This window comes from Jaculus jaculus, chromosome 5 (genome assembly GCF_020740685.1).
Source record: "Jaculus jaculus isolate mJacJac1 chromosome 5, mJacJac1.mat.Y.cur, whole genome shotgun sequence".
Classification (NCBI taxonomy): Eukaryota; Metazoa; Chordata; class Mammalia; order Rodentia; family Dipodidae; genus Jaculus; species Jaculus jaculus.
This window is the reverse complement of record NC_059106.1, coordinates 154,599,657-154,660,604: the sequence shown is the minus strand read 5'-3', so window position 1 is coordinate 154,660,604 and position 60,948 is coordinate 154,599,657. Positions and strand designations below refer to the sequence as shown.

General features: G+C 36.8%; 3 protein-coding genes across 4 annotated transcripts; all 3 read left to right on the top strand.

Annotated features, from left to right (window-relative positions):
* Window positions 1-15,787: 15,787 nt before the first annotated feature.
* Window positions 15,788-16,021, top strand: LOC101616605 (keratin-associated protein 19-3-like). 2 transcript variants are annotated; one of them, XM_045148734.1, is made up of 2 exons: window positions 15,788-15,902; window positions 15,957-16,021. In XM_045148734.1, the coding sequence occupies exons 1-2, from the start codon at window positions 15,788-15,790 to the stop codon at window positions 16,019-16,021; spliced, it is 180 nt and encodes a 59-aa protein (XP_045004669.1). The 2 variants fall into 2 exon arrangements, with proteins under 2 accessions (XP_045004669.1, XP_004654470.2); XM_004654413.2 differs by having other exon boundaries at window positions 15,788-16,021.
* A 9,392-nt stretch (window positions 16,022-25,413) lies between these two features.
* Window positions 25,414-25,647, top strand: LOC101616297 (keratin-associated protein 19-3-like). Its single transcript, XM_004654412.1, has one exon. The coding sequence runs from the start codon at window positions 25,414-25,416 to the stop codon at window positions 25,645-25,647; it is 234 nt and encodes a 77-aa protein (XP_004654469.1).
* Window positions 25,648-49,148: 23,501 nt separating this feature from the next.
* On the top strand, window positions 49,149-49,322 carry LOC123460639 (keratin-associated protein 19-9b-like). Its single transcript, XM_045149013.1, has one exon. The coding sequence runs from the start codon at window positions 49,149-49,151 to the stop codon at window positions 49,320-49,322; it is 174 nt and encodes a 57-aa protein (XP_045004948.1).
* Window positions 49,323-60,948: the final 11,626 nt, after the last annotated feature.

Sequence of the window (60,948 nt, the reverse complement as noted above, 5' to 3'; positions counted from 1 at the left end):
TTTTTTTTTTAATTATTTATTTATTTATTTGAGAGCGACAGACACAGAGAGAAAGACAGATAGAGGGGGAGAGAGAGAATGGGCGCTCCAGGGCTTCCAGCCTCTGCAAACGAACTCCAGACGCGTGCGCCCCCTTGTGCATCTGGCTAACGTGGGACCTGGGGAACCGAGCCTCGAACTGGGGTCCTTAAGCTTCACAGGCAAGCGCTTAACCGCTAAGCCATCTCTCCAGTCCTTAAATTAATCTTATACATACTATGGAACACTACCATGTCACAGCCCTTAGATAACAAATGCCTACTGTCCTGGCTTAAACTATGTTTTCCTGTTTCATTTAAACCAATGACCATCTGTGGCAGTTTTTCCTACCATTGATAAACATGCTGCTTCAAGATGGTCATGTCCTTCCTTAGAAGATGGAAAACTTTGGGTGAAGACAATGGAACACCTGCAAGTTAACTTTTTTTTTTCTATTAGACAGTTTCTTAAAGGCTTCTTTGCATACTAAATGAAGAAAGGGAGTTGAAATTAGATGTCAAGAAAGACAGACAACATCTGTTCACAGAGAAGGCCCTGACAGATGCCTTCTTTTACCACATGAATTCACTCAACTGCACAGGGACACTACCTTTCTGTTTCTACCCAGTGTAGGATAAATCTTACTTCTGCTCTTAATCTGCTTAGCCAAGCTGGTCTCCATGCAGAATTATGAGAATAAAAGCAGAAATGAATCCTGATAAAAGCTACTTACCAATGAAAGAGAAAGGCATTATTTATTTGACATTTATACTCTTGTTCTAAAATATATTGTTCTCATTACAATTTGAGGAAATAATATATTAATTATGTCAATGTCTACATGAATGACAAATATTATACTTTTTCTTAATAAAAGTAATAATTCTATACATTATTTAACATGGCTTTCACTTAAGATGTCACTTTCTCAAAAATAATAGCAATCCATCTCATTCTTTTTAAAAGGTGCATTAAAGAAAACATTTACTTTTAGCTATTTTAGCATAAGTTGAAATGCATGCACTCATATTAAGCTGTAAAAATTATATGAAATAATTTATTTCAGAAGTTTTGTGGAATTTATCTCAGGGCCACAATACCTGGAAAAGGAAATAAAATATTCAGGATTTATACTTTAAGCCTTAGTCCTCTGCCTATAATCCCCTCAAGCCCATGTTTCAAGGAGGGATAGTTCAAAGACCTCTGGGTTGTTAGACTGAGTTAAGGGAAAATGATCAAAGTTCAGAGATTGGTTCAAATTTTTAAGTCATATCAGATGAGAAAAGATAACTATACAGGTTAAAAACTGCATATGTAAATTGTGGTCTTTGAGTTGGTATAACAAATACTAAAACTTTTTAATGTTAAAATGTGCAGAACTGAGCTGGTGGCACATGCCTTTAATCCCAGCACTCAGGAGGCAGAAGTAGGAGGGTTGCTGTGAGTTTGACCCTTTTCTCTTCCACAGCTGGTCTTGACTCTTCTTTGAAATATCTGAACTCTGAATAACTGTTGAAGACCAGGTTTAGGTTCCTATGAATTTAATGACAAGAATCATGACTTAAACTATCAATCCTCCCAAACACTGTGAGGACGAGAATGAGCAGAAAGAACAAGCATGCTAAAGAGACCGGGGGCGCAGGAACACAGCAGATACAGAGAATGCTTAGCCTGCTCACGAAGCGTAAGAAGCAATGAGGGCATCAGAAAACTAAATACACACATACATATACACGTACATACAATCAATGAAGTCACACAAAACTCAGCATATGAATGATATGGATGGTATTGAAAACTGCGAGACGGGTGGGAGATGTGGGTTCTATCTGCTGGATAGACAGGGGAGTCTTCACTGAGAAACAGGCTTCAAAAAGGAGGCACAGGGCTGATGAAAAGCTCAGTGGTTAAAGAATACTTACTGAATACGCAGGAAGGTCTGAAAAGGCATGAGATCACCTGAGCCCAATTCTGCAGCACCCACATAAATAGCTGTGTGTAACCATAATCATATGTAACTCCTGTCCTAATGGGGACAGGAGTTTTTGGCAGAGAGCAGAGAATCCTTGACTAAAAAAATAAATGAAGAGAATAGCATCTCTGAGTTAAGTGAGAGACTTCTCAAGAAAACCGGATGAATGAAAGGGACAACACAAAAATCTCCTCTGGCCACTGCATGGTTGCGCAAAGGACATGTATATCTTCATTACACACCACACACACACACACACACACACACACACACACACACCCCTCATCTTATATCACACACACTCCACATACTTGCACACACCAACACGCTCTAAAAGAAAAAGAAAACATGAATCATGTTAATAGGCTAAGGGCCACTAGAAAGTAAAGGCAAAATTAACTAACTGCATTACAAATGGATCTCGAATGACAAAAGTAGCCAGCTAAAACAAACATATACAATAGTTAAATAAACAGAACCTGAGCTAGATTCCAAATAGCACAGTTTTCCATTATCTGATATGAATTCACAATCATCAGTCAAATAAAGGAGAAAGAAGTTCGTGACTGTTTGGTAAATAAAGTCAGTAAGTAGTAACAAAGCTAGAAGTGACAGGTGACTGAAGAATCACACGGTCTTAAGCATCATCTGAGATGTTGACTAGGATGAGAAATGGACTCATGGAAATGAGAATTAGAGAAGGACGAAATGAGAATTAGAGAAGGACGAAGCTTCAAAATTGTATCACTCAAAAACCTAACGATTGGCACATATGAATACACGTCAGCTGATGGTTGTTACAGATTGGATATTAAATGCCCATCTGAAAGGTTCCTGTGTTAAAGGGACCTACCAACAGATGAGTATTCATGAAATGACTGCATACTGAGGGCTCTTGTTGGGTCAATGGAATAATCATGTGATAAATCAAAACATAAAGGCATTACTGAAAATTGACAGAAAGCAGGAGTTGGGGTCTTCCTGGAGGAAGTTCATCACTCAGGCCATACCTTGCAATGGCCTTGTCTTTCTCTCTGTCTCTGTCCTCCTCAATATCTCTCATTATGCTTCTCCCTCTCTTTTCTCTTCCACTTCTCATTCTATTCTAATCCTTACATTTGAGCAGCTTTTTCTTCCAGCATATGCTCTTGTATTCTACCTTGCCTCATGCCCATATTAATTGATAAAACAGTATACTATATAACATATTACATATAAATCTATATGTCATAAAATATGTGCTAAATGTAGATGAAAACTGACATCTGAGACTTGAAACACGAGGTAAGTATGATCCTTTTGTATAATACTCCAACAAAGAGGAAACAACACCAAAACTAGACAAGCAAGATTATATGAAAATCAGAAGCTTCTGCACAATGAATAGGTGATCAATACAGAGAAGAAACAAACTAATAATGGTAATGGTTTTCTGAAACTATTCATCTCACAAAGGATCCACATATAGAATACATAAGGAATTTATAAAATACAACAGCCCAAAACCCAACAATTGATCTAAATAAATATGGGCAAAGAATATGAATAAACACTGCTGAAAAGAACAAAAATCAGTTGCCAAAAATGTTTTCTAAATATTTATTTATTTATTTGCAAGAAGAAATAGAGAGAAGAGAGACAGACAGAGAAAATGGGCACATCAGGGCCCCTAAACCACTGCATACAAATTCCAGATGCATGTGTCACTTTGCGCACCTGGCTTTACGTGGGTACTGGGGAATTAAAGCCAGGTTGTTAGGCTTTACAGCAAGAGCCTTAAAAACTTAGCCATCTCTCCAGATGCAGAAATGTTTTGAAATGCTGAATTTCACCAGTTACCTTATAAATCCAAGTCAAAACAACAATATTGGGCTGAGTTGATGATGACTCAGTAGGTGACAGTTCTTGTTATACAAAGCCAATGGCCTCAATTTGGAGCTCCAGAATACCTATGAACCCAGGCATGATAGCAAGCACCTAAAATCCTAGCATTCCTCTGGCTAGATGGGATGTGGAGACAGGGAAAGCCTGGTAACACACATCCTTCACAGATGCTCACAGTGAACCAAGTGAAAGCAGTAGTGAAAACGAAATTCTGGCTCAAAAGAGAAATAAAAAGAGGATTTTACCTCAACATGTTTTGCATGGCACATGTCCACCTGTACTCACATTCATGAACACACACACATACACACACACACACACACACACACACACACCTACATGCAAATTAAACACATATACCTGTACACATATGCAAAGAAAAAACAACACACTATCTTTTCATTATAGCTTGAGTGTTTATTATCAAAAGTCAAAATAAAAAAGTAACATGTTGGTTGGTAAGGATGTGTACCAAAGGATAATAAGTCACATGTTGGCAGTGTGAAGGCACATTAGTACAGTTGTAATAACATTGGAGTTTCTCAAAACTTGAGCATTGATATATTATACACACATGAAACAACTATAACTTTATGTATCTATATCTGACTATCTAGGTCTGCATAAATATACATATGAGGAGAAATCTAGTTCATTGTCAGGATAAGTAATAATAGCGAATATATAAAACACTATGCATAAACCACTAAAATATGCTATACAATTCAATTTGTAACTTTAAAAAAAACTAAAATAATCTATAGTGTTTAATCTGTATTGACTGCATTAAGTCTTTTTGTGAGTAGAGATGTATTAAAATGTACCAGAGAAATTGGGGAATAATAGAACTTGTTGATACATGGTTTGTGGGGTTGGTGACATTGTTCTCCAGTTACATATTTGTCCATATGCCATGAACTGAACTCTTAGGCAAAGTGAAATTTATTTTATGTAAACTCTATTAAATAATCTTCATTAACATAATATTTTCTAATCCATCATATGATATATCATTACATATTTATGTGTATATTTATTTTATTGCTATTGTTCCTATAGAATAAATTCCTACAATTGAAATTGCTCATGTGTTCTGTTGTGTAAAATACAGTAGGTATAGCAAGCAACATACACAAAAAATGCATACTTAATCAACTGGCAAAAATAAATTAGACATGCTTAAGAAATAGCAATTCAGGCTGGAGAAGTGGTTTATCAGTTAAGGCACCTGCCTGCAAAGCCAAAGGACCTTGGTTCAATTCCCTAGGACCTACATAAGCCAGATGCACAGGGTAGCACATGATTCTGGATTTTGTTTGCTGTGGCTAGAGGCCCTGGCATGCCCATTTTCTCTCAAATAAATAAATAAATATAAAATATTTTAAAAAAGAAATAGCAATTCATGTGAAACTAAAAACCCCAAATCATATTTATATATAATATATATTGTTGCTAAGAAGTAAGCTAAAAGTATTGTTTGCAATAAAGTTGTAAAGTCAATGATTTTGGATAAAATTACAAAGCAAATATGGGTGTGGTGGTGCTCATCTCTAATTCCAGAACTCAGGAGGCAGAGACACAAGGATTGCCATGAATTCAGATCCACCCTGAGACTACATAGTGAACTCCAGGTCATTCTGGGCTACTGCAAGACCCTACCTCAAAAACAAACAAACAAACAAAAAACCCAAAACAAAAACAAAACAAAACAATCCAAACAAACAAACAAAAGTCCAAAGCAAAGCCCTATTGATGACCATTGGGATACAGGAAAAAGAAGAAAACATGTAATGTTGAAAACAATAAGACCTTTGAAACCTGTTCTTGATAATCTGAAATCTGTATGATTTGAGTATTCTAAGAAGTGGTATCATTTTAAGACAAGCTTCAAGAACCTGGGTAGCTTCCATGCTATAGAAACTAATGAAGCTTGGTTACAAAGATAAAACACACCAGTAAATATTTTTTAATGTCATTAAAGCACGTGATGGAGCTAAAAGGGCTTGGGGGGGTATAGAGATGACTCAGAGGTTAAGGCACTTGCCTGTTGATCCAAACACCAGGACTCAATTCCATAGTACCCACATACAGCCAAATGCACAAAGTGGTGCATGCATCTGGAGTTCTGACTAAAAGAACTTGATGTGCCTTTTCATTTTCTCTCTTTCCCCCCAATACCCTGTTTCTCATTCACTGCAAATAAATACATAATTAAAAATAAGAACTTAGAGGTAGTTGTAAAGTAGATTCAAAATTAATGGATGGGATGGGTGCTGGCTGCTCCTCTGAATAATCAACATGTTTATGAGATGGTTTTCATGAATAGTAGCTCATAAGCCCATGTTTACTTGTGGTTTTCCATACTTTCTGCAAAGGGTATATAAAAGGTGTTTGGCAGCAGAGAAGTTCTCATTCTGGACGCAACGCTTTGATCTGTCAGCTAAATCCTCAACTCTTGACACCATGAGCTATTACTATAACAACTGCTATGAAGTTCTGGGCCATGTCTTTGGAGGCCTAGGATGTGGCTGTGGCTGCTTGTGAGGGCCAGGCTGTGGCTATGACTCTAGCTACAGTGGCTATGGACATGGCTGCTGTAACTCTTGATATTACGGAAGATATTGGTGGAAAGGATTCTAATAAGTCCTGCATGAGACTCTTGATGATGTTCAGCTAATGCCCCTGTTGCTGATTTTTCATCATTGCCTCTCTCAGATTCAGTAATGAACTTCCAACCCCAGTTAGGATACTGTGATAGATCTTCAGATGTCAACCTTGCAGAGTTTACTTGATGGAAACCATCTGGACTTTAAATCTTAATTTGGGGAAGTTAATATTTTGATTAATGATTCTCCTTTTGGATGCTGTTGCAGTCTGGTTCGCATTGCTGGTAGAAATCACCCAACCAAGAGTAGCTTCTGGGAAAAAGGGGTTTATTTTGTCTCACAGGCTCGAGAGGAAGCTTCACGATGGCAGGGGAAAACGATGGCATGAGCAGAGGGTGGACATCACCCCCTGGCCAACATAAGATGGACCACAGCAACAGAAGGGTGTGCCAAACACTGGCATGGGGAAACTGGATATAAAGCCCATAAGCCCACCCCCAACAATACACTCCTTCCAGGAGGCATTAATTCCCAAATATCCATCAGCTGGGGAGCTAGCATTCAGAACACCTAAGTTTATGGGGGACACCTGAATCAAACCACCACAGATGCATATTTCAAAATGTTCTTGTGGGACATGCAAAAAAATCCCTTTACGTTCAAATTGCTTTGACATTTTCACCGTCATAATTATCCTTTCTATATTCTCAGAAATAAGCTTTTCATATGTGTAAGTCTTGTGTATGACTTTATGCATGTTTCTACCTGCAGTCTCACTGTATGTATGGTTTTTTGAAAGTCTCCAGATGGTAATGTTATATCCACAACCCTACGTAACAGGAGGGGAGGGAAAATGCCCAGTAGTTCTTTTTACACTGAACTGTGGGTCTATTCATGCAGCTGCAGCTATACTTACTAGTCTCCCATCTTCACAGTGGGATCATTGCGCTATATTATTGCACCATTTAGCACTGTGTACTCAAAGCCTGCTGTCTTTGGCTGTTTCTAAGCAGGAAATGGCTCTGTTGTGTTGGTAGATGCTGTGTTCTTAATGGATTTCTTCCTTTTGTGACTGCCCTTTAGGCCTCCCTTAAATGGCAATTGAAGAACTCAGAAGGCCTTCAGAAGCACACAGCAATTGGTGTGCTAGCTAGCATTCTCATTCCCAGAGAGATGCTAATGCCAGACTTCTACCTCTGCATTCAGATGCATGGTTCCCAATGTCCCCATTCTGCATGTTCCAACAGATATTTGACATACTATATAATTCTGTTCCTTAAAATGTCTTAAAAAGGCTTCTGGCACACTTATTACTTTTATACTCGATAATCATATTCATCATATTTGTGTTCCTAAGTTTATCATTCTCTTTTAAAATGACACTTCCTAGGCACATATTTGTTTTACAGTCATTTCAGTTTCTTTGTCTCCCAAAGTGACTGTTCCTTCCTTCATTGCTCTGTGCACCTATTGCTTGTCTTTTCTAAGAATGCTTATTATTGATCTTTTTAAGAAGAAAGTTGTTCTTAGAAAGCTCTTAAACGAATGATATATTTAGAAAGAAAGCACTGTTCAGACTGCCAACAAAAAAGATAATATTTGACCCATTTACATATTAATTCATAAGAGTGATGCCCTGAGAATTGGATTATGTAATCCAAAATGATCAAAGACAGCAGCATGTGGAATCTTGGAAGAAGGGTAAGAAGAAACCTCAAATATGCCACATTTAATTTCCATAAGGGACAAAAGGTATTCATGAAAAGAAGAGTAAATTTTCTGCTGATAATTCTGAATATACTGTCAATGAGTACTGACAACTGCTGTTCAATAAAATAATAACAATAAATATAAAAAATAAGGAAGATATGAGGTAATGCAAATCTCATGAGAACAAATTCAAGACAGCAATACAAAATAGATCCCATGAGTTTAAAATAATTATATATTAGTCCAGCCATGCATGGTGATGCATACCTTTAATCCTAGCACTTGGGAGGGAGAGGTAGGAGACCACCGTAAGGTCAAGGCCAAGGCCTCTCTGACACTACATAGTGAATTCCAGGTCAGCCTGGACTAGAGTGAAACCTTACCTAGAAAAACCAAAAATTAAAAAAATAAATAAATAAAATAATTACATATGAGTCCAATTTCATTAAGATAGTAATACTTTAGATGATCAGCATGGGTAAAATCTAATATAATAACATATAATATACCAATGTTATCTATGCCAGTTTGCTCAACACTGTATTTGGCAATGCTGTCGCAGGAAGTGATTCTATTGGGCATTTGTTTAGTCATCCACACAACAGTAATATATCAGCATATTTTGGCTAATTACAGATAGACAAGTATCCGAGGTATAAAGCACATTTTCTGACATCTTGATGGATCTATAATATAGATGGAAGCTCAGATAATCAGTAATAACGTTTAAGGTAGGTGCATGCATTGGCTCACATCAGTGAAATTTCCCTGAAAATATGCCACGTGAAAGAATTAGAAAATGTTTGATACAATTGTGCCCTATTTTGCATGCTCCAGGCATCCCATTTCCCCATAACCTAAACCCAGTTGCATATTTCCCTGTTGGATAGGGTCACTCAGTGCTTTCCATGGAGGCCAATGAAGAACTTACATATCAGAAACTTTAGTTCGTCTATTGGGTAAGGTCCTTCAAAACATAGCCGTCATCAAAAATAATGTGATTATTATCAAAGAATTATTGGAAATGGGGACATAAAAATGAATGAAAGAAAACATTGAATAAATAGAACCTCTGGTTTCTGGCAAAAATAAAAATGCCTGACAAAAATTAGTTTAAAGATTAAAGGATTTATTTTATCTTACAGTTTCAGATTATATACCTTCCATGTGAGGATGGAATGGTGACAGGATCTGGAGGGAGCTGGTCATATTTATTCCACAGTGAAGAAGTAAAGAGTGATAAATGCTGGAGTACAGCCAACTATCCTTTATATATAGGTATAAGACCTTGCTCCATAGTGCTGCCCAGAGTTAAGGCGGGTCTTCACACCTCAATTAACCTCAAGAACATAATCACTCACATGCCTGTCCAGAGGGCAGCCTAATCTACATAATTCCTCATAAGTGAATGTAGGTCCTCTCAAATTTACAGTTAATATAAACCAACACAGAAACCTATTTTGTAACTATTCTAAGTACAAAGAAAATTATATAGAACTAATTGTTCTGATTATATAGAAAGATTGTTCTGATGATCATAAATAAGTAAAACTTTATTTAGGAAAATCTATTTTTTACCATTTTCAAAACACCAGTATATATTTAAATATGTCAACAGTGTTCTGAATTATGCAAAGTTATTTTCAATCCTAGTATTTTATTTTTCTTTATTTATGAGAAAGAGAGAGTGAGAGAGTGAGAGAGAATGGGCACACCAGGGCTTCCAGATGCATGTGCCCCCTTGTGCACCTGGCTTTCGAGGGTCCTGGGTAAGCAAACGTGGATCCTTTGGTTTTGCAGGCAAGTGCCTTAATCACTAAGTTATTTCTTCAGCACCAATCCTTGTTGGTTTTTCCTTTTTGGCTTCTCGAGGTAGGGTCTCACTCTAGTCCAGGGTTTCACTCTAGCCCAGGATGACCTGAAATTTACTATGTAGTCTCAGGGTGGCCTTGAACTCATGGTGATCCTTCTACCTCTGTCTCCTGAGTGCCAGGATTAAAGGTGTGCGCCACCACACCCAGCTCAATCCTTGTATTAAAAATGTGGTTAGGGGCTGGAGAGATGGCTTAGTGGTTAAGTGCTTGCCTGTGAAGCCTAAGGACCCTAGTTTGAGGCTTGATTCCCCAGGACCCACGTTAGCCAGATGCGCAAGGGGGTGCATGTGTCTGGAGTTCATTTGCAGTGACTGGAGGCCATGGAGAGCCCATTTTCTCTCTCTCTCTCTGTCATTCTCAAATAAATAAATAATTAAAACAATGTGGTTAGACCTAGTGATCTCTCCAATACCTCACTAAGTAACACAGTCAGAACCAGAAGATGAATGGCTTTTCTTTAGAGAGCAGCATGCTCTTTTGAAGGCTGACGCCTAAGGTATGGTAGCATCAATCTCACATCTAAGGCCCCAGGGTCCTGAAGAGACTTTTAAGAGCTCAGCCTCTCCTACATTAACTCTTGTGGTGCCCACTCAACAGTGTTCTATACTTAGCATTGGGATTGCTTTTTCAAATCTTCTCAAAGCAACCCTGAATTGTAATTGTGTGGAAAAACGTATGCTAACAGTTTTGTGATCCTACCAAGGGTTTAATTTTAATAATTGGAGGGATGAAAGTTCTTGTCTAAAGGCTCTGGCTAAAATCTACTTAGTATCTTTTGGTGTTTGGCAGAATCTACTTCCTTCCTCTTGTGGAAGGAGTCTTCATTTTACTCTGGCTCTCAGCCAGGTACTACCCGGAACAGCTAGAGGCTGCTCTCTGTTTGTGGCATTAACTTCAAAGGTGAATGGGTATGGTGAATCTTTCACAAGCCAGAGTCTATGGTTTCTTCTTTTATTGCTAGCAAGATACCTCTTTTCTTTTGGTGGGGGGTGGGGGCTCAAGGTAGGTTATCACTATGTAGTCTCAGGGTGGCCTTGAACTCATGATGATCCTCCTACCTCTGCCTCCTGAGTGCTGGGATTAAAGGCATGCACCACCACGCCTGGCACTGGCAAGATACCTCTTAAAAAGACAATACCATTAGGCCAGGCCCACTCCAATATTATTTTTTCTTTTCTGGACAAATCAGAACATGTTAGTCTATGATCTGTTCCATCTAGTAAAATGTTGGTCCTATAAGTTAGGGGTATTTGTTTTGCTTTTACTGATTTATCTCCAAGACAAATAGGTGAATGTTTCCTATTACCTACTGAATGTGTACATCAGAGTTAGCTCATGTTTTAGGCAAGTGAATAAAAGAAATTTGACCCAGAGACTTGACTTGGATAACTGGTGATTTTTGAAACTCTTTGCCAAGAAATAAATTTTTAAGCAAGAAGTAACTTATTAATTACTGGCAATAGTGGGAGAAAGTCAGACAATTGAAATGTTTTGATTTAAATATATATTTCTCACATATTGAAATTAAAATAAATTTTGAAGTGTGTAACAATGCAGACCAGGGAAAGAAACTAGAAAGTGACTACTATTGATATTGTATAAGATAGTTACTGTTTGTTTTGACAGGTAAACTTGAGTTGCGCCAGAGAATTGGAGACTAAATGGATGTTTAAAAAGAAAGACAAAGATGTGATGTGACTATGGGGAAAGGAAGCAACTTTGGGGGAAAGGATTAAAGGGTAGGGTCAAAATCTCGGGACTGAAAGCCACATATTTTCTTGTGTGAAATCCTCGTACCTTTGTAAATATTGTTTAGTTCTTTTTAGATGTGCAGAGTAGATATGGTATAATTTCTAGATACATTTCCCTAGATTTATCAATATTAATTTTGTCTTTAAGTTTGAGGTGTGTGCATATGTAATATTTTTTGTAGGTAATGATAAAATTTCTTTTTTTATAATGGTAAATCTAATCACTGGCATGGAGGTTCCAAAAATATTGTGGACTATATTTAAAAAGGATATAGTCAAAGAGGGGGGATTCCTATTGGTATCTCTTAAAACAGGGAACAAAAGTATGTTTTATTCACTGGTAGATTTAAGTATACCTCAGTATCTGGGCCATGTTATACATGTAGTGACTATTTGTAGAAGAAAAATGTGCAAACAGATTACAGATGAAATAAATCCAAAACACTTGTATGAGGTTTCTCCCCTCCCCATCGATAATCACTAACCCATTTTCATCTTGGTGGGTAAAGATCAATAAAGAAGGAAAAGGAATGAATTTTATTGAGCGAGCACATAGACAAAAAAGAAAGCTTTCAAGAGTAAAAGTGTGAGGTGGCAAGGCATATTCCTGATTCTAAAGGAAAAAAAGTAATTTAAAAGTATCAAGGAGTAGCAATGAAAAAACAATATGTTTTTAAGGGAAGAAAAGTAGAATCACACTTTTCCATAGAAATTTAACTATAGGGCAGCCCTGTTATTCAGAGAGTCAATATCAATGATTATTTTATAAACTATACAGTAGGTGAGACAACTACCCATAATTCATCTTCAATCTAGTTTTTATACACAGTTCTGTTTTATATTATTTATATATGAAAATACAGTTTTCGTGAAATTCACTGACTATCATTTTAATGAATGCATGGATTCCTGACATATAAAATCATTCAGTAAATATATATGAATAGGGAAGGAAAAAGAAGGTAAACAGAAAACACCATATATATATATATATATATATATATGGAGAGAGAGAGAGGTGGGGAGAGGGAGAGGTGATGATGATGAACATACACACATCTATCAGATTGTTTTTTGTTGCTGTAACAAAATATCTGCTCAAAAACTTTATGGAAAGAAAGGAGAATAATTCACCAGAAAGTATAAAGGTGTAGTCTATTACTATGGGTATTATGGTTACTTTAGCCTTGCTGGGACAAAACACAAAACTAAAAGCAGTTGGGTGGGAGGGAAGGATTTATTTTGGCTTATATTCACAAGGGGAAGCTATATGAGGACAGAGGAATGTACGTCATCAACAGAGGCTTGACATCATTTCTGCCACAGCAGGTAGAAAACATCAGTAGGAGAGTGAGGAGTTCTGGCAAAACCTGCCACCCTTGCCAGACAGCAATATACCTCCTCCAGCAAGGCTACACCTTCCAAATTGCCGTCAGCTGCATTCAAAAGACATGAATTGATGTGTGACATCTGATTCAAACCACCACATTCTGCCCTGGGCCCCCATAAATTCATGACTATTCATGATATAAAATATAATGCATTTAGGGCTGGAGAGATGGCTGAGTGGTTAAGGCGTTTGCCTGAAAAGCCAAAGAATCCTGGTTAGACTCACCAGGACCCACGTAAGCCAGATCCACAAAGGGGCACATGTATCTGGAGTTCATTTGCAATGGCTGGAGGCCCTGGTCTGGGATTCCCATATTCTCTCCTTCTCTCTCTCTCTCTCTCTCAAATAAATAAATAAAATGAAAATATTTTTAAAAAAATATAATAAATTTAGCCTAACTTTATAAGCTCTCATAGTTCTTAATCCCAACAACGTTCACACATCCCTATAGTCCAAGGTCTCTTAACTGTGAGCCTGTAAATCAAAAAAAAAAAAAAATCAAGGCACAGAATAAATATTCGCACTGAAAAAGATGGTATTCAGTGTATCAAAGGAGAGATTGGATCAATGCAAAATCTAAAACAAACAGAGCAAACATTAAATCCTGTAGCTTTGAGGTCAACTTCTGTAACCAGTGATGAAATCTGTGGGGTTCCAATTCCATCTCACCAGATGGGCTGCCCACAGCCCAAAGAAAACTCCATCCTGAGGTGACAGCTCTCCTTGGGGGACATTCTATAGTCCTAATATGTGCAAAATCTTCAGGTCTGTGCTGCAACCCACAATTCATCCTCATTCATCCACTGAACCTCCACTTAAGGGACTCCAAAAACCTTGCCTCATATCACCCAGTGGCCAATTGCAAAAAACAAAAAAAACAAAAAAAAAACAAAAAAAACAAACTGTGTTGCAAATCCAATGACCCTTTCTTTCTGACAACTCCTGCTTTCCTGTAGTACCAGGCAGGGTACCAAATTTATTAATCCAGGGGAGAATAAAGTCAAGTTGGAAGAACAGGAAAATTCCTTCAATATTATGGCCCCCAACTTTCAAAAGAGTCAGCATTCTTCCTGCTTTGCAGGAAGGAACAGCTGTCCAATCTCAATGATATTAATTTCTGAAACAATTTTGTCATTCACATTGCCTGTTCAATAAATTCAATAGCCAATTTGTTGAATTGAACAGGCAATGTGAAGAAATTGGACCTCTCCTGTCCAATACCAGATATTATTTATATATAATTTTGCATATTTTCTGGAGTAGTAAATCTTAATTTGATGCATGTATACAATATATAATGATAAAATCAGGTGATAGGCACTTCAAGCCACTCAGACATTAACTTTTGTATTTTCAAAACTTCTGTGCTCTTATTCTCTGTTCATTTAATGACATATCATAGGTCGTTTTTACCAACATTGAGCCTACTGTGTTGTAAAATAACAGACTCATTCTCCTCTCCTCTACCTGAACTTTGTTTTACTTTATAACCTTACTTTCTCAGACCTTCCAGTCATTAATAACCTCTATTTCATTCTGTTCTATGATATCAACTTTCTGATTGAGTGAAAGTGTGCAATATTTATCTTGATATGTCTGGTTTATTATTAACATAATGACCTATACTTCTACCTATACTGATAAAATAATATTATTTAATTTTTATAACTGCATAATATTCTTTATCCAGTCATCACTTTGTGGACATCTCATTTTTCATTTCATTCTTATCATGGCAATTGTGAGCAGTGCTTCTACCAACATGAGAATCAAGTATGACTTTACTCAGGCAAAGCCAAATACATGATGTGGCACATGTTTGTGGAATTTGTGTGCAGTGGCAAGAAGTCCTGGTATGTACAAACTGTCTCTGTCTATCTATCTATTTCAAATAAATAAAGTAAAACATAGACACTACTGACATATATTAACTGACTTCAAGTCATATGCATGTATTTTATGACAGTATGAAGAAATAATGGAGTAAACAAAATAAACAGCTGAATATTGTTGTAGAAAAGTATCCTAACTTACATGTACATCCTTAATTTCAAATTAAACTTCTGAGATAATATTAGGACTATCATTTCAGGAAACAATGATGATTCAATGTATGTGGATTCCTGATAAAGAAAATATACATGGTTTAGAAAAGAATCAGCTACAGTTGAATGGATGTCAAAAGTAAGGATGCAGTTTGAGGTAAATGAAAACTTAAATGTTGCCTTTGAATATTGAAAGCTACAAGAATTTGTTTATGGAATTTGAAGCTCAGAAACTCAAACATGCATGGGGACTATACACATCCTAACATTTTATTAGAGTAAAAATATTTTTCAGGCATCCACATAAAACAGAACATCAAACATGTTACATACCTTTTAAACAACTAGTTATATAAACAAAGAGAAGATGTGGTTGAGTCTTAGAAAATGAGATAGTTGACATAGTCTTAATTATGTTCTGATGAATGACATTTAGAGGTGTGGCTACACCTTTCAGAGTATAAATAAGTGTCCTTTTACAGTCACACTCACAAGACTGACCTGCAACTCCAAACCAAACCCTCCACTCCTGACACCATGAGCTACTACTATGGAGGCCTGGGCTACGGCTATGGCAACTTCGGGGGCCTGGGCTATGGCTGTGGATGTGGCAGCAGCTTCCGCAGACTGGGCTGTGGCTGTGGCTACGGAGGCTATGGATACGGCTCTGGATATGGAGGCTACGGATATGGCTCTGGATATGGAGGCTATGGATACGGATGCTGCCGCCCTTCATGCTACGGAGGATATGGGTTCTCCAGCTTCTACTGAACAGACATTTGGCATTTAACCAGCGCATGCATCAGTCTTCTGTAATACCTTGATTCTTCTGGGGAAGGAGAATCATTTCTCATGAGCAGCATGTTTTATGTAGATAGATAATCAGCACTTTTAACCATGTGGTTCTATAAGTGTCATTACATTCCTGTTTTAAATTTAAATAATAAACGTTTTCTGTCACAGTGGATTTGTTTTGAGCTTTTGTTTGTATTACAATTATAAATTAGCTGTGATGTGTTGCTACAGTCATTGACTATCAGATTTTTCCTATATAAATTTTTAACAAAATATTTTCTCTAATGATCTTCACATCTACCTTCACTTTTTTTTTGCAGTCCCTGGCAATTGCTGTCTGTTTCTTCTGTTTTGTTTATTTCATTCCCTTCTGCTTATCCTTCCTCTCTCTTTTGCATCATGACTCCACCTTCCAAGTACTGAGATTACAAGCATGCACTACCACACCTAATAATTTTATGCTGTTTGACAGTTCAAACTCAGGACTTCCTGCATGAAAGGCAAGTCATTAACATCTGAGCTATATCCCTAGTTCCATTAATATAGTCTTAATAAATTTGTATTCATCCCAATGAGAAATATTGGATTATAATTTTTCTGTGCAACATCATATATTTAGATATTTTTTTGCCAGCTTCAAAACATATAGATAAATGCTCCCTCTTTTATTAGCCTCTAAAATATAAGTATTAATACTTCACAAGAGGGGCTGGAGAGCCGAATTAGCAATTAAAGTGCTTGTCTGCTAAGCCTAAGGACTCAGGTTCAATACCCCAGTAACCATGTAAACCAGGGACACAAAGTCGCACATGCGTCTTGAGTTCATTTGCATTATCTAGGGGTCACGGTGCTCCATTCTCTCTCTCTCTCTCTCTGACTATCTCTATTTTCATCCCTCTCTGTCTCAAATAAATAAATAAATAAATAAAGGTCTTCACAAGAGAAACTATTTGGCCTAAAATTATGTGTAACAAGTTTTAATCAATTTAATTTCTACATGAGATATTAATTTAATTTTGGTCTATATTAGTGAATTTCATTTAACCAAATCATTTGTATTGGAGACCATGCAGAAATATTCTCCTGTTTTGTTTTAGAATTTTTTTATCTGACAAGTATTTTTAAATCTCACTAAAATAATAAATAGTACAACAAACATATGTCCATCTCCTGGTTTAACAACTTATCGAGGAAAATAAACCTAAATTTTAATAATATCAAGGAAGCATCATAAACCTTTGCCCATTGAATTCTTAAGTCTTCTTGGTCTAGAAGCCAAGTCAAACATCTCTACCCAATAAATCTTAACAAAGGAGCTAAGAACACACATTTGCGAAATGATAATATTCTCAATCAAAGGTGCTAAGAAAACAGGGTGTCTACAGGGAGAAAATTGAAACTATATTCTTTTGTTCTCCTGGGGTATAGAAATAATCTATGAGTAGGTTACGGACATGAATGTAAGAACAGAAAAAATAACTTGAAGAAAACAGACAAAATGCTTCTGGCTGTTGGAATGAACACACGTTTTTAAAAAGACACCTCTGCTTTATCCGCTACTTTCCATCAAAGCCTATAAACCTTTACTATGAGAATTTACTAGATTGCCATCATTATGAATGATGATTGGCAAAATGTCTGTCGTAGCTGGAAAGGCCCAAAGTTTGTGATGTGACTTCTCTGGGATGAAAGTCTCTGTCATAGAGCTATTACAGTGGTGATTCTTGAGCCCTGTCAGTGTCCTAAGGTCCAGGATAAAAGTGTTTTCAACAATCTTCCAATTTAAACTGAGGACTCCGGTGCCTTTCATCTTTGGTCAGAGAAGTTGTGCGTGTGTGTGCGTGTGTGTGCGTGCACACACACATGCACACACATGCAATAGGACAGTAACTACTAGGGAGAAACATGATTGTTGATTACTCAGTGCTAAAGAAGGCCTCTTTATTGTGTCCTTCAAGGGTCAGAGAACATTGAGGAAGAGCTGACAGAAATAATGTAAGAGGCTGGGAGGAGCTTTGAAATGCAGTCTTCTAGATAAGAAGTGCTCTCTGCATTGGTGACTTCAAAGCCATCATCATCAGAGTGCCAGAACTGCTACAATGTCCAGGAGGCAAAATTAATGATGATGGCATAGTAATAATAATAATTAATGATTGCAAATAACTTGTTCTAACTAATTAATCAAGTTTCTTTAGGACACACTTAATTTAAAATTTATTGCATTTCTCATTCTAAGTTATTAGAATATAAACTTAGAAATAGATTTAGTGATGTACAACAGCAGCAAACATAAAATCTATCACCAGACAGAGAGGATTAATGGTGGATATCCAGGCGCTTCGGCCTTACTGAGAAGTATGAGGCAAGTTTACACTCAGGATGGAGTTTATTGACTGAAAGTAATAATGAAGGAACAAGGACTTTGCATGGATTTTTCCATATAGTTGTTGACAGGCTTGTGCATGCATTCTGCAGGGTAGTCAGTGTTATGTAGATCAATGATTATTAATAAACCAAAAGTTTAATATACTAGATGATAGTTAATTGGCCAGTTGGAAGCTCTATGCATACGTTCAAGATACCTAACGCATTCTTGTTTGTCCTGTTTTAGTTTTTATTCTGTTTCATTAGCTTTCTTTACTTGGAGATACCAAAAGTATGATATGAGGGAAAGGGTTATGCAAGCTGTATTAATAGTCCGATATGTATGGATGATGCAGTGTTCGGTTGTACCTGTTTTAGGTTTTTCATACCACACCATTGTTAATGGCTTTGCTGAATAAACTTATTTCTGTAATCTGTTTGCTTGTCTAAACCTTGAAAGTGCATAACTTTTAAATGCAGCAGAAATGTACAATTTTCTGAACACTGAACTTTGAAATGGTACTTAAAGACCTTCTAAATATGAGAAGGATATATCATGATTACAGATTTAGGAATTATTATTGATAATTCTATGAAATTTATATATTCCACTTAGTTATAATAAAGCCTTCTCACTAAATTTCTGAAGATATTAACAAAATGAATCTAAAATTTATTTAGAATTTTAGAAAGCCTATAAGAATTATGAAAATCTGGAGGAAGAGAAATGCTAAGAACTTCAATCATTGTGTTTTCCCAAATATATCATAAAAAATAATCAGTTCTAATATAGGCATGGTGGCGCATGCCTTTAATCCCAGCACTTGGGAGGCAGAGGTAAAAGCATCACCCATGAATTCAAGGCCACTCTAAGACTACATAGTGAATTCCAGGTCAGCCTCTACTAGAGTGAGACCCTGCTTTGAAAAACCAAATATATAATGTGTGCATGCATATGCATAAACATATACATACATGCATACATACATACATACATACATACATATTATATATAAACTCAGTCCTGCCACAGACAATAATAGATATTTTATGTGTATGGATGTGAGTCTGATACATGATGCATAGATAGACACTGTATGAGTTAAATAAGAAAATAAATCTAATAATATATTTTTAAACTTTCAAAAGACTAAAGCAGTCTTTTCATGATAAACGACAAAATAATCATCAGCAAATATAAACATGTTCAACATAACTAGTCATCAGAAAGTTGTACAGTAAAATCTGAGTGATGGCTGGAGAGATTGCTTAGGGGTTAAGGCACTTGCCTGTGAAGCCTAAGGGCCCAGATTCAATTCCCCAACATCCACGTAAGCCTGATGCACAAGGTGGTGCAAGCATCTGGAGTTCCACTGAAGTGGCTAGATGCACTGGCTCCCTATCTGTTTCTTTCCCTCTCCAAATAAATAAATAAATAAATAAATAAATATTTTTAAAAACTCTGATTGAGAGTTAGTACACTAGTCCCCATTAGAAAGGAAATAGCACATGATATTTGTTAATTTAGGTAGAAATGAAAAAGAGAACAATACCACTTAGAACACAAATGAAGCAAAGTTGGACATGGTGGTGCATGCCTTTAATCCCAGCACTTGGGAGGCAGAGGAAGGAGGACTGATGTGAGTTTGAGGCCACCCTGAGACTACATGGTGAATTCCAGGTCAGCCTGAGTTAGTGTGAGACCCAACCTCGGAAAACAAAACAAAGCAAACAAACAAAAAGAATACAGATAAATCAAAGCACTTTGGAAACCTTTCCATACCTAGTAAATTTGAACATAGTAATTCCACTCCTGGGAATGTAACCAAGAGAAATGAGTATATATCCCCACCAAACCAAATGTGTAATGACATTCATAACAGATTTATTTACAGTACCCCCCAACAGGAAAGCTGACATGTATCCAGAATACATATCACCTAAGAAATCTTTGGTATATTTGCATATGGTAACAGCAAGAGACACAGTATCACTACCTAAATCTACCTAAATGATTGCAAATAACTTGTTCTAACTAATTAATCAAGTTTCTTTAGGACACACTTAATTTAAAATTTATTGCATTTCTCATTCTAAATTATTAGAATATAAACTTAGAAATAGATTTAGTGATGTACAACAGCAGCAAACATAAAATCTATCACCAGACAGAGAGGATTAATGGTGGATATCCAGGCTCTTCGGCCTTACTGAGAAGCATGAGACAAGTTTGCACTCAGGATGGAGTCTGTTGAATGAAAGTAAAAAAGAGAACTGGAGGTCATTATGTAAATAAGTCAAACACTGCAATATCAACAGCACATGTTCTGATATACATGTGGAAGTTAAATGTTAATCACTTAGGATTACAAAATAGAGTAATGGTTACCAGAGCCTGAAGAAAGTGTGGTGTATGAAGACATGGAGGAGGGAGGTAAAGGGAAAAGCATATACCAGGATTGGAAATATAACCTTTAATAATCTCTTGCACAGTAGGATGATTACAACTGAAAACAATTAACTGCATGTTTTACATTAGTTAGTGGGGAATACTTTGAATCCTCCCAGTACAAAACAAGAACAAATAAATGTGTGAGATGATAAATATGACAATGTTTTTATCAGTTCCTTACATATTATTTATATGCTTGGGAAAAAAATCACAATTCGCCATGTAAATAAGTTAAGTAGGCAGGGTGTAAATGGTACTTTAATGGCACTTATAATACCAGTATGTGGGAGGCTGAGGCAGGAGGATTAGAGGCTTAGAACACCTTGAGCTATATTGCAAGACCCTATCCCATACAAATGTGACATCAAACACACAAATGAAACTAACCAAATAAAATTTATCATTATTATGTGCCCATTAAAATTTAAAAGAATAAAAAAGCATCATTAGCCCATATTCCCTATGCATGTATGCTATATAATCTATAGAGATTAACTAGCAACTGTGGTAATTTTACCCTTTCCCCAATACCATGTAACTTAGTAATATGCAGGTAAATTAACTTATGTCTTTTGACTTATATAGCTCATTCATTTCTGAATGTATTGGATTGATAACTGTGGGTTGCATTTTTTCTGTTGTCCTATAGAAAGAGATTGATCTCATAACTGAAATTATGAGTAAACCTGCTATAAATATTTACATGCAGGTTTATCCGAACTGATCATTTTCATATTAATTGGGTAAAAAAAAAATCCAGTAGTATATTGCTGAATTCTGTCAAGAGCATGTTTGCTTTGTGAAAAACTGCCAGGCTATTTTCTAAAGCTGTCCTAAGGCTTTGTCTTCTCTAACTTCCTTCTTCTATCCTTCTCCTGCTCTTCCCCCTCACCCTCTCTCCCTCCCTCCCTTCCTTTCTTACTTCACTCTTTGCAATGCATGAGAACCCTTGACTAACATCTCATGATATAAGTTGTGGAAATTTTGTTCATTCTAATAGGTGTATGATGGCATATAATTGTTTTTAACTTGGATATATTTTTATTACTAGATATTTTGGTCACATAATTTTAATCATCTTTCTTTAACATGGTCATTATTTTCTTGTGAGTCTAATGCCTATTTTTTTTTCTAGTTGCAAATGAAACGTCTTCACATTTATGTGCATGCTATTATGCTTGCCATTGGTTCTGAGAAATATATCATGCCATAATCATGTGCATTATTGAATCTGCTGTAGTTTTCTTCTAAAGATTCTGTTTTTGTTACTCAATATTTATTTAGTGTATTTTGTTGTATAGAATGAGTTTAATAGGTTACTCCATATTTATTCAATATATATTTCTTATAAAAATGTCCTTGGCACCTCATTTTCACATAGGAATGTTTGATATATGTGTTATCGGTACTCAGTGACTAAAATTGCCCAATGGCTCTTATTCAACTATCAAATGCTCTTTATATTTTACTTTATTTCCTTTCATTTTTAACAGGATTGTTTTTACTTTCTCCACCATCCCATGTTTATTTATTACTCTTTTACACTCACCCCCATCTTGAGTTAGTTTACAATAAATTTTATTTTATTAGATTCTCAAAAGCTATTTTTTTGTTTATATCTTCTCAGTCATCTCTGTTGATTGCTCTGTTGAATGACTTTGGGGCTTGTGTCCAATTTTACCACATTCTTACAGTAGTTAAAGCAGTATTTTTTCCCCATGTCCTGTGTATGCATAAGTTTAGATGTGAATGCCTTGGCTCCCTTTTTTTTTTTTTTTTTTTGTCTGTAGCTCTTAGAAACTATGATAAGAGTTGGGTTGGATTCTTTTATCACTGACACCTTTGGAATTTTTCCTAAATGCCCTGCAGATTTTTTCTTTAATGCAAAGGTCAAAATAAATATAACAAGATATTTTACATTAGAGCCATTTTAGGTGCATGACTTAGTTGCTGGCATTCAGTATATCTTCGTTCTCATGTACACATCAGTATGTATCCCCAATACTTTAATATCTTGACAGTCTTACTTATGATTTATTTTCCTGGGTCTTAATGGGTGTGTCAATGTGCATACTGAGCACTTCTTGTAATTTCAGTAGCTCTATGTTCAGGTTATACATTTGAAGATTACTTTGATCAATATTTCTCATCATAGGCTCCATTTAGATGTAAATTAGATGTTTGTCTTTCAGCCAATTCACTTATTTTCTCTGACTCATTTTATTTTTTTCTTAAGCACATTCTTTTTTTGTCATCTTATTTTTATCCAATGTCATTCATTTGTCTCACACATAATTTGAAGTTTGTGGTGCACTTCATCTTCCAATTATGCTGAAGCATAGGACACTTGTAGCTTCATGAAATTTCGTTAAGAATGCAGTGGGTGGGGTTTGTGAGATGGCTTAGTGGTTAAACAACTTGCCTGCAAAGCCTAACGATCAGGGTCAGATACCTCAGTGCCCAGGTAAAGCCAGATATACAAAATGACACATGTATCTGGAGTTGGTGTGTAGCAGCTGGAGGCCCTGACACATGCATTCTATTTGTTATTTTTCTCTCTATCTCTCTGTGCTTGGAAATAAATGAATAAAATATTTTATTGAAAAAAGCATGCAGTTGGATATTAGGACCTAAAGAGTACCTACCTGTTGCTATCGTGCCTTCCAAACCACACCAAAGTTCCTGAATTATTCTTAGATAATATTTCATAATTTCCTATGGCTGACCCCTAAAAGGACATTATTGTAAAAGAATCTTCTGAGTATGTAGCAGAATTGGCAGCAGAAGGATGCACACCCCATGGGAGTCAACACTCAGACTGATCACACAGAACTTGAGCCACTTAATATTTTAACCAATTGACCTAAAATCTGCTAATGCTTTTATAGTTGCAGGTTATCAGATATGATAAAATAAATCTTCTTGGCTTCAGGCAGTAGCTGGTATAATGCAGAAGACAGGAAATCATTTATATAGTACTCTAAAATCTGATATAAGAGAGGAGGTAAGATTGTGTCTGGAGCTTTCAAGAACACTTCAGTTCCTGTGAATGAGGATGGAGGTGCCTGGAGACAGCTATGAAATATTCATGAACAAGCGAACCTTTGACCCATGTTTGGAAAGATGGGATGGAATGAGATACCGATCAGATGTCCAAAAAGAGGATTCTATAAAGAGGGATCAAATCTGTGAAGCTCCAGGAAGGAACACCAACAATTATTTATATTTTGCCAACTTTGTCGGCATGCTAGATTCTAAGTAGACAAAATAGAGACATGTAACGTTGATGAAGGAAAAACTTACTTGCGAACCTCAAGAGTATAACCACGTTTCCAAGGACTAAGAAAGATAATGACCAGGGAAACAAATTTTAAGACTATTTAGAGTGGGAATTTAAGGCACTGGAACATACGGCCACTTGGGACTACTTCTATTACTCTAAAAATTTATATGGGACAAAATAAAGGAGTGACTTTGAACATACTTAGAGGCATCAGCAATTGGTATTGCACTTGCACAGTGCACATGGTGACCAACTAGCGTTCACCAGCGAATCAAATACTAGGAATATTCACAAAACAGGGAAACTTCAAGATCATATGAAGCTCATGCTTGAGTGATTGAGAGATCGAAAAGAGGGTGTTCTGTGGGGAATGATGGATTCATTATCATCATAGATAGAATGTGACAGCAGTTCATATTCTACCATGTAGTGGGTACATTGATGGAGCTGATTTCATAGACAACTTTGAAACTCAGCAGCACAACCTGTTGTTAAAAATAATACTTAATGAAATTCCATGCAGCAGAGGATGCCCATGGACTGAGAAGAAATAAAGTTTCTTTTAAATCTATTGGATTAACTGAGAGGAAGTGGGAGGGTGATTTGCAAGGGTTTACAGTGAAAGCCAGTCCAACGTTCATCACAGAAGTTAAGAGAATATAACTTCACAATTAGCAAATGGAGGAGGAGAAGGGGGTGCCAAATGCCAAGATCAGGTTAAATGAGTAAAAACAACAACAAAAAAAAAATGTTTCTTCTAAATCTGGCTGTTTGGAAATTGTGGTACTTTCTGATTGTGCCCTGAGTACGTGGAGAAAAGATCTTCAGTTCTGGGAATGATTGCTAGTTCAGAAGACAGAATGCAAATGACCAAGAGAAGCACTCTGAGGTTACATAATTACAAGGTTACTGGAAGCTATCAACCAGATTAGAACATTTTAATTAGAACACTAGCATGGCCTTTGAAGAGGCTATAGGCATTTTTCATCTTGGAAACATTTTGTTCCTAGGAATGCAAACTCATTAAAAAATAATGATTACCAACAATTCCTTAACAAGAGTTTGGACCTTATGTTAAGTAACAAGGAAACTACTTAACAAATTTATGGACTTTACGTTATTCTGTTACATGGAAATGAGATCATCTGTCCTTGTTTACCACACCCACCACTGAAGGTATAAAAGCATTCAGGAAAGCTAGAGACACAGACACACAGACACTCAGGAAATTCATCTGCTGTGTTAAACTAACCCTCCACTCCTGACACCATGAGCTACTACTACGGAGGCCTGGGCTACGGCTATGGCAACTTCGGGGGCCTGGGCTACGGCTGTGGATATGGCAGCAGCTTCCGCAGACTGGGCTGTGGCTGTGGCTATGGAGGATATGGATACGGCTCTGGATATGGAGGCTATGGATATGGCTCTGGATATGGAGGCTATGGATACGGATGCTGCCGCCCTTCATGCTATGGAGGATATGGGTTCTCCAGCTTCTACTAAAGAGATTTCTGATCCTCAGACTCTCTGCCTCCAAGCTGTTGTCCATCTTCCATGATACTAACACTTGCCTTGCTGTACAGAATATATCCATCCTCTATTGACTTTATATTCTAAGAAGAATGTCTCCTATCTCTCTGGATGAATTTAGACTCTTTCCTCTCCATTGGAGTTTCATCTATTATTAGTCAACTAATTAATGACAATAACATTTGTTACCATCAAGTATGGCCTGCATTTTAATATATCGTTAATAAATATGTTTAACTGACCTAGAAAACATGACTTTATGTATTTATTTCAGTAAACGTCACTTCAGAAATCTGTGATATTTGATGTGTAAACCAATTGACTCTTCAGATAAGCCTTTCTCCAAATGTCCAATCCTTACAGCTTTCAGATTCTTTAAAGTGGTGTGCACTTCCTCTGATATCTTCCTTTCACCTCTTGGACAAACCTACTCCTCCCCACTCCCTGATTCATGTTTTCTACAAATTCTCATTCATAGTAAAACCAAATAGCATTTATATTCCTTGTGTTCTATGTACCTGTTTCTGAAAGAATTTCTCAAATTGTCCCCTAATTTTTAATAGGAAGGAATCAGGGAGAGTTATATTCAGGGATCTTGTGAAAGATATTTCATTGCTATTTCACACTTGAATGCTACTCTAGGATTTGTAAAATTTTAAAAAAATGGAATATATATGGCTAAAGAGATGGCTCAGTAGTTAAGGTGCTTGCTTGTAAAACCTAAAGACTCATGATGGATTCTATAGGTTCCATGTAAGCCAGCTGCACACAGATGAGAAAGCACACAATGTCACACATGTGCACAAGGGGGTGCACACACCTGGAGTTTGATTGTCATTGCTGGAGGCCCTGGTGAGCCAATTCTCTCTCTCTCTGTCTTTCATTAAAAAAAAAAAAAGCCAGTCTGTTTTTTTTTTTTTTTTAAATTGGAATAGATAATTAAAGTGCTTCCTTTTATCTACATCATTATATCATTCTTCAAAAGAGTTATAGGAGTCACAAATTAAACTAAGTAAAATAATCTTTTCAGGATTTAAATGAGTAAATTTTATAGTACAATAATTTGGTCTCTGTATGCTTGAACAACTCATTTTTTTTTTTTTTTAGCAAATTTCTTACAGGATATACTTTGTTGATTGATGAGCCATTATAGAACCTCCTTGCTGTGTATTTAGTTAAACATGAACAATATCTAGCTTCCCATGAAGCAAGCCACTGGCACTTCTGATTAACACTACTTCAGTAATTGTCAGTCTAATCATATAGTCACTATCTCTACAGATTTACCATTTTATTCAATAAACTATTAGTTTTTCTTAAATGTTCAAATAATTAGAACTTTATGATGTTAATCTTTGTTCATTTGAGAAATTTAAAAATAAAGAGGGATAATTTTTTAAACACTCCCATAATTAAGGAAAAGTAACTCAACCCAATGAACACAATGTGCCCTAATTTGAAGTGATTTTTAAATAATTTTTTCTTTTTATTCACATTGGTTTGCATGTTTTTTTGTTTTGTTTTGTTTTGTTTTTTGAAGTAGTCTCTCACACTAGTCCAGGAGGCCTGGAACTCAGTATGTAATCTCAGGGTGGCCTCAAACTCATGGAGATCCACCTACCTCTGCCTCCCAACTGATGGGATTAAAGGCATGCACCACCATGCCTGGCTTGCATGCTTTCATATTGCTTCTTTTTTTTCTTAATTAGTTGTTTGGTGGTTTATTTAATATTTGAAAAAAATTTTAAATAATTTAGGATATATGTTTTAGAAACTGCTGAATGACCCTAAGAAATAGTATGGAGTAAAGCATAAGCACAATTTTGATAAAGAGAGAACATGCTTTTGTAGTTTTGCCATTCTAATGAGTCATTTCTGAGCTATTTGCAAATAACAAAACAAAACGATGTTAATAGTATATGAGTTAAAACTATTTTTATCAAGACAATGTAATTATGGATTGAAAAAATGTCAGGGTATTCTGTATAACTAACTCTAGGAAAGTCATTTACAAAATTTAAAAAGAATGGAGAAAGGGGTGCTTTAAAGATAAAGTCTTTGTTTCTTTTATTAAGCATAGCTAATGCTTAGGTTTGTAAAGCAAAAGCTAATCTAGAAAGCCAATAGATTGTTGCTAAAACTAAGTGCATACCTCCACTCAAATATGGAAGGAATGGCCTTATTGGCTAGCTTATTCAATTTTTCTTTTGGGAGGAGAACTTGATATATGCTTATGGATTCTTATACCCACTCTTAAATGGACACAAATATGGTCACGTGGAAACTACAGTTCATACTGCCCTGGGAATACAATGAAATCCTTAGCTACAAGCATCAAGGTCCACTACAGAGCCCCCTGAGGAACCTTGTCCTCCAGCTTGTATTTGGATGTGGCAGCTTCCATTGGCCTTCAGCCTGGCTTTGGGTATGGTGGTGATCAGCTGATTCTTATTTGATAGGTGTTCGCTGACTTCTCATGAATCACTGTCTTATTTTTTTTTATAACTGAGCATTGCACATATGATGTAAGCATGAGCTTTGTAGTACAGATATTTCATGGTCATCTATCTATCTATCTATAGATAAATAGATATCAAAAACAAAGGCAAAAAATCTTACTTCATCATTGTGCTATGTCATGTCTTCACACTACTGTGTGTCAATAAATGAGCAAGCATAAATTATCCTTTACACAAAGATTCAGGAAAGAAAGAGTTAAATTTAAGTTTCAACCCTATTGCTTTCTTACTCTGTTGCAATGGGCAAGTTAGCCTTTTTACATGACTTAAGTAATATATGGAGTGTAGGAACGTTGAACTTATAAGACTAAGAAATGGAATGGTGGTTAACATGCAATAGGATGGAACATTGGGGAAATGCTGGTCAGTGGATACAATATTTTTTATATGCAGATAGGAAAAAAAATAAATTCAAGGGATCTTTGACTATCAGCAGATCAGTTCATGATGTAGTATTTAATTTAAAAATGCTAAAAGAATATATTTTAACATTTTCATGACTAAAGTCATAAACTCATGAAACAGTTAATACGCCAATTGGACTGAGCCTCCCCCAGATATACATAATTCAAAGAAACACAGGACTAAGAAATGGGATGCATGATAAACATACAAAGATTTTGTAAGTCAATCAAAATAATTAAGTAAATGAAGTTTCTAATATAGAGACTGTGATTTAATGAATATGAAGCTTCGGGTGAATATAAAAAATAGATGATATTCAAAACTCTAAATGATCTATAAAGTCATAGAAAAAATAGAGTTGAGCGTGAAGAACAGATATGGATTTTTAAAGATTTATTATTGGTCAAAATGTTAGTGATCTATGATTCCCCACCCTAAGGAGAAGTAGTATATTCCATTTCCCTTACCTGAGTAAGAGGGCTTCTAATAAGCCCACTTATAGGCATTTCAAGTTTTATTTTTCAGCTATGAACACAATAGACTGATATCCATCTTCCAATTGTGAAACCTTAAGGGTAGCAGGGATGTCTGTATATCTTTCTAATAGCGAGAAAAAGAATATTCTCTGACATCAGTCTGTCCTTTTAGAACTTGTGAGAGCAAAAATTTATTTATAATTCACACAAGCCAATGAAAAGCTCATTGTAAGAACCACCACGGATTTAATTTCCCTCCAGCCAATAAGTACCACCTGACACATACGATTAGGCCCTGAAGACCCATTATTGGTGATCTTATAATTACATACTGATTGATAGAGTTCTGACTACGTTTTCCCTTTGGGGTGTTAAATAGATATGCAGCTAAATATTTTAACTCATTTTTGGTAATCATTTTAGTATCACTTGAAATTACATTTAGAGTTCAAGCTATCATTTTCTAGAGAATAAATTTATTGACTAAATATTTAAAAGTAATTTCAAGGCTCAAATTTCTATAGTTGTTTCATTTGTAATAGCCCTTAGCTGGAACAATGTAACCATCTTTTAGACACTTAGTGGACAAATAAATAGTATTCCATATGGGCAATGCAATGTTACTCAGCAAGCAATTAAAAGCAAAGCACCACTGATATAGGAAATAGATTATATGAATCTCAGGCATTATTGGAGTAAAAATGGCTTGTTCGCCAGGCGTGGTGGCATATGCCTTTAATCCCAGCACTTGGGAGGCAGAGGTAGGAGGATCCCTGCGAGTTCGAGGCCACCCTGAGTGAGACTACATAGTGAATTCCAGGACAGCCTGGGCTAGAGTGAGATCCTACCTCGAAAAAACAAAAACAAAAACAAAAACCAAAAAAAAAAAAAAGAGGCTTATTCTAGGGAACTGAATACTATACTCTTCCAATTATTTGACATTCTTTAAACGTCAATCTATAATTACAATAAACTGATAGTGGTTGATAGGAGTGAATGGCAGATAGAAGGTGTTATTATAGCAACACCACAAGGTTCTGAGGGAAATGCTGTGTGTCACTGTGGTAGCATTCACAAACACCTAGCAGTGTATAAAACGTCAGAAATCTGTTATACCAAAATATTAACACATATGGTAGTCTTAAGAATGTAATTAAATTGAGGCTAAACAATTTATTGGATTTTAGGTTCGCTCATAGACATACAAAATGAGAAAGCTTAAGAATAAATCAGTCTTACATTTAGATAAAATGCAATATTAAACTCTGAGACCAAGTTACTATCCTAAAACCTGGAAACAAGCGCATCTAGAGAAACTGACTCTAGAAAAATCCTTCCCTTGGAGAGATGCAGTGAAATTCTGCACGTACTAGTTATTTTCTTGCTGTTGAGAATAAACACTTGACAAGAAGCAGATTAAGGAAGGAAGGAATGATTTCATCTTATGATTCCAAGGGCACATTCATCATGGTGGGGAAGGAAAAGTAGCAGGACCAGGAAGCTAGCTGGCCACATTATGTAATAGTCAGGAAGATTGAATGAACAGGAAGTAGAGCTTAAGTTCCACTGCCAGTTAAACACTTCTTCCTGTAAGGCTCCATGGCATAGAGGAAATACAACTAGTAGAAGTTCAAGTGTTTAAACACATGAGCCCATGAGAGGTTTTCACATTCAGATCATAACATCACATAAGGCAGTAGGAAGGTAGGTTTAGATTCTTATTGTATAGTTAGTACCTTCAAATTAAAACATTCCCTATTGGAGGGAGGAGGAAAAACTCTCAAGAAAGGAAGTTGATGGAACTTAAAAGGTTCAGGGTGTTTAGAAAGCTACAAAATTCACAAAGCTTGACCTCAAAGTGATAAAAAAACAACTCTGTTATAAGCTACTTGCACAAAGTGATGCAGTGCAGAGTGTCACACATGGGCACAAGGTGGCACAAGCCTCTGGAGTTCAATTTCAGTGACTGGAGGACCTGGCATGCCGGTTCTCTCTTTGTCTCTCTTGCTCTTTGGTCTAAAATAAATAAATAAATAAATAAATAAATAAATAAATAAATAAATAAATAAATAGAAAAAAAAAGAAAAAGAAAGAAAAAAATGACCAGACTGTTAGGCTTGACTAAAAATAGTTACATTTCTTTCAGATTTTCAAACTTAGAGGTGTAGTCTTAAGGTATACCCTTATGATTTTCTGAATTTCTTTGGTATCTATTGTCATGGTGCCTTTTACATCTCTAATTTTATTAATTTTTAATTTTTTTGTTTTTTAATTTTATTTATTTATCTGAGAGAGCAAGAGAGGGAAAGAGGGAAAGAGAGAGAAAGAGAGAGAGAGAGAGAGAGAGGGAGAGAGGGAGAGCGGGAGAGAGGGAGAGAGGGAGAGAGTATGGGCGCTCCAGGCCTACAGCCACTGCAAATGAACTCCAGATACATATGCCACCTTGCACATCTGGCTTATATGGGCACTTGGGAAACAAATTGAGGTACTTTGGCTTTGCAGGCAAATGCCTTGACTGCTAAGCCATCTCTCCAGCAGTAATTTAATTAATTTTTGTCTATTCTGTCTTTCTTCTGGTAAGATTTGCTAAGGATTTATCAATTTCATTTATCCTTTTAAGGAACCAGGTTTTGGTCACATTAATTATTTGGATTTTTTATTTCATTAATTTATGACCTAATCTTTATTATTTCTTCCTGTCTAGTGATTTTTGGTTTGCCTAGTTCTTCTTTTTCTAAGGCCTTAAGGTGAAGCATTAAGTTGTTTACATGTCAACTCTCTAAAAAATTAGGCACTTAGAGCTATAAATTTCCCTCTTAGGACTGCCTTCATTGTGTCTCAAAGGTTTTGGTATTTTGTATTCTCTTCATCATTTGATTCTATGAATTATTGATTTTCTTTTTGATTCTTCAACAACCCATTCATCATTCAATAGTGAACTGTTTACTATACATGAATTTCTTCATGCTTTGTAGTTTTTCTTGTTGCTAATTTGTAGTTTAATCTCATTGTGGTCAGATAGAGTACAAGGGATTATTTCAATTTTCCTATATTTGTTAAGATTTGCTTTGTGTCATAGTATATGGTCTATTTATGGAAAATTTTCCATGTGGTAGTGAGAAAAATGTATGTTCTGCAGCCTTTGGATGGAATGTTTTGTAGATATCTGTTAGGTGCATTTGTTCCATGATATCAATTAATCCAGATGTCTCTGTTTATTTTTTTTTAATTTTTATTTATTTATTTATTTGAAGGCGACAGACACAGAGAGAAAGACAGATAGAGGGAGAGAGAATGGGTGCGCCAGGGCTTCCAGCCTCTGCAAACGAACTCCATACGCATGCGCCCCCTTGTGCATCTGGCTAACATGGGACCTGGGGAACCGAGCCTTGAACCGGGGTCCTTAGGCTTCACAGGCAAACGCTTAATCGCTAAGCCATCTCTCCAGCCCTCTGTTTATTTTTTGCCTGGATGACCTGTCATTTGATGAGAGTGGGGTTTTGAAGTTACCCACTACAATTGTATTTGGTGTTATCTTTGACCTTAAGACTAATAGTGTGTGATTGTTTAATGAAATTGGGAGCCTCCATGTTAGGTGCATATATGTTTAGGATTGTAAAGTCCTCCTATTGGAGTGTTTCTCTAATCAGTATAAAATGACCTTCTTTATCTTTCCTTAGTAATGCTGCTTTGAAGGCTATTCTGTGAGATATTAGAAAGGAACCAGTGCGCGTTTCATAGGCCTATTTGTTTGAAATAAAATTTTCTATCCTTTTACTCTAGATGGCGTCTACCTTTTATTGAGGGATGTATTTCCTAGAGGCAAAAAGCAGCAGGATCCTGGCTTTTAATCCAGTCTGCAAGCCTGTGTCTTTTGGTTAGGGCATTGAGGCCATTGATATGAAGAGTTATTATTGAAAGGGATGTGTTTATTCTCACCATCCATCTTGTTTTGTAGTGCTTCCTGTTTTCCTTTTACTCTCTCAACTGTTATTTAAGTATGGTTTAATTTGTCCTGTTTCCTCATGTGTGTGCTTTGCTTTCTACTCAGCATGAAGGATTCCTTCAAGTATTTTCTGTAGAGCTGGCTTAGTTGTTATAAATTCCCTTAGCCTGTTTTTGTTGTGAAATGTCCTTATTTCTCCTTCAATTTGGATAGATAGCTTTGTAGGACAAAGTAATCTTGGTTGACAGTTGTTATCTTTCAGAATTTGTAATGCATCATTCCAAGATGTTCTGACTTTTAAAGTTTGTGTTGAGTAACCTGCTGCTATTTTGAAGGGCTTGCCTTTGCAGATGGCTTACTTTTTCCCTCTAAGTTCTTTAAATATATTTTCTTTGGTTTGCATGTTTAGTAGTTTAATTATAACATGGTGAAAAGAGGTTCTTTCAAGGTTTTGTCTGGTGTTCTAAAAGCTTCTTGTATCTGCATTGGCATTTTTTTTTTCCCAATTTGGGGAAATTTTTCCTCTATGATTTTGTAGAAATACCTACTATGTCATTGGATTGAAACTCTTTTCCTTCTACTATACCCTGAATTCTTATGTTTGATCTTTTCATACTGTCCCAAATATCTTGAAATTCCCATTCGTACCTTCCTATTCATTTGTCTTTCTCTTTGGATGGAATGTCACCACCTGGATTTCTAGTTTAGATATTCTATTCTCTCCTTCATCTCTTCTACTGGTGAGACTTTCCACAGAGATTTTATTTTACTTAACTGTATTTTACAGATTCATATGGCCTACCAAAATTAAATCAAGATGATTTAAGCCATTTAACTATATCTATAACAAATACAGAGATCCAAGGAGTTATAAAGAGTCTCCCAACTAAGAAAAGTCCAGGTTCAGATGGATTCACTGGTGAATTTTACCAGACCTTCATGGAAGAACTAACACTAATGCTTCTCAAACTTTTCCATAAAATAGAAAAGGAATGAATTCTACTGAACTCCTCCTATGAAGCCAACATAACCCTGATACCAAAACCAGACAAAGACAGAACAAAAAAAAAAAAAAGAAAGAAAAAGAAAAGAAAAGAAAAGAAATTTACAGACCAATCTCCCTCAGGAACATAGTTACAAAAATTCTGAACAAAATATTGGCAAACACAATACATTAATATATCAGAAAGATTATTCACCATGTCCAAGTAGGCTTTATCCCAGAGATGCAGGGTGGTTCAACATACACAAATCAATAAATATAATATACTATATAAATGCACTAAAGGACAAAAATCACATGATTAATCTCAAGATATGCAGAAAAGGCATTTGAAAAAAATCCAACATTCCTTCATGGTAAAAGTCCTACAGAAACATGGAATAGAAAGAACATATCTCAACATAATAAAAGCTATTTATGACAAACCTACAGCCTACATAATACTAAATGGGGAAAAGATTGAAGCTTTTCCAATAAATTTAGGGATAAGACAAGGGTTTTAATGTCCCCACTTTTATGTAATATATTACTCAAAGTCTTAGCTAAAGCATTAAGGCAAGAGACACTCGTAAAAGGGATAGAATTTGGAAAGGAAGAGATCAAATTATCATTATTACAGATAATATGACCTGCATAAAGGACCCTAAAGGCTCTACCAGCAAACTATTAGAGCTGATAAACACTTTTAGCAATGTAGTAGGACACAAAATAAAGACACAGAAATCAGTAGCTTTTCTGTATACAATCAACAAATCAACAAAAAAATCAGGGAATCTCTCCTGTTGCCTCAAAAAATACCTTGGAATAAATCTAACCAAGAGAGTGAAGGATCTCTACAATGAGAACTTTAAAACACTCAAGCAAGAAATTGCAGAAGACACTAGGAAATGGAAAAACATCCCATGTTCTTGGATTGGAATAATCAATATTTTGAAAATTTTAATCTTACCAAAAACAATCTACACATTTAATGCAAACCCCATTAAAATTTCAGTGGCATCATTTATGGAATAACTAACTGCTGCCCCCATAATGCATGACCCACAATCCCCATGGAGTTGACCTGCATCCCCCAAAAGGAAGGCATCTTCAGAAAATGCGCAGGGAGGAGGTAAAGTATGGTACTAACACATAATATTTGCATACAAAACATGTCCATATCTAATAAAAAATAAAAAATAAAAACCTATGGCAGGGGAGGTCATGAGCCTTAGGTGTATAAGTCCTGCTCTTCTATGGCTAAATGCATATATTATGCTCACCAAACTACCCTGTAAAACTACATTTAACGTTCATATTCATATATTAATGCTACTCTCACTTTTGGTTAGAGAAGCCTTTCTTTTTAAAAATCTTTTTGTTCATTTTTAAAATTATTTATTTGAGAGTGACAGAGCAAGAAAGGCAGATATAGAGAAAGAATGGGCATGCCAGGGCCTCCAGCCACTGCAAACAAACTCCAGATTTGTGCATCCCCTTGTAAATCTGGCTAACATGGATCCTAGGGAATCAGGCCTCAAACTGGGATCCTTAGGCTTCACAGGCAAGTGTTTAACCACTAAGCAATCTCTTTAGCCCAAGAGAAGCTTTACTTTTCAGATGGCCATGACCACTGGAGTGACCCAAAAAGCAACATAGCACTGAGAAGTGATGGAGGAGTGTTCAGCACAGAAACATCTCTATCACACTCTCCAAGGCTCAGGTTCCATTGTGGAAGAGGTGGCAGAAAGAATGTAAGAGCCAAAGAAAGTGCAAAGCTCCTTACAATGAAATTTTCCAGACAGAAATTGGCCTTGATATCCACGACTGCACATTGCCTAGCAATACCTTCACAAGACACTCATAATAGGAGAAAAAGATAATGACAGCAAAATAATGGAGAGAGGGAGGGGATATGATGTAGAGTAGAGTTGTGAAGGGGAAAGTGAGGGAGGGAATTACCATGGTTTATTGTTTGTAAGTGTGGAAGTTGTCAATAAAAAGTTATGTTTTAAAAATATTACAAATGAGAGGATACTCTTTGGTGTGTCTGTCTGCAAGTACTTGGAAGGGGGCATCAGGAATATAGATTTCCTGACTTGTCATCCAAACAAGGGTAGCCTCTTTGGCAAGGCATCTTCCTTGAGGCATCCATTCACTCATGCTGCTAAAAGTAATCCCAACAAACTAATTGTTTCACCAGGATTGACCTGGGAGATCTACTTTTTTGGTCTACCATAGGTATTCCATCTCAGATGAAGTGACATTTTTATCATGTTTACTACCCAAAGTCCCACAACAATATTCAAGACAGAATTTGAATTAACATCACAATGTAAACATTCTTGGTACTATAATCTATGGAGGGTGTTGCCACAAACTGGTGGCTTTTCCCAAGAACATCATAATAGTCTCCTAGAGTATCATGGATAATTTACAGAAAAGCCTCAAACCCAACACCCTCGAAAGTTGCATGGACAAAGGGACTTTGATTCCAATGAAAGATTTAACACATTTGAACTAGCTACAGGACATCTTCCGACTGGGAGCACTAGGGGAATACTATTGCAACTAAGGGAAAGAATGATGATATCCAATAGAATAAGAGCTAGCTAGTGGGCTACATATTTATGTCTAGTCAATTCTCTATCATCTATTTATCTATCTATCATCTTAATCATCATTATCAAGCAATTTATCTGTCTATGGAACATTGGGAATCCTAGAATCATAAGAGACTTTCATAGAGGAGCAATATTTGAAACATATAAAATTTAAATTTTCTATATTGAAAGACCCCAAAGCACCGTTGTATGTGTTGCGCCCCTCCCGCCAGCAGGAAGAACGACAACAACAGGATTCTTCTCAAGCACACTTTATTGGGAGCTCCAAACTGAAAGAGAGAAGGACCCCGACCCTACGGAGCGCCAAGCTTATATACTTATGGTCATGTGATTGTATAGCGTCGTCTGATTGGCTTAAGTCTCATCAGATGATTTTGCATCACCCAATCGGGATGGGTGAGCAACCATATTAGAATAACATCATGTGCTCATGCGCAGACAATTAGGATACAAAAGCAGTAAACAAGCTGACATGGCAAAGCCTGACGAAGCCAGCATGGCTTCCCACAGTATGGATGATTTGAGGAGCTTAGACAGCAGGTATTCAAACTAAAATTATCAAACAGTCCCATCAAAAGGCACATAAGCACATGAAAGCACTATACTCAAACATCAGAAAATAAAAGAGAGAAAGAGAAAGAGAGAGAGAGAGAAGGAGGAGGAGGAGAAGTAGGAGGAGGAAGAGAGAGGTCAGGGAATGAGGTAGAGATGGGAACAGAAAGTGGATCAATCTTGAAGGCCCCCAAAGCTTATCTAAACAAGAATAGGGATAAGATTTAAAACTCATTTATAATCAGAAACTATGTGTGGAAGAATTCTCAAGTTTAATATTTTAATAAAATAAAAATGTTACTTCAAATTTGTGGGTATTTCATTCATTAAAGGCATATATTAAAAAAAAAAATAAGCACACAGAACCGGGCATGGTAGCGCACACCTTTAATCCCAGCACTTGGGAGGCAGAGGTAGGTGGATCGCTGTGCATTCAAGGCCACCCTAAGACTGCAGAGTGAGTTCCAGGTCAGCCTGGACTAGAGGGAGGCCCTACCTCAAAAACTCAAAGATAAATAAATAAATAATAAGCACACAAAATAAGACATCTGGGTTTTTACATGACGGCAGCAAAGAATGATGAGCAAATTAATTTAAAAAATAATAGGGACTGGAGAGATAGCTTAGCAGTTAAGCGCTTGCCTGTGAAGCCTAAGGAACCCGGTTCAAGGCTCGATTCCCCAGAACCCATGTTAGCCAGATGCACAAGGGGGCATACGCATCTGGAGTTCCTTTGCAGTGGCTGGAGGCCCTGGCAAGCCCATTCTCTCTCTCTATCTCCTTCTTCTCTCTCTGTCTGTTGCTCTCAAATAAATTAAAAAAAAATTTAAAAAGAACCAAACTTAAAAAAAAAAAAAAAAGGCTGGAGAGATGGCTTAGCAGTTAAGTGTTTGCCTGTGAAGCCAAAAGACCCCGGTTCGAGGCTCAATTCCCCAGGACCTACGTAACCCAGATGCACAAGGAGGTACAGGCATCTGGAGTTTGTTTAGAGTGTCTGGAGGCCCTGGAACACCTGTTCTCTATCTGCCTCTTTCTCTCTCTGTCTGTTGCTCTCAAATAAATAAAAATAAAATATTAAAAAAATACTAAGTTAAAAGCCATGATAGAAAAGAAATAATTCAGCAAAATAAAAAGCTGATTTAAAAAATTCCAACCTAATTATTTACTATCTAAGCATGCTCAACAATACTTAGAAAGAAAGATAATTCACAACAAAAAGATGTCATGAAAAATCTTGTACATATTAAAAGGAAAGAAAGCAGTATTACCCAATGCCAAAAGTGGGTAGTTGACACCAAAAATATAAATACAAATTGCACTTCATTTTATTAAGAAATCAATATAAAATGTTCGATAAAAAATTAGAACTTCCAGTGTCTTCATATATAAAATATTTCATACTCTATAACAAAACAAAAATAGAGGCCTTTTTGTGCTTACACGTTTATACAACTTGGAAATGCAAAAAAAAATCATAATCATTTTAATTGATAAATAAGTAAGTTGACACAGTTAACATACATTTATAAAAAAGAACCTCAGGACTCCGATGAGTACATTTCATTTTGACAAAAGTATCTACAAGAAGCTGAACATTTCTCTTCAGAGGTGAATGACTGTTTCCAAAACTGAGAACAAAGAAAAATGGTGACTTTCCATGCTCATTAGCAAGCATCTTGCAAGAATACTGGCTAAATAAGCAAGGAAAGGGCACAAGGGACATACATATTAGAAGAGAAATAACTACCTATGTAGTAATCTACAAAATTAACAAAATTCAGAAACAATAAATTTAGTATAGTCCTTGATAGAAATGCCAAACTAAAAGCAAGTCTATGAAGGAATCGAGATCCAAAGTTCTGTTTCATGTAAATTAGATGGATTTCATAAAATCTAAGCTTTACCAATTATGAACTGAATGAAAAGCATGAATTTATCTTACAATAGCAGCCAAAGGTGGCTTAAATAGGTATAGAAACTACTTTTAGGGACTTATCTTGAGCCTGTATTGTGTTGTATTTGTGAGCATGCTTCCAATTCTAACATCATAGCCCAACTTTGACTGTGGAGTGAAAATAACTCACCAGCATGGAGCAGACAGTTTAGTCTCTCTGTTTTACTATGTGAGGCCTTTCTAGAAAGCTGCTGCACCAAGAGGATATTAACAACAAAAAAAGAACAAAATATATCTACATGTGCTAGATTCCTTAGGAACCTTAGAAGAATCTGTCCAAAACTTCAGGGCTTCTGAGAAAATTTGGCCTCAAAATTCTATCCCCAGTGCCAATCACTGAGGTTCTTTGACCTTGGCTTTGACGACTGTCAGTCGGGGGAATGTGGATGGGACATACTCTTATTGAACAGGCAGTGGTAGATTCATCCACCGCTTTACTCTTTTTCCATTAAAAATATTGATTCTCTGTGTTCTATTGCACAATGTACAAATCACTAAGGGCACTAGAACACTCTTTTGCTCTAAATGATGAACTTCATCTTCCTTGTCCCTCTTGTCTTCAAAGTCAAACATATGTTTAACACCATTATCTGCAAAGACTGCTTGAATCACACATCATGACAGAAGAAACTTGGAGAACGTGACAAAAAAAAAAAAAAGGCTCAAGCCCCTCAGTAGAATGCCAAAAAAGAATAAATAAATAAAATAAACAAACAAGCAAAGAAAACCTGGGACCCTTTAAGAATAGCTTTAATTGCATTATTGCTCAGTGCCTATTCCATAATAAAGTGTTTTCATTGGCATAGAAAACTCTATTTCACTTTTGTTTATTTACATTGATTTTTATAAATGGACTTTCTCCCAAACACAGTTGATAGTGGATAGTTTTCTGAGAAATTCATCAAATTAATAATTGTTTCTGATCTCACTTAGAATGATGCTTACTGTGGGGATTAAAGTTCAAAGATCTTCCAACATAGATATTACAAAGAATTCTTGCAGCCGGGCGTGGTGGCGCATGCCTTTAATCCCAGCACTCGGGAGGCAGAGGTAGGAGGATCGCCATGAGTTCAAGGCCACCCTGAGACTAGAGAGTTAATTCCAGGTCTGCCTGGACCAGAGTGAGACCCTACCTCGAAAAACCAAAAAAAAAAATTCTTAAATTTTCATCCTTCAATTCTTTGTAATATAACAGAGGTTATCAGTCATCTTTCATATTATACCAAGGAGAGATTTTCTTCTCTGTTACATTCCATTTTCGACTTGCCAACATCTCTTAGTAGAAAACACTTGCCCTGTGCTACCTTGGTTCAGTTATTTTAGTCCCCTTGGGTGCTGAGGGCTGATTCTTTTTTTTTTCCCCGTGGTATGGTCTCGCTCTAGCTCAGGTTGACTTGGAATTCACTAGGTAGTGTCTGGGTGGCCTTGAACTCAGGGTGATCCTCCTACCACTACCTCCCAAATGCTGGGATTAAAGGCATGCGCCACCACACCCGGATGGAGGCTGATTCTTGAATCCCTGCATAGCCTCTGTTTTTCTTCAATGAGGATATCTATGACTACACTTCAGTATCATTTAAATAACAACTTATTCATTAGTTCATATTAAGAAACTTCATTAACTTTCTGGTCATTACACTCCCCACATTGTCCTCCCACATTCCCCCATCTATCCCTCTAACTTTTGTGTTTGCTTTTTCTTACCTTCAAGTGGTAGAATTTGCCGGAATGTCTCTTTGACTCTTGTTCATCCAGGCCATCCTACAATCCCATTTGAATGATCATATCTCTCTGCTTTTCATCCCTTGCCCTATTCTCTTTCTTATTTTCTGTTATATATCCTGATCTTTACTCAGTATTTTTATTTTTATTTTTGTGTATTTTTATTTATTGAGAGTGACAGACTGAGAGAGAGAGAGAGGCAGACTGAGACAGAATGGGTGTGCCAGGACCTCCAGCCACTGCCAACGAACTCCAGATGCGTGTGCCCCCTTATACATCTGACTAATGTGGGTCCTGGGGAATCGAGCCTTGAACGGGGATCCTTAGGCTTCACAGACAAGTGCTTATGTGCTAAGCCATCTCTCCAGCCCATTTACTTTTAATAGACGTCACTTATACACAAATTAAAAGTTTTGATGGAATGGTGTGAAGAGGACGTTAGAATGGGAAATCTGCTCATATCATACCACAGGAATAATAATTTCACATGAATGTGCAGGAAAATTTTTCCTTATGAATCTTAGAATTCAGAGTGGATGCTGTCAAATCCAATGGTGGGATGCATTGAGAGGGCATGTCCTTGTTCAGGTGGCAGACAACACCAAACATGGTCCTGGATGTAGTTTTAGAATTGCCTGTATCTCTCTGTTAAATACACTATCCCTCATTTGACTTCAGTCCTGCTAACAAAACCACCTGCCAAGGTAATATACATGTTTATCTATTCACTATGTCCCAAATAACAGGCTTATCAACCACAGTGAAGCCAGTATCTCTGAAGCACTCAAATCTTTGATTAAGGACCTGTCATCGGTGATGAGAAAATAGTCCTACCCACACAGGGACCCAAAAGGAAATATCCTAAGGGAATAGAGTGAGATGATGAAACATAGTTATTCAGAAAATATTTTTAGCAGCTTCGAACCTTAGCTCCTACCCCATTCTGTTTGAGCACAAAGATAATCCCAACCTGGTAACTGCAAAGGGTCACGTGTGTATCTACGTTCCCAAGGGTAGGCCTATTTATTGCCCTCAGCTGTTAACTTCGAGGCAGACTTAGGTTCCAGTTGCAGAATGTCTCAGCATTAGTCTGAGGCTTATAATTCCAACAAAACACACCTATATTCCCATTGGGACTCTTTTCTGTCACATAGCTACTTAGCAGTGGGTTATTTCATATGGGTCTTGAAGAAGATTCTTATCCCAGGTCAGCAGAAGGAATAAAATTTCTACTCAACAATTTGATAATTCCTTAGTCCTTGAGACTTTTCCTTATCAGAGTCTGCTGCTTCTCTGCTGTCTCTCATGTCATCAAAGATATAATGCAAAACTGTGGATGCTGCTTTGCTATTTTCTCAAAGAGCTTAGTGATGTGATTGTACTGTCACTGCATGGTCAGGACCGAGTGGAAGTAGGAAGGGTTGTGGTACTGTACTTCATCAATTTGGATGACATTCCCTTCATTACTGTAACATCATGGAAGTTTTACTACTTTCTTGATTCCATGGAAAAGAATCTGTACATTTCCAATATAATCACTAGATTACAATAGCAAAAGTGATTCAAATTTTATGTATTCATCTCATTAGACTTTTCTCATTTAAGTTGTGGTAAATATATATATACATACATATATATATATATACATACATACATATATGACATAGATAGATAGATAGTACTGCTCCAGCACAGACTGACCTGGAATTAGTCTCAGGCTGGCCTCAAACTCACAGCAATCCTACCTCAGCCTCCCAAGTGCTGAGCTTAAAGGCATACACCACTACATCTGGCTGTCACAATCTTCCTATTCTTTAACTATTTTAGAATTAACTGACTTCCTCAAAAATGGTTAAATCAGTGTTCTTTATGTAAATATTTTTTGTCCTTTTAAAAATATTTTATTTTAATTAATCAATCTTTGAGAAAGAGAGAGAGAGCAAGAGAAAGAGAATGGGCACACCAGGGCCTTTAGCCATTGCAAACAAACTTCAGACATATGCGCCACCATGTGCACCTGGCTTACTTGGGTCATGGGAAATTGAATCTGGAGTCATTAAGTTTTGCAGTCAAGTACCTTAACTGCTAGTCTATTACTCTAGCCCTGTCCTTTATATTATTGCTTCAAGTGATCTTTCAAAGTTATGTAGAAAAGAACTCTTCATGCTATTGGACTCATTTCTTTGATGTACTAACTTTTTGAACTGAGAGAAGTGTGCAGCATGAAAAGATAATCATTATGTACTTAGAGATCTTAAGAACAAGGATCAGAAATAGTCATTCAAATTGTTTTGCCCTTATGTGAACATTGACATTTGTTTTAAATATTCTTTTAGATTTATTTATTTATTTGAACGAGAGAAAGAGGGAGGGAGAGAGAGAGAGAGAGACAGAGAGACAGAGAGACAGAGAGAGAGAGACAGAGATTGGGCAAGCCAGGGCCTCAGCCACTGCAAATGAACTTCAGACACATGTGCCCCATTATGCATCTGGCTTATGTGGGTCCTGGGGAATCTAACCTCGGTCCTATGGCTTTGCAGGCAAACACCTTAACTGCTAAGCCACCTCTCCAGCCCCCAAACATTGACATTTTATGAAACTCAAAGACACTCTAGACTACATGCCATGCAATGTAGAAGCCAGAGTTTGAATTGATGGCTTACATGGCTCCACAAAGTGACCTTTCAAACAATGTGCTCTTTCTAATGAATTCAATGTCAATACAGAACAAAACATAATTTCTTGGTTGGAAAGAGAAAGTCCAGGACTACAATAATATGACATGATGCAAGAAGAGGGTAGATTGCACCTAGCAACCCAGTTAGGTTATATTAGAAACAGTCATAAGCTTTGAAGACTTCATAGTAATTATACTTTATTAAAAGTCTGCTTTAAGAAGTACGGATGAAACAAATATTTAAAAGAAATTATGTACCATGGCATTAATACTTCTCACATCTCAAAACAAGAATGTAATTGGGTTGTTTTTCTCATTCTTCTAAAAGCATAAGAATGAGAAATAGCTATGTATATGTGCAAGGGGGGGGGGCAAATTCACACAGTGTGAGTATAAAAGGCCAGGGACAGATGGTGAAATTCATTCCCCACAAACTCACCTTCAAATCACGTCCATCCTCTGTCTTCTGACAGAATGAGCTACTACTACGGAAACTACTACGGCGGCCTTGGCTATGGCCTTGGAGGCTTCGGAGGCCTGGGCTACGGCTATGGTTCCAGCTATGGCCTTGGAAGCTATGGTGGTTATGGCTATGGCTACTCCTGTCCCTCTTTCTATGGCAGATACTGGTCCTCTGGGTTTTACTGAAAACAGAGCCAAGAGCACATTGCATCAAAAGTCATCACTGTCACACAATCTTCATTATGTTCTTTTGTTTTCGTCACTACCATCAAGGACATATTTGACAGCCTGTTCAGGACCCCTGAAGAAGACATCATCCCTTTACAACTATGAGAATTTGTTTTCCTGACCCAGAGTGTGACTCAGCCTGTATGCCTCCATGGGTTACTAACATGAATATTTCTTCTTTGTATGTGAAATGATCTTTCAGTGTTCATTGTCCAATAAATATCAGTAATTAAAACTAAAAGAAAAAGAACGATTGTTTTTTTTTAAATATTTTATTTATTTATTTGAAAGGGGGAGAGAGAGAGAGAATGAACTTTCCAAAGGCCTCCAGCCACTGTGAATGAACTCCAGATGCATGTACCACCTTATGAATCTGGCTTCATGTAGGTACTGGAGAAACAAACCGGGGTAATTTGGCTTTGTAGGCAAGTTCCTTAACAGCTCATTCGTCTCTTTAGCCCAAGAATCATTTTTTTTTTCCCACAGAAAATAGTTGTGTGCTGGGTTGTACTCAAAACAGTGTTCTTTAATTTAGTTCTCAAGTTTGGAGATCTTTTCCATGATGGCCTTTGTAACTTGTCTATCATCATCAGTAAGAGTTTGGGATAGTTTTCTCTGGCCCCTGAGGATGTTATCATGGAAAAGGCACGTTTGACAAGTGTTAAACTATTTCTCTCATCCAGAGTTTCATGAATAAAACTGGGTGTTATAGTCAGGTTCACATTGCTCGTAAAAATCACCCTAAAAAGAGCAGCTTGTGGGGGGAAAAGAAAAGAAAAAGAGGTTTAATTTGGCTTACAGACTTGAGGGGATGCTCCTATAATGGCAGGGGAAAATGATGGCATGAGCAGAGGGAAGACATCACCCCCTGGCCAACATCAGGTGGGCAATAGCAACAGGAGACAGTGCCAAACACTACCGAGGGGGGGTTGGCTATAATACCCGTAAGCCCGCCCCCAACAATACATCACCTCCAGGAGGCGTTAATTTCTAATTGCTGTCAGCTGGGTAACCTAGCATCCAGAACACCTAAGTTTATGGGGGACACCTCAATCAAAGTATCACACTGGGCATGGGTGCTGATATAATAAAATAAGCTGCTGTTTTCTTTAAGTCCATTGCGGCTTTGCTGGAGATGCTTTCTAATGCATTTTATTTATGAGCCTATGAAACCTGACTTGGCTTCCTTTGATCCATTCAATGCATTTGAGTTTTATGTACTTTCAAATCTCTTTTCCTTGAAGATATTTTATTTTTAAATGTATCCTTTGTGCCAGTGATATCCGATGTGTTAAGGCTATGGAAGGTTGAAGAGCACACATGTTCAGCTACTATCAGTTTCAAAAAACCTAGATTTCCATTTTGAAATTCAGTGCAATTAGGTACTGCATTTCAAAATCTAAACAAATTTGACACCCTCCTTCATGTAAATATTTTTTTCTATGCTCGAGACAGCCAACACTGATTCATAAATGTCACAAAAGTCACTTCCTTTTCTTTTCATTTTTTTTTTTCAATTATAAGAATAGAATCTAAACCCTGAGCCAGGCAACAGCTATGCAACTGGATTCAATCTGCAGCCTCTTCAAGAGCCAATTTTGAAGACATATTTCCAGTTTTATGTCTACGAGTGTCACAGTGGTTAAGTTAAAAGGGGCTGTGATGGGCTGGAGAGATGGCTTAGCGGTTAAGCGCTTGCCTGTGAAGCCTAAGGACCCCGGTTCGAGGCTCGGTTCCCTAGGTCCCACGTTAGCCAGATGCACAAGGGGGTGCACACATCTGGAATTCGTTTGCAGAGGCTGGAAGCCCTGGCGCGCCCATTCTCTCTCTCTCCCTCTGTCTTTCTCTCTGTGTCTGTCACTTTCAAATAAATAAATAAAAATTTTAAAAAAGTCCTTAAAAAAAAGGGGGGCTGTGAGGAGAGTGTTCACACAGAAGGGACCACCAGTGACATTTGTTAGATTGGTATTTGAGATTGTCTTCCACCTCAGTGCTCTGGCAACTGTCTTCCTTGCATGACTTTGAATTAGTTTTATAGCTACTCAACACATCCAGTGAGTAATGAGTGATGCAGACTTGAATGAAAACTTAATTTCAATAATTTATCTGGTCCTGGAAAATTCTATCATTTGATATAGTTTGATAACATCATGATAGACACAAAATGTATTTTTATTGAATAAAGTAATATAATAATAAAAATTAGAAGTATTAGTATTCAACTATTACTGTGAAAATGATCTTAATGAATTTTAGCTATTATGGCAAGGAGCTCTGTTTACTTCATGTTCTGAATTTTAAAGAAAGCAAGAAGAAGAAGAAATATGTTTACAAATAGAACAGCTGTAATCTATCAAAAATGCTGTGCAGAAATCACAAGCTGTTACAAGTATACATGTCACCCTCTGGTAAGGCTTGGTGGTTAGAATAAAATTGAAATTATTTTAAGGAGAAACATTTCAAACTACTTAATCAGACAGACAGCATATGTGTGGTGAGAAGGAATAATGGATATTTTGAGGACAAGCAATTTTGTAGAATGTGACAAGGAGACGTACTCTGCATTGGTTATCAGCGTGGATTCAGTGGGGCAGCACACCCTTATGTTCAACAGGTTACCTGATATTTGCAACCTGATAGGCAACGGAGGAAACAGAAGCCAAGGAACCATTGTGAATTAGTCTGCACAGGAGCTTCTCCGGTGTGTCTCCCACTTTCACAGAAGCAAAAGGAAAAGCCTTGGATTTTATATCATGTGGTCCCTAATATCACCAGTATAAGAGCCCAAATTATAACCCGTTTACAGACATGACTGAGCATAACCATGGCTGTTCCAGCCAGTCACCTTCCCACAATTTCTGCATTCTCTGTCCATTTCAGAGTTATTTCTGAGTAGAAATTTAAGAATAGAGAAGAATTAGGTGTATCTAAGAACACTGGCACAGCGAAACTACAAGAAAGGTAATATATCAGGATTGAAAGAAGATAATTTAGAAAAGTTATATAACTTTTCTAAATATATAGATTCAGTGTCTTTTGACATTCTGTTAAGCATCAGCCATCTTTAAAAAAAAAAAAAGTCATGCTTACAAACTATTTGTTTTCCAAATGGAGGATGTGAGAGGCATGGTCCCCACCCCCTTGATCCCCTTGAATTGCTTTCAAGGAAAGTGAGATGGTAACTGTAGCAAGCTGAGCACTGGAAGCAGAGTCACATTGTAACCAGGCCAGTCAGCAGCTCATGATAGACTCAGCACCACAATTCAGCCTGAGCCTCCCCTAAGGAAGTTTGTTTATCCATCCCTGCTGCTAGGTGGGACACACTGGTGGAGTCAGAAACAGGGTCTCATAGTTCCAGTGTCCCACCTGCTTATTTACTTTTCCTTTCGCAGTTGTTTTTAAAAATCCTACAACCCCCTTCCCATCACTCACACACTAGTATTACTCCTGAAACTCTCTGTGTGTCCAAGAGAATCAACAGGAAGTCTGAGTAGGGTAAAGGAATAATTAAAATGTAAAAATAAAGAGATTTCACCACTAGGTGTCAGTGTGAAATGGGCAAGGAATACAGAAGGTACTGTATGCCCTCCACTTTCCTCGTTAACTGCAATTTTTTTAGTGTGACTGTGGTTACCCATACCTAAAATATAAATATTTATCTTAAATATTTTAAGAGAGAAAGACTGTATTGGCACAATTTCTATTAAGTATATATATAAAATTTCATGGGCTGGAGAGATGGCTTAGCGGTTAAGCATTTGCCTGTGAAACCTAAGGACCCTGGTTCAAGGCTCAATTCCCCAGGACCCACGATAGCCAGATGCACAAGGGGGCGCACGCATCTGAAGTTCGTTTGCAGTGGCTGGAAGCCCTGGTGTGCCCATTCTCTCTTTCTCTCTCTCTGTCTCTCTCGATCTGCCTCTTTCTCTGTTGCTCTCAAATAATAAAGAAAAGTAACAAAAAAATTAGAAAAAAATCCAAGGTATTTAAAAAAGTTTTCATATTATACATATACATATATGGAGATATATATATATTATTTGCAAGGGGAGGGAGAGAATGAGAATAGGGGTCATGTCAGGGCCTCTAACCACTGTAAACAGACTCCAGATGCATATGCCACTTTGTGGATCTGGCTAGATGTGGGTACTGGGGAATTGAATCAGTGTCCTTAGACTTCACAGGCAATCACCTTAATCATTTAACCATCTCTCCAGTTCTTTGTTTTTGCTAAAATAGATATTGTATTTATTTATTCGAGAGAAATGGCAAAAGAGAAAGAGCAGAATGAGAGAAAGAGAATGGACATGCCAAAATCTCCAGCCTCTGCAAACAGACTCCAGACACCCATGCCACCTTATGTAACTGGCTTACCTAGGTACTGCGGAATTGAACCTGGGTCCTTAGGCTTCACAGGCAAGCACCTTAACCAGTAAGCCATTTATCCACCCCTTTTTTATTCATTTATAATGAGAGAGAGCCACAGAAAGAGAGATATAAATATATTTTATAATGTGTATTATTCCTAATTTCTCACTCTGCCCTATTTATAAACATACCCTTATTATATACTTATATGCATCAAAATCAGTATCTGTGTTTTTACAGTTCTTCTTGGGGACTTTAATCATATCCGTCATGGAGTTAAGGGATATAATGATTATGAAAATATGAGAATTATTAGGGCAAACCCTCATTTTGAGTTATGAAAATTAAATAATATTCAAACAAAAATGTTTCAATGCATCTTTGGAGTTACACTTAATAACTAAGTATGGCATAATAGTACTGTTTGTCACCAAGGATTTTCAAAGTGGAGGGCATTACTTTGTTGTGGTTTTCCACACCTGTACTGAGAAAGTATAAAAACGCAGGTGCAGATGGTGAAACTCATTCTCCAGAAACACCATCCTCAGCCCCTGACACAATGAGCTACTACTACGGAAACTACTATGGCGGCCTTGGCTATGGCCTTGGAGGCTTTGGAGGCCTGGGCTACGGCTATGGTTCCAGCTATGGCCTTGGAGGCTATGGTGGTTACGGCTATGGCTACTCCCGTCCCTCTTTCTATGGCAGATACTGGTCCTCTGGGTTTTACTGAAAAACATGTATTGTTATTTGAGAACTCAATGTTTTTCCTGACTCTTTCTTGACTTTCTAGAACATGTCCTCATGCTTTGGGGCAGTCTGAACCAAGGGGTACTCATGTCCCTGAACAAGGACTGGATTCTTCAAATTGTTATCATTTCAGCAACTCCAAATTATGATGTGTTGGATTTTGTCTTTTACCACCTGTGAAATTTCTGAGTTACTTTCTAATAAAATTTCTCTTTAAATATGTAATATCTTGTTTCATTTTTATATATTGGAGTATGATAAATTTAGTCTTTTTTTTTAAATTTTATTTATTTATTTGAGAGCGACAGACACAGAGAGAAAGACAGGTAGAGGGAGAGAGAGAGAATGGGCGCGCCAGGGCTTCCAGCCTCTGCAAACAAACTCCAGACGCGTGTGCACCCTTGTGCATCTGGCTAACATGGGACCTGGGGAACCGAGCCTTGAACCGGGGTCCTTAGGCTTCACAGGCAAGTGCTTAACTGCTAAGCCATCTCTCCAGCCCTTTTTTTATTTTTTATTAGTTTTGTATTCTGCAAATACAGGCAGTTTGGTTCCATTATTAGGGTCATCTGTGACCTACCCCTCCCCTGTGGCCCCTCCTTGTTGAGGTTTATGGGTCATGCATCGTGGAGTTAGCCTACAGTTACTGGTACGATAAATGTCTCTGCATATCATGACCCAGCATGTGGCTCTGATATTCTTTCTGCCTCCTTTTCCTCAAAATTTCCCTGAGCCATGTTGGGTTCATTTTTGGTCTGCTTCAGTGATGAGGTGTTGGGGGTCTCTGAGGCTCTGGCTCTCTGATTTGGTAGACATTGATTTTTCTCTGTGTTGGTCTCCTTCCCCCTTGTGCTGGTATCTGGTTCGTCAGGAAAACAGCACCCTTGCTTGTTTTGCCAATTTTTCTTAGTTTCAACCCAGGCCCTTTTGAGGTATGATGGGGTAGCTCTCTCTTTAGGATCTATATCTGTCTGAAAAACAGAAGCAGATTCTCCAACGGAGAGTAAGTTAGCACCAGGACAAATGAGATAACCCTTACTTTTTTTGTACAGAATTTAGTAGGTGTAGGCCCTTTTGTAGCCCCTGATTGATGGTAGCTTGATATTGGAGAGTGGGCTTATGTTTGGATATGGTTCTGACTTGTTTCCCAGCTCCAGCTATGGGTCCTGTACCACTGAGGGGATCAATTAGCCAAATCAAGAGCAGTTGGTTTCCCACCATGGCTGTGTGCCACTATTGCACTTGTATGGGCATCACAACAGATTATTTGCTGCTAAGTAGTTTAGACCATGAGTTGCTTGGACAGATATTGGTTATTTCCCCCAGTCGCCCATGTAGCACCTTCTGGCACTAGACACACTGACTGTCTGGGGACTGACTCTCTCCTGGCCTCCAGCCATGCCATTCCATTTTACATGTCAGCTGCATATGGTGTCTTCAGCAGTAGGGTCTTACCACTAAACTTTGGTGAGTCATCAAGTACTCTGACAGAAATCTGTCATTCTTTTAAGGAACCTTGTAGTTCTCTCTGATCAAAAGCTCATTGTGGATGATAGCCCCATGCTGGTACTGGGGGTTACAGGTCAATGCCCACTAAGAAAATGAGGAAAAAGATAACTAATATACAAGAGTTAGAGAGGAGAGAGAGAGAGAGGGAGAGGGAATGAGGGAAGATTTAGAAGATGTAGGTTAGACTTGATCCTACCTTCTCCAGTGTCTTTTTTTTTTTCTAAAGAACCAGCTCTCCATTTAATCAATTTTTAATATGGATTATCTGGTTAGAAAGGCCCTGTAGAGGGTGTGCTGAAGCCTAATCCTGAAACAAGTGCCTCTGGCTTGTAGCTCCCAGTGCCAAAAATCTATTACACTCCACACTGAGCAGTTTGCTGACTGGAGAGACCTATGAGGTCTCCAGAATAAGACAGGCATCTGTCAAAGCCCTTGATTCTTTGCCTGAGGCAAACCATAAGAGCCTATTTCTGATGACACAACAAGCTGCACACACAACATTTGGATGTCATGCTGAGATTTAGAAGAAAGCCAGTTCCATAATGGGCGTCTCTTAGATTGTTGGAAAGCACTTCATGTGCTGCTGGAGGGGGGCGGGGGATGGCCACAAGCATGGTGTCAAAACGACAAAGCAGGGGACCTGCTATGTGAAATTGACCAACTGGACGAGATGGGCGCCCCTGTGCAATAGTGACACCCAGCTTAGGTGGGTAATCAATGGCCCTCTGATTTGCTAAGAGACCTGCTCAATGGGAATGAATTATAGCTGGTGCTGGATCCTGAAGTCAAATCCAATGAGACGGAGAGTCATAGACTCCAGTGAGAAACTGCCACTGGTTTTGGCCCAAAGAGAGGCTACAGCCATCAATATCTGTCTTAATTAACAATGCTTATCCCGTTTAACCTGTTCTGATTTTTCATTGAAAATCTGTTTTCCTTTTATCAAAAGCAGCAGAAACTGGGGACAACCGAAATCTATCAACATGACAAGAGAAGATAGCTGGTGTCCTATCATGAGATGAGCCAGCTCTCACACATCAGCCAGAGTCCAGGTGAAACCACAGAGGATTTGGTGAGTTAAGGCAAGAGTGCTGCTCTCAGGATCCTGACAACCTGCACCAGGGTGATGGAAACAGGCACTTAGGACACACTAAATGTAACAAAGCAGAGCTCTAACAGTTGCTAGATTCTAGCACTAAAGTGACTTTCAACACACCTGCCAAGGCTCAGGGACCATGGCAGATGAGGTGGGCAGAAAGATGATAAGAGCCACAGGGTGGGAAGGAGTATCCAGAGGCATCAGCTCCTCGCAAAATGACTGACTGCTGTTCTCATAACTCAACCCACAACCTCATAGTGAATACCAGTAACTCCACGGATATTTTGTTATGCATATTGATGCCAGGGCTGTACTTTTTTCTTCCTAATATTTTTGAATTTAGTTTTAAAGTAATGATGACTGGACTCAAATAACATGAATGACTAGGATGGCTTTTTTTTTTTTTTTCTATTTTTCTTCCTGGAATAGATTGCCTTTGCTTACGTATTTAGTTTTCATTTAGCTTTTCTTAAATCTTTGGTAGAATTCACCAACTAGCTTAATCTAAGTTTTTGTTCTTCCTTTTTTGTTCAGAAATTATAAACAGATATTCTTACATTTAATTTTTTAAATATATAGTAACTTCTTGGTCACTTATTTCATCTGGAGTATTTTTGATACTGGCATTTTTTTAAAAAAAAACTTTTCCATTGTATTTTCATATTTATGGACATAGGTAATTTGTAGCTTCACTTAACATTATTCAAATTTCTATAATGGTGATAATGATTATTCATGTTTAGGCAATTTTTCTTACAGCTTATTTTTCCTTGGCACATATGCTTATAGACTGATCAGTTATATTGATTGCCTTTTGCTATTTCTCTACTGACTTTTGTTCTTTCTTTTTGTTTTATTTCTGCTCTGATATGTGTGTGTGTTTGTGCTCATATGCTTGTGGGTGCGTATGTGCAGGGTAGAGGTCAAAATCATATGTCTTTGGTTGCTATTCAACTTCTTTCTTTTAAGACAGCGTTCCTCGTTGACCCTAGAACTCACCTATTCTGCTTGATTGGTAGACAGCAAGTGCAAGGGATCATCCTGTTCATACTTCTGAAGCACAGGGATACTAGTTATACCATCCCTGGCTTTTCCATGAGTGTTGGGGATGTAACATCACTTTCTCACAATTGCAAGAAGAAGCACTTCCACTATTCCCTCTCCTCAGCCCTTATCTCTGATTGTTATTGTTTTTCTACAGCTTACTGAAGACTTAAATTGCAGAGTAAATACATGTGATTTTATTCCTATAAATTGCCCAATAAGTATTGCTTTATCTTCATTTCAACCATCAGTTCATCATGTTTACATTGTGTGTGAAATATTTTAACTTCTCTTTAATTTTTTTCTTATTTGATTAGTTTACTGACAAGTGTCCTAAATTTTCCTAGCGTTGGGTTTTCCAAATAGCACTTCTAATTGAATTTTTTTGAAGTACGGGGGGTCTCTATGTAGCCCAGACTGGTCTCTGCCTTATGATTGTGCTGTCTCAATATGCAAAGTACTGGAATTATATGTATCTATAGCATCTGGTTGTAATCGATTTTCCAATTTAATTTCACTGTGCTTAAAAATGCATCTGTGTGATCTGTATTCTTTTGAAAATTGCTAGTTTGTTAAATTCATCATGATATTTAAGGTACAGAGAGCATGTCTTGATGAATGTGCAGCCAGAGCTTGACAAGAATATGAGCTCCCTTGTTCAACATACTGATCAACAAACGTGAGGTAGGTTAGTTAGATCTTAGTGCTATGAAGGGTTTCTCTACATTCTCTCATTTTTGTACTTATTCAGTGAGCTCATGAAAGTGATTTTTGGGGCCTAAAAGTAAAATAATATAAAAATGATTTTTTGTTTATAATTATTTTTTATTAAATTAAGGTTTACTTCTTAGAGGGTCCCACAATTAAATTTTCTACAGTATTTTGAAACAACTCACTAATGTCATTAATACTTATTCTTATTCATAATATAGTACAAACTTACATCTATGTTTCTCTCATTAAAGGACCTGATTTAGTGTTCTTTGTGCTAAAACTCACATACTACATATTTTCCTCTCTATGATTTTCAACTTACATGTGACATATTTAAGGTGACATTCTTAAAGAAAACAAATGGTCATAGCTTATTTTTGAAAAAGTAAACTAATCCAGTCTTTCTTCAATTTATCATTTGAGAATGTCCACACTTAATTTTATTAATATATTTGGATTTAATTCTATCTTTTCAAAATCTGTTCTTGTTCAGACACATCCCATAACAATATTTTTATTCCTTATCTTGAACTAACTGAACTTTTATATATTCTCCTCTTATCATACAATTTAACATTTTATATACTGCTAAAATTGAGCTATGATCCAATATTACTGTGTGAGTATTAGAAAAGCTCACCTCCACTTTCTTCCTCCTATCTTTTATGTTATTACTGCCAAGAATTTACTTTACTGTAAGTTGTATGTATTTAATACATGAAAAATAGTTTTGCCTTAGGAAGTCTTCTATTTTTAAGTACATAATGGAAATGAATATTTTATCATTAACACTTTTATCTTATACGCTCTTCACTTTATGTGTTCAAAACCAGAATTTTGTGTGGTTTCTCTGGTGCAGGAGATATCCTTCATCATGTTTATCTTCCCTTTTCAGGATTAATGTTAAAAGATGATCACTATAGAAGCTATTTCTTTCCTTATGTGTTATCCCACAGCAAGGAAGAATAGAAGAGCATGGACAAGGTAAGGAGGTAAGATACTGGGCTCTGGACTAGCTATCTTCTGCCTCACCTACTATGTGCTTTGAAAGAACCACCATGATCAGGGATTACTTAGAGAAATGTACATGGGAAAATGTTGTAACATCTCTGTGAAGTTATGTATGCTCTATAGGATGTGATTCATATAATGGGACGTAGGGATGATAAGAAAGGCCAATATCTGAGAGGCTTGTTCGTCTCATAGTAGAATTTGTCTCTTTCAAATGATTATGACAGTTAACATGCTTTCTTGAAGAAAACTAAAGCAGTCTAAACAGATATCAGGGTTCATGACTGTATTCTGAATATAATGTACCTTTGAATTTAACTTGCTTTTTCAATCACAACACTTAATCATTGGTATTTCATTCTTTGAGATATTAAAGTTAAATAAGGCATACATTATAAAATAGATAACTCTGCATTAGTAAAAGTAAAAGTAAAAGAAGAATCAATTGCAAATGACAGAAATGTGCAAAATATCAGGAATGTTTGACTTAATGTAGTATAGCCCTGTTCTCCAATTTTGAACATTGAGATAATAGTAAATATTAATCTTAAGTACGTGAAGATACACACTGAACACAGCAGCCGATCCTATGAAATCATAATTGATTAAATTCCAAGAAAAATGTCTACCAGAATTTTTGGAACTACACTCCAACAGAAAAGAGTGTTTTAATGGTAATGTTTTCCACTGAAGATGAATATTCAAATATTACAGGGCTCCTATAATATTTTCCACCCTCATTATTGGGTAGCATAAAAGTTCAAGTGCCAGTGATGCATACATTCTTAGAAAAGTGGCCCATATTTAAATGCCGTGCTTAACAAGTGACACACAGCCACTCTGCTATAACACCTTTGTTTATCATGACTATGGCTTTGGGGGGGTGCTCATTAACCAGGACCATAGCTATGGGTCCAGCTATTGTCTTGAAAGCTACAGTTACTTCCAACCCTCTTTTTACAGAAGCTACTGTCACCTATATTTTACTAGGCATAGCTATTGTGTAAAAATAACCATATTTTTCCATTCCTAACACCAAATATTCTTTTGTGTTTTTAAATGTGATATTGAGGATATCTGATATCCTTCCTTATCAAAGGAGAAAAAGATAGTCCAAATGGATTTCTGGATACGAAAGTAATATTTTTTGACTAAAAAATAAAACCTTTTCTCATGTAAGCTCAATACCCTCATTCCAGCACCACTCTTAGCAAAAATATTCCTTCAGATATAATCAATATTCAACATAAGAAAAATTAAAACTCAAGATTTAGTTTGGAATTGCTAAGTAACTTTAACTTATGAGTTTTCAAAGAAATATAAATTTTATTTCTTATTGCAGTAAATTACAAGCCTGTAAATGTCTCAGAAGTATAGTAAGTTTAAGCAAATAAAATTAGATAAAAAATACAGTGTAGTGCTTATAATTGATGTTCACAAGTTATTTTGAACTGTATTATTTATTTCAGTTAATGAGAAAAATGGATACCTTTTGTTTTACTGCTGAAGGAATTTAGTTTCTGAAACACAGTGACTTTTCAAAATTCTCTTAGAAAAAATATTTTTCATATCATTCATTTCATGCTGCTTTTGAATCTTCCTACTGTGGAAAACTAATTTATTGAATTTCTATTTATAATATTTTATTTATATTAACATTCTTACTGAAAAAATTCATCCAACTCAAAAAACAGCTCCTCTAAGTTCTTAAAATTAGTATGACTTCCTCTCATTTTTCTTTTTCAAGCACTGACAGTATTTAAAACAAACAACATGCATGTGTACATTAGCAGATATATCACATAAACAGTTTACATACATTTTCATATAAAAAGAAACAAACATTCCCTGTTCATGGGCACTTGCTTTTATCATTTACAATAAAACATCTCCCAGACTAAGTATCTATCAAAACACTTTTGCACAATAAACTTTCAATTATATCTGTTATATATCAATTTGTCATAACCATTTTTTTTGAAATTTGAAATCTTTATGTAAATACATTATCAAGGCTTCCATATAACAACAATGTATATATATTTAAATTGATGTTTCAGGAAAATAGAAATTCAAAAATATTACTGGAAATTTACTTTGCATAGTTTTACCAGGTATTATATTAATCCCCAGGACTATAAAATCAAATATTACAACTCAAGGAATTTCCAAGTAATTTGTCAAAACAAACAAACAAACAAAAAAAAAAACAGGCAACTTGATTTCCAGGATGAAGGTGTCAAGTGAATAAGTAGGGAAGAGCTGGAGAAGGTGAAAAGGTGAAATTGCTGTAGCAAGGTATAAAGAGAAGACAAAAGGGAATGCCTCATGATGAATAAAATGTTATTAGCAAAAAAGTTTATAGGGACAAAGCCAATGGATGTCTAATGAGGCAAGTTGAGAGGTCTCCTCTGGTGAGAGGACTCTTCATGTACAGTTTCATTAGAATGGAGAGTTTGGTTTGTCTTATCTACTGACAGGATTAGAATACTGATCATAAATATTAAGGTCCTTAGAGGATTGCCAAATATTGCCAGGAGTGAATATTAGCAAGTTTTGAAGTCATAAACACATTTTTTCAACTATCAAATTTATAATAACCATCAAGGTTTCTCCCTCATAAAAATCACATAACTTAAATGAATACAATGACAAAGAAAATATTGTGTTTAAGGACTATGTAGTTTAAACAAGGGAGGCAAAATTTGACAATGAGTATAAACTTCATTCTGTGTGTTCTAATTTTGATTTAGATGAGTAATAACCAATCTTTTGTTAAAGATATGGAAACACAAACTTTTGTGACATAAATTGTTTTTTATATCTTAAAATTGAAATCAAAGTAAATTTTATCTTGTACTTGAAACTGTAAATAAAAAACATTTGAGCCTAAGGTGATGGCTTACTGATTAAGAGCATTTAGAGCTTGACCGTGATGTCCTCTCAGGCAGAACCTCCCTAAAGTCCCCTTTTGGAAGTGGCTATATAGGTCAATAACCCCCATAGGCTGTGTAGAACAGAGAATAAAGAACCATGAGGGTCCCTGAAAATCAATAGATCCAAATTGAGATCAAATTGAGAGAGAACAAAAGGGAGAGAGAGAAAGAGAGAGAGAGAGAGAGATTGATTTAGGCTTTCTCAAAGGATTATCCAGATGAGCAATAAGAGAAAACTGGCCATTCTCCTTTAGCCTCACCAAGCATGAGCACACACCTTATACTACACAGCACACCATGCACACTCTACACATGTGGGAAAAAAAAAAGACTGGTATAAAAACTGATGATTACCTCCAAAGATGGATTTTCAAAGATGACACTCCAGCTCCTGGTTCATTGTACCTATGTGCTGAGGACGTATAAAAGTCTAGGTGCAAGGCTGAGCATGGTGGCACCTGCCTTTAATCCCAGCACTTCAGAGGCTGAGGTAGGAGGATTTCTGTGATTTTTCAAGAAAACTGCACTAAACTGCACACCTGATCCCCAGCCCTGACACAGTGGACTGCATCTATAGTAACTGCTGTGGTGGCCTTGGTGGCTTCTGTGGCCTGGGATATGGTTCCAGCTATGGCTTTAGCAGCCATGGTGGTTTTATGATGAGGAGTGCTCTCATCTAGATTTTACTGAGGGAAAAAAAGATAATTATTTTGAAACTAAAAAATGGTTGGTTAATTTTGTACATGTAATACTTTTAAGCATCAAAGAGGTTATCACTTCACAGGAGCTCTTGCAGTTGTGTATTCATTGATATTTCTGCTCAAGGGTTTGAACTTTGATAGAGCCAACTTTTGTAGATTATGACCTAGGCCTCATCCCTTTCTGATTCTGTATTATGCCTGGATGGACATTTTAATAACTTTTTACATAGTATGAAATTGAGAGCTTCATTTATTTCAACTATTTCAAGGCACAAGGTATTTATTTATGTTTTCCAAAAACTTAATAGCCTTATACACTGAAAAATATTTTCTTTATGTTTTTAAAATCTTATCCAATTTATTTTAACATTTCATTAACAGTTTTCATACATGTACATGAAGTTTTAAAAAATATTTTCTTATGGTACATGCATCAAATCCATGTTTCCTTAGAAATAATCTGTAAAATTAATTTAAGAATACAGCCCAGTCAGAATATCCTTTAGATATTTTATTTAGTTAATTGTTTGAGAGAAAGGAGAGAGAAATAAAGAGTGAAAGGGAGAGAGAGGCAGAGAGGGAAAGGAGAGGATGGGCATAACAGGGTTTTTAGCCACTGCAAACAAACTCCAGATGCATGTGCTACCTAATTTATCTGGCTTTCAGTGGGTACTGGAGAATCAAACCAGGCTCCTTAGGCTTTGTAGCAAGAAACTTAACTACTGAGAAAGTTCTCCAGCCCTCTAGCTCCTATTTCAATGTATTCCATTTTTTTTCTTTTTATTGGGAATAGAAGAACACACTGCAATTGAAACACATTCCTGACTCTTATCAACTTTCATCCCTTTTCCCTTACTCCCATTCCACTGAGGATACCCCTCTTTCCATAAGGTCCTTTCTCTGTTTCATATCCTTCCTTTTGTCCTTCTCCATACTCCATTTGAAAAGGCTGATAGGCTCAGAACAGTGCAGGTCTTGTGAGTGTACTGTCAACCAATGTGGAATCATGTATGCAACAGTTCATGTCCAGAGGATGGTATCTCAGAGTATCTGTTATCTTATATCTTTTCCACCTCCTCTTCTGCAATGTGCTGCTGACCCTTGGATGGTGTGACAAAGAAGACTGATTAAATGTTGACTTCCCAACAGCCTCTTATTTTCAGCTTTGAAGAGTTTTGAGTCTTCTCAGTATCTACCACCATCTCCATAGAAAAGCTTCTTGGGCTACCACTGAGAGCAGAATTCATATTCTTTCTGTCACTGTCTGCAATGTTCCCTAAGCCCTGCCAGATGTGGTAGAAATGACTTACCCAATGCTAAACAATGGACTTTTCTTTCTTTTCAACATATCAATGAATCCTAGGTCTCACCATTATTCACTGTCATCTATCTGTAAAAAGAAGCTTCTCTAATGAATAGTATAAGCAGTACTAACCAAAGGACATGAATATATACCTTTTAAATATGGCATCCCATATACCTGGGAAAACTCGGGACTTTTTATGAAAATCATAATATTGAGTTTTATTGGACATCTACACAATGGGAAATCCTATAGAACACTAATTCAGTGTGAATCTCCTCAATTTCATAAGACTGTATATCTGATAGATATCACAATTTTTCTGCTTATAAGGAAAGAAATTTCCTTGACATGAACTTCATTATTTTGGATATTGTGATAATAGCTTCCCCTGTAAACAATTCAAGTATGGAAAAACAAATACTGTTAATATGCCTTGTTCAAGGAAAGGGATACATCCTAAAAATTCATTGCATTTAGTAATGTCAGTTATCTCATTAATGTAATGCACAATATCCACATCTTTAGCCAATTTTCTTCAGAAACTTAAATGGCTTAGATTTCACTTTTAATAGCCACTTTACCACCCAAACCATGGGTTTTCAACACATCATTTGGCCTAGGCACTTTCTGTACTGGAACAACTACAATTTAACTCATTGAATTCCATTTCATTTTCATTGAGCCTGCATGCCGCTTGGTCTTGCCTCTGAGCATTAACTGAGGACATGACCCCCATTTGCCTCCTCTCTTTTCTTTTGACGTTCTGCTAAGCACTGCAGAATGCTTGTTCTCCAGTGTCTCATTTTCTCCAAAGTGCTTTGATGAGTCAACGGAGATTGATCATTAAACTTCCCTGTCTTAAAATTACTTTTGAAATAGGCATGACTCCCTTTTGTCTTGTCTTTTCTCTCTTCCATATTCCTTTATGTGGATCCATTTTCTCAGCCACAGAACTGCAATGCTCACCTTTTGAGAAACCACAGACTAGATCTCTAACCCAACTACATCTTGAGGCTATAATTGAAGAACAGGTTTTCAAGACCAACAATGGCCATTTATATCACTCACTTTTATCATCTGCATTTTTCATGCAAAAGGAAAGAACTTTCCGATCCTACATATTCAATAAAAAATGCAGGGGTAGGGAGATGGCTAAGTGGTTAAGGCACTTGGCTACAAAGCCTAGGACTCAGGTTTGATTCCCCAGTGCCCATGTAAACCAGATGCACAAGGTGGTATATGCATCTGGAGTTCGTTTGCAGTGGCTAGAGGCCCTGGCACACCCATTC

What these genes read in the sequence shown, in the direction of transcription:
- LOC101616605 (XM_004654413.2), top strand. Translation starts at nt 15,788, where the DNA reads ATGAGCTACTACTATGGAGGCCTGGGCTACGGCTATGGCAACTTCGGG.
- LOC101616297 (XM_004654412.1), top strand. Translation starts at nt 25,414, where the DNA reads ATGAGCTACTACTACGGAGGCCTGGGCTACGGCTATGGCAACTTCGGG.
- LOC123460639 (XM_045149013.1), top strand. Translation starts at nt 49,149, where the DNA reads ATGAGCTACTACTACGGAAACTACTATGGCGGCCTTGGCTATGGCCTT.